General features: G+C 37.9%; 8 protein-coding genes across 8 annotated transcripts; all 8 read left to right on the forward strand.

The window, feature by feature from the left end:
- Positions 1-8,903: 8,903 nt before the first annotated feature.
- On the forward strand, positions 8,904-36,929 carry cldnj (claudin j). The gene is made up of 2 exons (XM_084418065.1): positions 8,904-9,004; positions 36,170-36,929. Exon 2 carries the CDS (start codon positions 36,178-36,180, stop codon positions 36,808-36,810), a length of 633 nt encoding a protein of 210 aa, XP_084274191.1. The 5' UTR covers positions 8,904-9,004; positions 36,170-36,177; the 3' UTR covers positions 36,811-36,929.
- Positions 9,901-10,521, forward strand: LOC311296455 (claudin-4-like; the record flags this gene model as incomplete). Its single annotated transcript, XM_084418250.1, has 1 exon — positions 9,901-10,521. The coding sequence occupies one exon, from the start codon at positions 9,901-9,903 to the stop codon at positions 10,519-10,521; it is 621 nt and encodes a 206-aa protein (XP_084274376.1).
- Positions 13,209-14,435, forward strand: LOC311296452 (claudin-4-like). Its single transcript, XM_084418247.1, has one exon. The coding sequence runs from the start codon at positions 13,236-13,238 to the stop codon at positions 13,863-13,865; it is 630 nt and encodes a 209-aa protein (XP_084274373.1). The 5' UTR covers positions 13,209-13,235; the 3' UTR covers positions 13,866-14,435.
- Positions 15,241-16,580, forward strand: cldnf (claudin f). Its single transcript, XM_084418246.1, has one exon. It carries the CDS (start codon positions 15,289-15,291, stop codon positions 16,033-16,035), a length of 747 nt encoding a protein of 248 aa, XP_084274372.1. The 5' UTR covers positions 15,241-15,288; the 3' UTR covers positions 16,036-16,580.
- LOC311296453 (claudin-4-like) lies at positions 17,141-18,571 on the forward strand. Its single transcript, XM_084418248.1, has one exon. It carries the CDS (start codon positions 17,202-17,204, stop codon positions 17,829-17,831), a length of 630 nt encoding a protein of 209 aa, XP_084274374.1. The 5' UTR covers positions 17,141-17,201; the 3' UTR covers positions 17,832-18,571.
- LOC311296454 (claudin-4-like) lies at positions 24,795-26,117 on the forward strand (the record flags this gene model as incomplete). Its single annotated transcript, XM_084418249.1, has 1 exon — positions 24,795-26,117. The coding sequence occupies one exon, from the start codon at positions 24,795-24,797 to the stop codon at positions 25,422-25,424; it is 630 nt and encodes a 209-aa protein (XP_084274375.1). The 3' UTR covers positions 25,425-26,117.
- Positions 36,930-43,304: 6,375 nt separating the features above from the next.
- Positions 43,305-46,987, forward strand: LOC311297248 (claudin-4-like). The gene has a single exon (XM_084419465.1). The coding sequence runs from the start codon at positions 43,339-43,341 to the stop codon at positions 43,978-43,980; it is 642 nt and encodes a 213-aa protein (XP_084275591.1). The 5' UTR covers positions 43,305-43,338; the 3' UTR covers positions 43,981-46,987.
- A 4,598-nt stretch (positions 46,988-51,585) lies between these two features.
- LOC311297422 (putative coiled-coil domain-containing protein 195) lies at positions 51,586-58,164 on the forward strand (the record flags this gene model as incomplete). The annotated part of the gene is made up of 4 exons (XM_084419670.1): positions 51,586-51,820; positions 57,339-57,570; positions 57,653-57,747; positions 57,962-58,164. 4 exons carry the CDS (start codon positions 51,586-51,588, stop codon positions 58,162-58,164), a joined length of 765 nt encoding a protein of 254 aa, XP_084275796.1.
- Positions 58,165-61,899: the final 3,735 nt, after the last annotated feature.

The raw sequence follows: 61,899 nt of genomic DNA on the forward strand, positions 1-61,899 counted from the left end.
TAATATTAGACTATATGCAAATAGTGATTTCTTCATTCTTTGACACTGTAATTACAGTTTTTAAAAATTGATTAGACACTAAAAGTGGAACTTGAGGCCAACTCAGTGAAACCCATCACTCATGTACCGAATCTTCACACCAAGTCTGCAAAACTACATGCACATTACGTGCTTTACACTCAGTTTAAACACGGTTCTCTACATTTAGACACACCACTCAAAAGGAACAGCTCTTTTGATTAATTTAGGAAACACTGCCTTTTAAATGCCACATCCATTTCCCGATTACTTACAGCCAACGATCATGTGTGAAAACACTTATACATAAATTGATCACTTAGAAATCAAAACTCAGTGTTTTAAGAAAGAACGAAATTATTTTCACCCCCTTGCATTTGTTTATAGTGTGTGTGTGTTGTATATATATATATATATATATATATATATATATATATATATATATATATATATATATATACACACACACAATAATCGGGAAATGGTAATCGGGAAATGGATGTGGCATTTAAAAGGCAGTGTTTCCTAAATTAATCAAAAGAGCTGTTACTTTTGAGTGGTGTGTCTAAATGTAGAGAACCGTGTTTATATATATATACTACCGTTCAAAAGTTTGGGGTCAGTAAGATTTTTACTGTTTTTAAAGGGGTCATATACCATTTTTGTACAAGCTAATATGATTCTTTAGGGTCTAAATTAAAAGTTTGTAATATACTTTAATTAAAAATTCTCATTAGTATTGTAAGAAAACACTCATTTTACCTGGTCAAAAACAGCTCTGTTTTCAGCACGCCGTTTCAGTGCATGTGTCTTTAAATGATAATGAGCTTTGCTCACCCCGCCCCTCTGTTCTGTGCGTACACCGTAACACAATAACACAATAACCATAACGCGTTGTTCATTATAAACGTGGGATAATGAATTATATTGAGAACGTCGTACATAGAAAACATGCCTTAATGTACCCGGAGTGTAAACCCTAGCCGCATTCATCGTGAAGCGTGCTAGCGATTTGCAAAGATTATAAATATTAATGTAAAGGTTAATAAAACGTTACACTCACTTCTTCTTCTGGAGGTGCAGCAGGAACACGAATAGTTGGTACCGATCCTTTTTTCAGGAGCAGCTTCTTAGCAAAACCAGCTTTATATTGACCTTGTTTGTAAAGCAGTCTGGTGTGTGAAATGATTTGCGCAAACATGAAAGCATTGACGTTGATCGTGGGGAATAGTCCCTTCGAAAACAAACTCAGCCACTGCGTCTTCAGCGGTTTGGATTTAGGAACATCAAAATGATGCTGTGTTCGTTATTACACCCAAGAACAGAACACCACAATCGCTTAGACGCCATTCTGCTCATAGACAGTGCTCCAGCGTATCAACAATGACTGCGTGGACTATGATTGACAGCTCGCTCACGAGCGAGGGCGGGTCTGTGTTGAAACGCTGCTGTCAATCAACAATCGTGGGAGGGGCGTCGACCGTGTAATGTCACAAAATCGAACGACTTGATTTGAGAGAGGGGAAATTAAAATTATCATTTTATGATGGTTGTGTACAGGCACTGCCAACACACATTTCAGTACAATCAACTTGTAAAAGTGCATGTACCATTATATGACCCCTTTAAAAGAAGTCTCTTCTGCTAACCAAGTCTGCATTTATTTGATAAAAACAGTAATATTGTGAAATATTAGGACAATTTAAAATGACTGTTTTCTATTTTAATATATTTGAAACTGTCATTTATTCCTGTGATCAAAGCTGAATTTTCAGCATCATTACTCCAGTCTTCAGTGTCACATGATCCTTCAGAAATCATTCTAATATGATGATTTGATGCTCAAGAAACATTCATTATTATTATCAATGTTGAAAACAGTTGTGTACAAATATTTTTCAAAATTCTTTGATGAATAGAAAGTTCAAACGAACAGTATTTATTTATAATAGAATATTTTCTAACATTATAAATGTCTTTACTGTAACTTTTGATCAGTTTAACTCATCCTTGATGAATAAAAGTATTGATTTATTTTATTTCTTTCCCCCAAAAATAAAATTAAAATTCTTACTGACCCCAAACTTTTGAACGGTAGTGTTTAATGTTACAAAAGCTTTAGATTTCAGATAAATGCTGTTCTTTTGAACTTTCTATTCATCAAAGAATAAAAAATAAAAAAACTAAAAAAACTGTCACAACTGTTTTCAACATTGATAATAATGAATGTTTCTTGAGCATCAAATCATCATATTAGAATGATTTCTGAAGGATCATGTGACACTGAAGACTGGAGTAATGATGCTGAAAATTTAGCTTCGATCACAGGAATAAATTACACTGTATATTCACATAGAAAACAGCTGTTTTAAATTGGAATAATATTTCACAATATTACTGTTTTTGTTTGTATTTTTAATCAAATAAATGCAGCCTTGGTGAGCAGAAGATACTTCTTTTAAAAACATTAAAAATCTTACTGACCCCAAACTTTTGAACGGTAGTGTATATATATATATATATATACACACTATAAACAGAAATGCAAGGGGGTAAAAATAATATGGCTTGTATATATATTTATGTACACAAGCAATATCTAACAAGCCAATAGTGTCATTATTCAGCTCAAGTCAGTTCAGTATTGATTCAGTTTAGTTCCATGTATAAAATCCATCAGTTGTGCAAACATTGTACAGTGTATTTGTTGCATGTACGTGTGACAAACTCCTGAACACTTCTCTGCACACTAAGCAAGCAAAAGACACAATATAGTGGTGTTTTACATTTTTGCACATCTTTTTTTTTTATATTGTGTGTGTGTTTTGTGGTTTTGTGTGAAGATTTTAGAGAAATGGAGCCATAGTTTCAAAAACTGTGCGTAAGTTTATTATTATTAACCAATTATTATTGGTTAATTAGCTCATATGTAAAGAGTTACATAATGCTTTGTTAACAGCATATTAAATAGTTCTCACTTTAGATTTGGTCAAGGAAAATGGGAAAATTGCATAAATGAATGGCTTTAAACCGTAAAAAACGATTCGTCGGCTGAACAACCATTACTTATAAAAGTAATTAGATTAAACAAAAAAACGTAGTATTCATAACTTTTCAAACTCTACTTAAAATATATAATGTGTGTAACACAAAAATATAAGTTATCAGGTGAGCATAAATAAAATGAAAAAACATAAGTCAAATCAACTACTATAACAATTGCGCCAAAATTAAGTAAATCTAGCATAACATTTTAAGTAACTATACGAGCCACGTGATATGCAATTTCCCGTGATCCCTTTCCAGACAAAAATTGGAGCCATTTTGTGAAGCACATGTGAAGACGGTGAAAAGGTAAGCTTTACTTTCTATAAACTTAGTCAAATATTAGATTTTGACATTTTAACATTAAACACTTGTTTATTGTGTTAGTGGGTGAAGATTTTCTGAAACGCAACGTGATGAAGACACTAAAAAGAGGTAAGCTTAACTTTTTTAACTTAAGGTACACTCGTTCATTGCATTTTTGGTCAAGAAATTAACTTTTAAACTGAATTTCAGAATTGCTACGAATTTTCAACAATTAGAAAATGCCTTCCATAACTTACGAATACGTATGAAAACGTTTGTAGCCTACATGTTAGTTAATGTAGCCTATGAAATGAGTGATGATATATATGTATATGCATGTATATGTACCATTTTTGCATCACACTTTTTAAGTAATCCCAACTTGGAATAATTTTACTTAAAATTAACAAGACAACCTTTTTTTATATGTACTTAAATATTTGAGTTCATGCAACATTCTTTACTTAAAAATATATGTAAATTGATATAATCTACTAAGTAATGTTAAGTTAAAACAACTTGCAATTACTTAGTAGATTCTATCACGTTATATATATTTTTAAGTAAAGAATGTTGCGTGAACTCAAATATTTAAGTACATATAACAAATGTTTTCTTGTTAATTTTAAGTAAAATTATTCCAAGTTGGGATTACTTAAAAAGTGTGATGCAAAAATGGTGCAAATATATTTTAAGTAAATCCAACACATCATTTTTTAGAGTGTGGACATTAATTGCATTATTATTCAGATTTCATTTAAATGTTTACAAATACATTAAGCCTATCCCCAAAACTAAATATAACCACTTAAAAATACTAACTAAATCAATAAATCAATAAATAAAGCTGTCAATTATGTATTTATTTATTTTACCTTTATTTAACCAGGATAATCTCTCTGAGATTAAAAATCTCTTTCACAGGAGTGTCCTGGCCAAGACAGCAGTACAATCAGTTGCAACCACAGGTCAACAAAACAGAATAACAATAAAAACTAAAATACTTAAAAACAATTGCACATCATTGAGTCATCTTCGTATGGAAGCTTGTTTCTGCCACAGAATAAAACATTTAAAAGTAATTATAAGTTTTTATCTCACAACTCTGACTTTTCATCTCAGAATTGCATGATATAGTCACAATTGCTTGTTATAAAGTCAGGATTGCAAGATACAAACTTGCAATTGCGAGAAAAAAAGTCAGAATTGCGAGATGTAAACTAGCAATTGTGATTTTATATCTCGCAATTCTGACTTTATAACACTCAATTGTGACTTTATATCATGCAATTCTGAGAAATAAAGTCAAAATTGCGAGATGTAAACTAGCAATTGTGAGATAAAAAGTTGCAATTATATTTTAAAATATTTTATTCTGTGGCGGAAACAAGCATCCATATCTTCAAGTGACTGACTAATAAATAAAACAATTTCCATAGACACCAAAGTTTGTAGCAAACTCCAGTCAGCTGCATATACATTAAAAGACCTTTTTAAGCCCTTTTCCCCAGTGCAGTTCGGATAAAAAAGGAACCGAAAGAGTATAACAATCTTGGGAATGGAGGGAATATTTCCCAACACTTTTCTATTGAATGAGACAACAGAGGTATGGAGGCAGCAATCCCATAATAGTTTTATAAATCGGAGAGAAGGAGAAGGAGCAAATTGATAAACTACATCACCGTAATCAAGTACAGGTAGAAAGGTAGCAGAAACTATATTATCTTTCTTACATTAAATGAAAAACAAAACTTGTTTTTAGAATGAAACCCAAGTTTTATTTTAAATGTTTCCTAAATGTGTGTGTGTGTGTGTGTGTGTGTGTGTGTGTGTGTGTGTGTATGTGTGTGTGTGTGTGTGTGTGTGTGTGTGTGTGTGTGTGTGTGCGCGTGTGTGTGTGTGTGTGTGTGTGTGTGTGTGTGTGTGTGTGTGTGTGTGTGTGTGTGTGTGTGCGCGCGCTCTTAATGTATTTGTAAACTTTTAAGGAACACTGAGTATGAATGCAATTATCAAGGTTGGTTTAAAGCACTATATTAATGTAATTTTCCCATTTTCCATACTCTTAGTAATCTAAACTATTTACTGTTAATAAGTTTTTAACAAAGCATCATCTAACTCTTTACATATGATCTAATTAAACAATAATAATTTGTTAATTACAGTAACAATGAATGTAGAAATACATTTTTGTATATTAATTTATTGACTACAGTTGATAATTAATTAACTATTAACTAACAGTTTACAAATGATTTGTAAATACTTTATTACACTATTCTTACTACCAAAACATTCCATTTTTATTTCATGAAGATGTTTGATTTCCTCAAAGGACTGGATTCCATCAATTGAAGATATACAGTAAACAATCATTCGATCACGACACAGATCAGCTATTGTGTGACGGCAGGTCAAGAATCATTGATTCAGGAAAATCCACAAGATTTAAGACTTGGGAGAGATTGTATCCTGTAGACTGGGTTTGGATCGATTGAGATTAGATCAGTTCTCCCAGCGCATCCATCTGTATTTGAAAAGATCCGCTTTTGTTTTCAAGGCTAAAACACTGTTCACTGGTTATTGCTGCCAGATTCTGAGTAATATCAGCAAATACAAATTACATTTTCAAGACTTTTTTTTCATTTAATTTTATTTTTATACAATAATTATTTTGTGCTCTGTGTACGTGCCAACAGTGAACAGCATGTGTTGTGTGTTTTAGTTCTTGCATTTAGCTGATAGAGGGAGCTACTAGATAACAACTCGTTTCACTTGAACAGTTTTGGTTTTGTGAGAACAGCCTGACAGCAATGCAAACAAACTTTAGCAATGAAAAATGTCTTAAAATATTTAATAATTTTTCTATTTTAAAATTACTTAAAAAATAGAATATATACTTGTACAAATGTGTACAACATTCAGGACCATGTGAGAGTTAAAAGTGCAAGGATTTAAAAGTAGAGTGTGGTGTAAAATGTGCTTTTGTTAAGGACCAACCAAGAACTTCACAGGTGAGCATTGGCCTTTGGAACAGTAATGTATGGCTAACAGTAATGTAATACATAAGACTTGAGATGCATTTTTTTTTACTACAGGTTGTTATGTTTACAATAGCATGCAACCAGCATGTAAGGTCAGCACAGCATTTCTGTGTGGGAGTGTGAACCTGTTCCACCAGTTTGTCAGACGGTGCACATGTACTTTAGAGGTGATATGAAAAATGTGACTCTGCCTAAATATCCGCATGCACGTATGCATTTCTTTGCGTTTTCCAGCTGAAAACTCCAAAAACGTTAAAATTTTTTAATTAAACAGTCTTCATGTCATTTCCTGATACCAGACATGTCTCAACATTTGGAAATCATTTTGTATGCTAAGCCTTTAGGCCATTATTGAAATAATGCATCTTTAATGCAAAGTGTTTTGCACGCAATGTTTGCCTGAAACTCAGTAGTTCAACTCTGTTATGGGAAATATCTATCTGTAGATAGAAATCACAAATAGCCTATACTGGTATATAAGATATAAAAAAAAATAAAAAAAAATAAAAAAAAATAATATATATTATATATATATATAATAATTATATATAATAATATATATTTGTTATAATTATATATCTTTGTTTATGATATATATATATATATATATATATATATATATACAAATACATATATACAAATATATAATTGTTTATACTACTGTATATATATATATATATATATATATATATATATAATGTGGTGTTAATGTTATTAAATTTAACATTTAATTTAATATTAATATTGATCTGCCTGCATTGACACTAAAGAACTGAAATGAACTGTATAAATGAACTAAATTAATAACTTTTTTTACAACAAAATGAAACATCAAACTTACTTAAGCTGGACTGTAAAACTTTGTTGCATTATTTTATTATTATCTCTGTAAAGCTGCTTTGAAACAATCTGTATTGTAAAAAGCACTATATAAATAAAGGACTTGACTTGACTGAATGATGTTTGCTATATAATGGTTATTTTTTATGTGTGTATGTATGTATGTATGTATTTATTTGCTTGCTTGCTTATTTATTTACTAACGTGATTTATTACAAGCCACATCGAAACTACCAGATACTACCAGGAATAAAGTATTTGATTTTGTTCAATTTTAAATGATTAATTTAATGACTTTCCCTTTGCAATATATCAAACTTGTCCATTGTTTCTCAGTGTTTAAATTTTATTTGAATTTAAACATTTTCAGTCCTCTGGTCTTAATTACATCACATATAACTTCTGAAAGTGAAGAAAATTCACTTATTATCCTAGAAAAATCTAAGCTTTTATTTTCTGATGAGCTTTACCAAGATGTGTGGACCACTGTTCTGTGTCTGGTCTATTGTGTTAATTGTTCAGAAACTCAGCCGTCTTTAATCATCCGGCTGGGTCAAGCATCAAGTGTTCTCAGTGTCCTGTGTTCTTGTTTGATCATTGGAAAGCACCGCTGAGTCATCCGTCTTTTCATTCTTCTAGATCGCTATCACAGGCTTGATCATCCATAGAAACTATGTCTACGCGTCTCACGAGCCCGGGGTGAAACTCTCTGATGTCAGACAACCTCCCCCGTCACCTGGGAGGAAGAAACTATTAAAAGATTCATTAGTAGTTACACAGGTGACTGTAAACAGAGTGTGGAGACAAATGACTCACTGCTGAAAGTCAAAGTAAAAACATTCCCATTGTCACTGTTGAAATATTTGTTAATACTTACATAAATTACATGTATTTATGTTTGCTATATCTTATTGTTTGGTAACACTTTACAATAAAGTTTCATTTGTTAACTACATTATTTTATGAAAATGTTCTTCTCACATTACAAAACTCATGAGCTGCTCATGTTCATTTTCCCTTGTGTAATAAATTCATTTGCCTAACATCTAGACCAGCCAGTTCTCCACATAACCGTTCAGGTGTTTGTTTATTTCAAGAGCCTCGCTGATTTTGAGATTCTGTTCTTAAGCACGTAGAAACTTCTAACTCACGTGTCCATACAGGACAAACCCAGTTAAATTAGTGCCCTTGGATGTTTGAACAAATGAACACTAACCAAATGTGATTCGTTGTTACCTATTTACTAAATTACAGTCATGTGATTATAATGACATAATCTTTTAATACCAATTGAATAAATTCTGATGTCTGTATTGAAATGTTTGATTGAAATAGGATTTCATAGAATTCAAAATAACCCATTTTAGAAGGTAAAATTTGGCAGACCATCTTTCCTCAATTCCTTAATTGCAGACATTCCTTACCTGTGAGGAACCGTATCCACTTTCTCCTGGCCAAGGGGATTTTAATGAGCTGCCATGTAAAATAGAGCCATTCTTGTCCTTCTGGCCACCAAACAGAGCGTTCTTTCATTCATGAAACAAACAGTATCTCTTACTCTGTCCCTCTTTTTTCCCCCTCCATTTTCTACACAGCAAACACCTGAGATTGATTTTCATCCCTTCACCATGTGCCTCTAATGTCTGTTTCCTGCAAACCCTTGGACAGCGAACACTTTTTCGTTCTTTTAACTATATAGTGCAGCAGTGGCTTTAGGAAAGATTCCACCTCTTTCTCTGGACATTGGAAACCAGGTCAGCATTCTACTGCTTTTTCCCTTGTTTCTTTAGAAAATGTACTATTTAGAAAAAATATTAACTATGTAAAGAATGGAATATTGTGGAGCTTCAAGTAGTGGCCGTTTTAATCTAATTTAAGCAACTGCTTTTTCCATTGAATGTCTTTTTGTGAGATAAAAAAAAAAAAAAAAGTATGTGTAAGAGAAGTATTGGTGAGAGGGTGGCATGAAATACGCTTCGCTCGAGATGACTAATTTCATTAAACTCATTATTAAAACTGTCTGCATATAATGGTCACATAATTATCTCTAAGTAGAGATCAAATGCGTGGTATCTTTTGCATTATGGAAAATCATCCGTCTAAGCTAAAGCTTCAGCTACAATTAGTGAAGACAAAAGACAGTGAATGAAAATTAAGAGTCTTTTGGGTGTGTGTTTCAGAGGCTAAATCAATATTTTGTACAATCCGTGCTCTTTTAAATGTTTAAACGTCTGTTAATTATGTTACTTCATCTTTCAAAACCCTTCACGCGCCTTGGGTGTATTATATTTTTGAGTCTGCCTTGCTTCTTTAATCTTCATTTATGGATTACTCCTATTGTTGAATCATGTTATTTTCCACAAAAACTATGAATAACTAATGATTCATAAAATGCCCTAAAGAAATTCACCCTAATGCGAGCATGAGTTAAGACTCGCCCCTAGGATTTGCTTGATCGATGACAGCACAGGCCAGGGGGCGAATCATGGTGACGATGTACCTGTGAGTGATTCCCTGCTGCCCCTCCTTGTTCCCCACACATAAAAGAGCCCGCTTTATTCCCATGTTCACTAGACCGGCTCTACAGACTGAAGCATACTTTTTCTTTCACTCGCTTTGACTTCAACGCACAAGCAAAGAAGCATCTAGCATGGTATCAGCAGGGTTACAGATGCTGGGCATTGCCCTGGCTGTCATTGGCTGGATAGGGGTAATTGTGGTTTGCATTCTCCCAATGTGGCTCGTCACGGCTTTCATCGGACAGAATATCGTCACAGCGCAGACTACCTGGGAAGGAATCTGGATGAGCTGTGTGGTGCAGAGCACGGGACAGATGCAGTGCAAAGTCTACGACTCAATGCTGGCTCTCAGCTCAGATCTACAGGCTGCCCGTGCCTTGTGTATTATCTCCATCCTGGTGGGCGTTGTTGGGATCCTGCTAGCGGCTGTTGGAGGGAAATGCACCAACTGCATTGAAGATGAGACAGCCAAGGCCAAAGTTGGCATTATTTCAGGAGCCATCTTCATCATCTCTGGAATTCTGTGTTTGATTCCAGTGTGCTGGACCGCCAACACAATTGTAAGGGACTTCTACAACCCTTTAACCATCAGTGCACAAAAGAAAGAGTTGGGAGCTTCGTTGTTTATTGGGTGGGCTGCTTCGGCACTGCTGGTTATTGGCGGCTCACTGCTTTGTGCAAATTGCCCTCCCCGGGATCAGTACACCACGAAGTACACTGCTCGGCCTGGAGGAACCAAAGGGTATGTGTGAAGAGGAGCCAAAGAGCCCTGCTAATAGTGACATTCAAACTGCCCAATTTGTGAACATTGTACCTTGGTTGTACCAACATTGTACCAGCTTTTGACTTGTGGTGTTACAATTGACCATGCATGCGAACGCTCTATCACTGACCAAATGGTTGAATTAGCCCTCAGCTCTCCAAGAAATGACAGGAATGGTGAAATACTAAGTGTGAATGTGTCACGGTGCTGAACAGAACTCTACTGCCAAAGAAAATGGAGCGGGAACTGTAAATATCTCTTCTTAACTTTGCTGACTGGCTTCACACTCTGAGGATGTGCTTAAACGGTTAAGGATTTATACTGTATAAAATGTAAATGTACTCATATTGTGTTTTAAAATTGAGACATATTTGAGCTAGAAAACATTTCAAGTATGTGCATTGCAACAAATAAATTCTTTACAAACACTCAAATTAGTGTCGTGTGCCTCATTACACACAGTTAAAAGTGGATTTTTGTATATATGTCAATTATTTATAAATAATATAAATCTGAATCTGGCAAACCCATTTACATTTTTACTATTTGTTTATAAGGACGGTTCTGTTCTCAATAAATTATCTGATACATAATTGGGTAATATTTAAGCTATTTGTGAGGTTTCAAAACTACTAGGAAGTAAAATATTAAAACATAAAACACTACTATATTGTGTCTTTTGCCTTTTTAGTGTGCAGTGGAGTGTACATGAGTTTGTCATAACACTAACACGTACATGCTAATGCATGAATACACTATATAGTCAAGTCAAGTCCCATTTATTTAGCGCTTTTTACAATACAGTTTGTTTCAAAGCAGTTGTACAAAGATAACAGGATATTATGCAAAAAAGTTTGTTTCCAGAAGAAAATAGTGTCACAGTCCAGCTTAAGTAAGTTCAGTGATGTTTAATTTTATTTAGTTTGATTTAACCAATGACAAGACACATGGCAGGATCACATGACAAACAAGGAATCACATGACAAGACACAGAAACATGACAATGACAAGAACAAGAACAAGAAACAAAACCCAAAACGTGACATACATATACATTTACACTCTAAACAGAAATGCAAGGGGGTAAATATTTTCTTTCCTTCTCAAAACACTGAGTTTTGATTTATAAGTGAACAATTTATGTATAAGTGTTTTCACACATGATAATTGGGTGTAGGTAAATGGGAAATGATTGTACAATTTAAATGGCATTGTTTCCCAAATGAAACAAAAGAGCTGTTAGTTTTGAATGAAGTGTATAACGTAGATAACTGTGTTTAGAGTTTTGCAAAAAGTTTGTTTTACAATTGCAACCTGAGTGTAAAGCACGTAATGTGCTTGTAGTTTAGGAGACTTTTAGTGTCTAAGCAATAAAAACAACAACTGTATGACAAAATAATAGTTGTATAATGTCTGATTAAATATCCAAATATATGATGTATAAGTTTCAGCTTATAGAAGTGTTTTTACTGTAATGAAGTTCCAGAAGTTTTAAGAATGGAATTATTTTGTCTGGAAATGAACAAAATGGAAAAATGGAAATGTTAAATAGCGTTTTGTAGCTGTTAAGCCATTGAATGTCTACACAGAAAACTGACTTTCAAAAATAAACCTATACCCTGAGAAGTAAGTGTATTAAAGGTTGTTGCAATTAACCCCAGTCTCCTGTGTCTAACCAGGAGAAACAAAAATATTGTTTCAACATATCCAAATAGTTATGGCATCCTTGGTGAGATATCCACACTCAAAAAAATGGTGGGTTGTTTCAACCCATGTTTGGGTCATATATAGACAAACCCAACCATTAAAAATTTGTAATCAAATTTTTAAACCTAACGGTTGGGTTTGTCCATATTTGGCCCAAACATGGTGTAACGAAGATTAGTTGTTATGGGAAGAAGGAGGCGGGAACCAGTGAATGTTTAACAAACTTTAATAATCATAAAATAAATAAACACAAAATGAAAGTAAAGGCGGCAGCCCCTAACGAACGACTGCCCCACAAACATGATAAAATAAACAAAACACAATGTAAAGTCCAGGCCTGGTCCTCTCTCGTTCTTCACTGTCGTCGCTCGTCCTTTTATTCTTCCGAAGCTCCTCCATGACCGGTGCATCACGCAGGTGGTGCTCATCAGTAATCATCACGTCACCTGCCCGCCCTGCTTACCACACAAGGGTTGAAACAACCCTGCATTTTTAGAGTGCAGTTATTATCATGTACATAAATCATTTAAAAAAGGTTTTTTCCCTGTTACAGTCATGGTTAGGTTTAGGGTTAGGGTAAGGGAATTTATGATTAGCGTGCATTTTTGTATAATTTCTTGCAATTTTGTTTGTTGTATCATCTACCTATATCATAAAAATGGTGAAGAAAACATTAAATATTTCTAACCATAATCCCCCATCTAAAGGCCATATCTTTTCACAGTAGCTTTTATGTCAGTGCAAGGTCATTTTGAAAAGTTGTTTTTTAACTGACCTTGAAGGACCTCAAAGTGTTGCTGTGCTTTGTCAGTTCCTCTTGTTTCGTGTTTATAGTGTAAGCAGCCAAATGAGATATCATAGGGGCTCTCCAGAAATCATCAACTCAGGACAACCAAACTCCGCCTTTTCGCTCTTTTCCTATAAAGAGCAAACATGTCTGGTTTGCACACTTTTGGCTACTTTATCACTGTAAAGGCAGGCCTTTGATTTTAAAACATGGTTTCCCAAGGACTTCAGATTATGGGCATGGTCACAGCCATGCTGGGTTGGTTGGGGGTCATTATTGTGTGTGCTTTGCCCCAGTGGAGGGTGTCTGCATTTATTGGAGCCAACATTGTTACAGCACAGACCATCTGGGAGGGCATGTGGATGAACTGTGTGGTGCAGAGCACTGGACAAATGCAGTGTAAAATCTATGACTCCATGCTGGCACTCAGTTCTGACCTTCAAGCCGGCCGGGCCATGATCATCATCTCCATTTTGACCGGACTCTTTGGAATCATCATTTCTATGGCTGGTGGGAAGTGCACCAACTGTATTGAGGACCCAGGGTCTAAAGCAAAGGCGTGCATCATTGCAGGGATTTTCTTCATTGTCTCTGGACTTCTTTGTCTGATCCCAGTTTCATGGTCAGCAAATACGATCATACAGAACTTCTATAATCCGTTGATGGTGGAGGCCCAGCGGAGAGAGTTGGGTGCAGCTCTGTATATCGGCTGGGGTTCTGCTGGGTTGCTCTTACTAGGAGGAGGAATACTTTGCTGGAGCTGCCCGCCAAAGCAAGAACGCATCTACAACCCCAAGTTCTCCGCTGTGAGGTCCAGTTCAACAAGAGAATTTGTCTGAGATGCAGAACCCATATGACTGGCCTTTAAATGCACTCTAGTAGCTGCAGATCTAATTACTGTATGTCAACAATTCATCTGTAGAATTACTTGTACATTTTTTTACATTTAATAGTGTAACATTTTCTATCTCCCTAGCAATGAATATCTTCTGAAAAGAGATAATTCTGTAAAATGATGTTCTTTTATATGTTGGTATTCCAGAAGCAGAAACAGCAGAGCAAAGCGCTAGAAACATCATGGCTTTGATCATCTGGGAATGTTTGAACTGCTAAAATCTATACTTTAAATGCAATGCAAGTCCCTTTGGATAAAAGCGTTGGCCAAATGCTTAAATGTATGTATTACAGCTTTTATGGATGGGAATATATATATATATATATATATATATAGGTTTATTTAAAATGCTTACAATAATACCTTTTGTATTGTTCTGTAATTTGTCAGGTGTATTATGTATTTTTGTCATAATGTGCTAGCATCAATAAATAACATTGTATCCCAAGTCTTCAGACTGTGATGGTATTAATTAAAGCATATATCACTAGTTCATACAAGTTTAAAAACTCTTGGGCAACAGCACACGTCCAATATACTTTCACAATGTTTTCTCTAAAAAATAAATACGTTTAAATCTGATGGCAAATTCTGAAGCCTAATCATCAAAACGTCAGAATATTTCTCTCTTGGCTCTGTGTAACTAGCATGTATGCACTGGACTCTTTAATATACAATATTTTCATGTTTCACATTCGTTGGAGTTTCATTGCTCTTTGAAACAGTTGTAACTGGATATTATTAGTGAGATTCTAATTTCAGTGATGGAAAGTCAAGGCTTGGTATGAGTTCGGCCATTAGTCCAAATTATAGACTATACTCTGTTAAGATCCTTTAGAAGGCACTTAAAATAAGTCTTGTGCTATAACTTTGTAAAATAACCCAAAATAAAGTGTAAACATTCCAAAAACTAGCGGTTACCTTGTCTGTAAAACACTGCTTTAGCTCAAGACTTTTTTAAAAAAGGCTACTGAATGTAATACTGTGATAATGTACAGTTTTTACAGCATTTCACCTCTTTCAAATATAAATGTAATTTCAAATCTTGTGTTAAACACTATTTGTTCATTTGTAATTAATTTCCACTCATCTGAGAGAATCTTATCTTTGACACAAGAGAGACAAGACTGAAATGGTTTTGAAAGCATCTACTGTACCAACAGCAGATCTGAATGCGTCTTCACTGAGTGGCTGCATATTTTAAGAATCTTGCTTTGGAATCTTGTTCAGCAGGATTAAAACAAACAGCTCTGCAAGACTCCTCCCAAATGAGGATCTGTGTCAAACAGGCCATCACTTCCTGCTTGTTTCTCAGACGCTCATGGATTACGACCAGACCAACAGCTGCTTTTGATTGTGACAACACCATGGGAAGGATTGCTAAAGAAGTGTCTGGCCAGACCCTGTGCTTCATTGGTTTTGTTGGTATATGTGTCTGTTGTGGCATCCCATTGTGGCGTGTCACTTCGTACATTGGTGCCAACATTACCACGGCCCAGGTTGTCTGGGACGGCTTGTGGATGAACTGTGTAATGCAGAGCACTGGACAGATGCAGTGTAGAATCCAAGACTCAATAATGAGTCTGACCCAGGACTTGCAAGCGGCACGTGCGCTGATCATCATCGCAATAGTGATCGGCGCCATTGGAATGATACTGACGTTTGTGGGTGGCCAGTGCAGTAGCTGTCTGAAGAAGGAGTCCTCCATGGCTAAAGTGCTGATTCTGGGTGGCATCCTCTGCATTGTAGCTGGAGTCGCCTGTCTTATACCGGTCTGCTGGTCGGCAGCTGTCACCATCTCAGATTTCCAGAATGTTCTCACAATCGCGACACAAAAGAGGGAGCTTGGGGCATCCATATACATTGGCTGGGGCGCCTCAGCATGTCTTCTGTTTGGAGGGATCATTCTGTGTACTTCCTGTCCACCGAGAGAAGATATGTATCCAAATTACCCAGGCATGATGTACCCCTACCAAGGACCTATGTATGGGCCTCCTGGAGCTTACATGCCTGCCAACACATATGCACCTAGTGTAGCATATACTGGAAGTTTTGTTCCTAACAAACCTTATCCAGCCCCAGGTTACACAACTGTTCCGGGACAATATCTTTAGCTAATGGAACATTTCTTTGACTGACACCTTCTAAAACTGTGCTCCTCAACATTTTTGAATGCAACTTGTACTTACTTTCAGTGTTTGATCGAATAAAATGTATATATCCAACAACAAATCTAATTAGCGACTTGTTTGCAATGTCACAAAGCTTGTTTGCAAGGCTTCTTTGCTAGCCTGTGAATGATGATTTGGAAAAACTTGTTTGTCCACTTTCTCCACTCATTCCAGTTGTCCTAGAGGTAGAGATTTTGTAATGCTAATTGGCATATGAATACATGTATGTTTCAACACAGAAGGTAAAATTTGTGAGTACTGTTGTGTTGTTCACTTTCTGTAAATCAAGCATTTTCTCATGTTTTTATTTTATTTTATTTTTAAGAATCTATAAATCTGATTGCGTCTCCACAGGGGAATATTTTTACAATGAATATAGCTTTGGATTTTTATAAATGATCTTGTCAATAAATGTATTTCTGAAATATTACAAATGATTTTCTATTGTCATTTCTATTTCTATTGTCATTTCTTCCTTTGTTTGTTGATTAATTGAATCTTGAGCAATAAACCTTTTTCGCTCATCTGCCAACCAGTAAAAAATGAGAAAATATGATTAAAATGCCTTTTTTGGAAAAGCGTTGATGTAATTGTATTGTGAATTCTACTTGGAAAGTACCAGGAATTCTGCCACGAAACAGGAAATAAACGCATATGGACAGAGTAGCATTGGTTTAGTTTTTAACAGTAGAGAGAAAAGAAAGCTAGCCAAAATATAATGTCAAAAAGCCTTTAATTCATCCGGCCATCAAAACCGCCTATTTTTAGCTTCATATTTTTTTGTTTTGAGTCTCAACAAGACTTATGGTTAATACCTACCCAATCCTTTCGGTTGATGGCTTGGCTCATTTGTATTCGTGACATGGCCATTGTTCAGTTCCTTGCCGATGCGCATCTCATCGAAACTAGCCACAATATCAACATTCCCTTCTGAGGAATCCGGTCAGACTTGAAAATGTACCTTAACCTGGTTTCAGGTCCATCCAACTTAGACTCCTCCCTTCGTCTGAGAAAATCTTAAAACTCTGAAGGGAGGAACAGAAGTCATTTCTACGATAAAGAGAGGAGCGAACACTTTCAAGCCAACGAAGCCAAGCAAACGAGAAAAAATGGTGTCTATGTGTCGACAGATCCTGGGCATGAGCCTAGCGATTATTGGTTTCATCGGAACTATTGTGATTTGTGCCCTTCCTATGTGGAAGGTGTCAGCATTCATTGGAGCCAATATTGTGACTGCACAGGTCATCTGGGAAGGCTTGTGGATGAACTGTGTGGTACAAAGCACAGGACAAATGCAGTGCAAGATCTACGACTCCCTCTTGGCCTTACCTCAGGACTTGCAGGCTGCTCGGGCACTTGTGGTCATCGCCATCATTGTGTGCGTCTTTGGGATCATCCTGGGAATTGTTGGGGGAAAATGTACCAGCTTTGTCGAGGATGAAAGCTCAAAGGTGAAAGTGGCTATTGCTAGTGGTGTAATCTTCATCATCGCTGGAGTGCTGGTTCTGGTCCCCGTCTGTTGGTCAGCTAACACCATCATCAGGGATTTCTACAACCCCATTCTCGCAGATGGCCAAAGAAGGGAGATGGGAGCTTCTATCTATATTGGATGGGGTGTAGCTGCACTGCTGATCCTGGGAGGAGGTATACTGTGTAGCTCCTGCCCACCTAAGGAGGACAACTACGGCGTCAAGTACTCTCAGCCACGGTCCGTTGCCACCAGCAAAGCCTACGTCTGAAAGAGATCAAGCACACAAAGACTTTTTACTTGCAAAGACTCTTTTTCCCCGTAAAACCTCTTTATCCCCAGCTGTGGATATTTTTTTTTTTCCCAAGGAGAAACAGCAGAAGAACAGTGTCTGATCTGACATATAGTTTATATACTGAGGTTTTGTGCTGTGGTTATACAGATCACTGAAAGAGGAAATTGTGCATGTATAATGTGATGAGAGGAATCCAACTCAGGGAAGAAACGATCTGTTTTTCATAAACAAACCATTCTTGCAATTTATGTTTAATATGACAATAGTAATAGTTTTAGTAATCAGAAAATTAAAGAGATCTAACTGTTAATAAAATACAATGTCTATGGTTTTATAAAATGTGTGTTAACCTTCTTATCTAAGCTTCTAAGGTTGTTTTTTTTTTAGTTACATAAATTAGCATTTCTTTGCACAAAGATGTCTTGATCATTAAATTTGTCTTATTATTTTGTTATTGAAATAAATGGTTCTGTAAAACAACTTATTGATACTGTATTGACATTATTTCATAATAATACTTTGACAATATATTCTCACGAAACATTACAGATCAGATCATGCCTCAGATAAAACTGCTGAAAAACTCAACAGAGATATTGGCAACAATCTCCTGTAAAACAGTTTGAACAATTTTGCTGTAAAAATAATCTTCATTTTGCTGTGAAAGAAAACAATAAACAACATGTTCAGTCTGTTTCCACTTCATTGGAAGAGATGAAGCAAAATGTATTGTTTCTTACATAACATGAACTCAATGAAAAATCTATTTTTATTGGTTGAATAGATATTATGATATTCTATCACTTTGTTGTGCACCAGGCATTTGCACCAGCAAATCAGCAAGCAGTCTTAATAAGCTGTTGGAAGAGTGCATTTATTAGAATTGTGTTTTGAAACATTATTATTTAATGGCAATAATAGAGCTATGTTAACACTTTAACATGATTTGGGCCTGAGCACAGAAGGTGAAGGGCATAGAGGCCTGAACCAGAGGCACTAAAGCCCTATAGTTTTTGGCATATTTTTTCACTATTATTATAATATATTTTTGAGGCCTTTGCCATGCATGAAACTTTGCAGACACATCAGACCTGCCAAAATTTTTAAAGTTATGTAATGCTTGGACTTTGGCGTGGTCGAGTGCAGGCTGTCGTCAGGATGAAGTTTCTCCAATGTGCACGAAATTTGGTATGGTCATTGATGACGTCATATAAGACAATGTTCACTTGGTTTTATCTGACTCCGCCCAACAGGAAGTCAGCCATCTTGGATGGAATGTGGGATTTTACATTTTTCCACACTGTTTTGATGGTCTTACCATGGCTAAAATATCATGACAGTTAACAGATACATTTGTCTCAGGACATCTTTTGTTTTGATACTGCAATTCAGGAGCCCCATGCCTCATTGGCTCCACAGCGCCCCCTAGTTCGAAATTGCATTTTGGTCCCTTTGGAATATGCAAGAATTAGTACTAAACTAAACAAAAAACTAAACTTGTAGAACATTTGAGCAATTCTTTGGTCATTTGTTTTGGGTCATTAGCCAGTGGACTCCATAGTGCCCCATAACATTTCCAAATTTATTTATCACTGTGGTTGCCACAGATTTTGTCTGATATTCACAAATTTTGGTAGGGAAATTAGCCCCTTTCACACAAACAGTCTTTTTTTTTTTAATTAGATTTATGTATGGCGTTTTTGCCTTTTACTTGGATAGGATAGTAGCTAGACAGGAAGTGAGGTGGGAGAGAGAGAGGGGGCATGGAATCGGGAAAGGTCCACGAGACAGGACTCGAACTCTGGTCGCCCGAAGCATAACGGTGCTATATGTCGGTGCACTTGCCCACGAGGCTATCGGCGCCAACTACACAAACAGTCTTTACTGGTTAATTACCAGTAAGAGATCATATGTGAACAGGACCTTTTCAAAAATGCCGGTAAATTGGTTACAGCAATTTACCAGTAAGGGAAGTTGTAACAATACCAGTAAATTACAGGAAATGTGCACTGTGTGAACACGGAATGAAGATTTCCGGTATGATCACATATGAGGTCAGAATGCGCTGATTTAAGAAGTCTGCTTTGGGCCAATTGTCACCTTTGTCACCTTTATTTATATAGAGCTTTTTACAATACAGATTGTTTCAAAGCATCTTAACAGTGATAACAGGAAAGTAATGCAACAAAGTTTGTTTCTGCTGTACAGCAGATCTAGAAGAAAGAAGTTTCATAGTCCAGCTTAAGTAACTTCAGTGATGATTCATTTCTGTTGTAAAAAAGTTATTAATTTAGTTAATTTATATCTATAGCCGCTCTGGAGAAAACAATGATGTTATCGTCCAGCTCAGTTCAGTTCTCATATAACGGTGTCAATGCAGGCAGATCAATAATATTGTTGAATATTAAATGTCCCCAACTAAGCAAGCCAAAGGCGACAGTGGCAAGGAACCAAAACTCCATCAGTGACTATTCACTGTAAAAAAATTCTAACCCTCCCAAATCAAAAATTTCAAGTGACCGATAACATCTAAATTTTTCAATTGGCCCAAGTGAAAATCTGTACATTTAATTTTATAATTTACAAAATTTCACTTGGGCCAATTGAAAAATTTAGATGTTATCGGTCACTTGAAATTTTTGATTTGGGAGGGTTCGAATTTTTTTACAGTGTTGATATATGTTCTATTGATATATGTTCATAATTCTGTTTATTTATTTATCTTTTTTTTTATTTTATAGTTTTATTTATTTTTTTCTCGTAGATTATAAGACTTTGGAAACAGGATGATTATTGCAAATGTAAGTTCTGAATACTGGAGAGGGGGTAGGATTAAATAAGTTTTTACTTCTTCCAACCCCTTTTCAGACATGTTAAAGAGTGTTAGTGTGTATTTGTTTATATGTATATGTATGCGATTGTGTATATTTGTAAGCGTTTGTATATGTATGTAGGTATGGATATGTACCTGTATATGTGGAAATGTATATGGGTATGTATGTATGCACGTAGGTGTGGGTATGTGTGGATATATATATGTATGTACATATAGATATGGATGAGGGTTTCTATGCACATACAGTATGTGTCCATGTGCGCAATTTCATGTGGGAGTTAAAGACTGGTTGTATGTGATAGAAACAAAGTGTAGGAACTTATTAACATGTCTGAAATAAATTAAAAAGAAAGAAAGAAAGAAAGAAAAGACAGAATGGAGAATAAACCTTGGGAGAAACCAGGCTCAGTCGCTCAGTTCTGGCCAATGAACGAACAGTGTATGATTATGATTCAGGCAGCATTATAGGTCAGAAGTCAGATTGGATCAGAAATTGAATCAGATATCAGTTGGATACAATTATGCACGTCTCGTGCTTTTAAGAGCAAAAATGCATGAATCATCAAAAATGTTTGATCATCCCCTTATGCCTTTCACTCAGACGTCAAAAAATTTTGTCAAATTGAACAGATAGTGAAACTAAAGCACTTCTCCTCATGCGGGCGGATGAAGACAATGGCGTGACGTTTAAAGATCACTTCCGATGACTGACATCACAGAATTTACCAGTATTTTGGAGCTTATGTGTGAATGGCCTCTTACCAGTAAAAAGCCAGAACATCATTGCTTGCGTGAGCGGCATATTTGTGTATTTACCGGTAAAGTCATTCTGGTAATTTAACGGTAATTTACCAGGATTGCTGTGTGAAAGGGGCTATTGTCCTCAACATTACAACTGGCAGAGGGAAGTAGGACATTTGTAAAAAAAAAATTCAATTTCCCTTTTTCCTCTTTCACTAAATTGCTTCAGATGTTTGTATAATAATGGCAAAAAAGTATAGATTTCAAATTCTTAAGGGATTTTTGATCTCTTAACCCTTTCACGCATAGTGGTCACTACAGTGGACAGCTATTAAAAATGCATTTTCTTGAATTTGCACGGGTTTTTATGGCAAAGTTGCACATCAATCTCTTCATTGGACCCTTGTGCATCATCCTATAAATTGCAATCAAGTGGCAAGCCTTTGTGTTTCGATTTTTCCCCCCTCCAAACTAAGATGGCCAAGGGTCAGTCAGACATGCCAAGTTGCTCCAGAATATCCACCCATTCCTTCGAATCTAGGAGACTCTTGGAGGTAAAAAAAATATTGCAGCATCAAGCAATATCTAATGAGTCATATCACAGTAAAATTTTCCAAGTTTTGATTTTAGATTGAGAGAAAACTCTGATTAATCACATGTCCACTGTAGTGGACGTCATGCATCAACTGCTATATTTCAGCTACAATTCATAATTATAATGTGAATATTGTTTTTGAAATTTAAAACTTAAAAACTTAATCTGCAGTGACTTTTTTACTGTAAATAAATGTACTTGTATTATTAGAAAGTAATTTTCATTGACATTGAAAAAAGTCATGTGATTACATATGTATGACACTTGTAATGCATTACTTTATTTGTTAGATCAAAAAGTAATCTGATTTCATAATGCACGTTATTGTAATGTGTTTTTTTACTCATAACATCAAAAAGTAATCTGATTACGTAATGCATGTTACTTGTAATGTGTTTCTTTACTCATAACATCAAAAAGTAATCTGATTACTGTACATAATGCATGTTACTTGTAATGCGTTTCCTTACTCATAACATCAAAAAGTAATCTGATTATGTAATATGCATTATTTTAATGCATTTCTTTACTCATAACATCACAAAGTAATCTGATTATGTAATGCATGTTACTTGTAATGCGTTTCTTTACTTGTTACATAAAAAAAGTAATCTGATTAGGTAATGCACATTACTTGTAGTTAATTACCTGTTAGATCAAAAAGTAATCTGATCAGGTAATGCATGTTACTTGTAACACATTACTTTACTTGTAACATCAAAAAAGTAATCTGAATGGGTCATGCATGTTAGTTGTAGTGCGTTACCCCCAACACTGATCATTTCAGATGAGATTGAAAAAACGTATCGCTAGGTTTTCTCAGAGGAGGGCTATGATAGAAATGTGCATGTTCATCTTGAACATAATCAGAATTATCAGCTAATAAGGGTAAATCTCCATACTCTGGTGCACTGGAGGGAGCATCTGAGTGGTTTCCACAGTTGTACCTTGACAGACTGTAGAAAAATCTGATGGAATCATGTCCTCATGTTCTGATATCAAAGATACGCCAAGTGCAACTTGTATGAAGTTGTATGAAGCCTTTGCAATATTTTGCATTTAGATTTTTTGTATATATTTTATAGTTTTCACATGATTTGATATAATTGTATTGATTAGTTCGTTAAATTCACATACTTTATGTGTTTGATTATTGTCTTATATTAAATCTAGTATATCTTAAGTTTAAACCAAATGCATGCTGTCCACTCAAGTGGACATCTGAAGATCTCTTTGAAAAATTTGTAAAAAAATAAAATAAAAATCAATTCTTGTTTTTCATGCCCTAAGAGCAATAAAAACACATAGGAAAAAAATCCTGACTGAGGATATCATAATTCATGCATGAAAGGGTTAAATACTGTTGCCATGGCAACACATCAAACATTTGTATCCTTTTTATGTTTAGTCATTTCTTTTTAGGGTACTTGCCGTGCTTTAATTTTCATTATCTTTTGCACACTCGTCAAAGTCATCTCCTATTACGGCTTAGCAAAGGTTCATTCATGGACATGGGCTCTATAGCGCCACCTAGAAATGGGCATGTTCAGGGAACTCTGTAGCAAATACCAGCTACGGTAAGCTACGGTCACCAAGCTTTGCACAGATATAGATCTCATCAAGCCGGACACCTTTCACACCACAGACATTAGCTCCGCCAAACAGGAAGTCAGCCATTTTTTTTTTTTATGGCATACTGTGGCGTTTCAAATACTCCTCCTGGGGGATTCTTGTGACTGCCATCAGACATAGGTAAAATCATGCCAAGACATTGAAGACTCTAAATTGGAATAGGATCTTGCATCTTGAAAGCATGATGGGGAGGAGCAGGGATCCGAGAGGGGCTGCTGTCTTTACTTTCATTTTTGTATTGGTTTATTTTATTATTAAAGTTGTTAAATATTCGTCGGTTCCCGCATCCTTCTTCCCATAACAACGAACTTCATTACAATTACAAATTAAACACCCACACAAGCTTAATCTAAATTTAAAAAGATTCAGTCACCTATAACCCTTTTACATGTATGAGCACAGCTTCTGCTCTTCCACCAGAATGGTTTGCTTTCACGAATAACGAACTGAAGCCTGACACAAACCGGCCCAGACTTACGAAAAGAATGGTGATGTAACACTGCTATGTGTTGTTTACCTAATGTGTTAGTATAACCAGTTAAAAAATATACATTGTGCATCCTGGTTAAAAAGCACTGATGCCAAGCCCCCTTTTACCCAGTTGTACAGTTTGCCCTGGCTATTGATTGTAATACAGTGCGAGGGCCCTTCTTCCCCTGTGACGGGGGGGACCCCTCGCTGGTTTTGTTTTTGTGAGATTGAACTGACTGCCTAAAACTAAAATTATACTGCAAAAAGAAAGAGCAAATACTGATGGATATAAATCATTTATTAGTATTAGCCATTAAGCTAAATCTTGTTTATTAAATTTACAAATTCACAATTTGTTTATTAAATAAAATGAGTGTAAAAGCACTAGATCACTAAATCACTATAAAGGCTTATGGTTGATATATGTGGTTGTTGGGTTATCCTCATTGATGCGTGTCTCATAGAAATGAACTGTGTTCCACATTTCCTGCTGTGGAATCTAGTCAGGTTTAACCTGGTTTTAGGTCCATTCAACTTGGACTCCTCCCTTTGGAGAAAATCTTAAAGGTTGGAACATTCTGAAGGTTAGGAACATAAGTATTTTCTTGGATTAAGAGAGGAGCAAACACTTTCAAGCCAACAAAGCCAAGCAAACAAGAGAAAAATGGTGTCTATGTGTCGACAAAGCCTGGGCATTTGCCTAGGAATGATTGGTTTCATCGGAGCTATTGTGATTTGTGCCCTTCCTATGTGGAAGGTGACAGCATTCATTGGAGCCAATATTGTGACTGCACAGGTTTTCTGGGAAGGCTTGTGGATGAACTGTGTGGTACAAAGCACAGGACAAATGCAGTGCAAGATCTACGACTCCCTCTTGGCCTTACCTCAGGACTTGCAGGCTGCTCGGGCACTTGTGATCATCGCCATCATGGTGTGCGTCTTTGGGATCATCCTGGGAATTGTTGGTGGGAAATGTACCAGCTTTGTCGAGGATGAAAGCACAAAGGTGAAAGTGGCTATTGCTAGTGGTGTAATCTTCATCATCGCTGGAGTGCTGGTTCTGGTCCCCGTCTGTTGGTCAGCTAACACCATCGTCAGGGATTTCTACAACCCCTCGCTCACAGATGCCCAAAGAAGGGAGATGGGAGCTTCTATCTATATTGGATGGGGTGCAGCTGCACTGCTGATCCTGGGAGGAGGTATACTGTGTAGCTCCTGCCCACCTAAGGAGGACAACTACGGCGTCAAGTACTCTCAGCCACGGTCCGTTGCCACCAGCAAAGCCTACGTCTGAAAGAGATCAAGCACACAAAGACTTTTTACTGGCAAAGACTCTCTTTTTTTTCCGTAAAACCTCTTTATCCCCAGCTGTGGATATTTTTCCCAAGGAGAAACAGCAGAAGAACAGTGTCTGATCTGACATATAGTTTATATACTGAGGTTTTGTGCTGTGGTTATACAGATCACTGAAAGAGGAAATTGTGCATGTATAATGTGATGAGAGGAATCCAACTCAGGGAAGCAGTGGTCTGTTTTTCATAAACAAGCCATTCTTGAAATTTATGTTTAATATGACAATAAGAATAGTTGTATTAATCAGAAAATTTTATATATCTAACTGTTAAAAAACAATGTCTATGGTTTTATAAAAATGTGCATTAATCTTCTTATCAAGTTTTATTTTTGGGGTTTCATAGATTAGCTTTTTTTGCACAATGATCATTAAATGTGTCTTATTATTTTGTTATTAAAATAAACGGTTCTGTAAAACAACTTATTGCATTGACCATTTCATAATAATAGTTTGACAATAATGAATATTCTCACATCAAAGAAAACATTACAGATCAGATCATGCTGGCCTCTGACATGGTGACTAAACTCAACAGAGATGTTGGCAAAGATCTCCTGTAAAACAGTTTGTGCAATTTCGATGTAAAAAAAAACCCATTTTACTGTAAAAGAAAACAATAAACAACTATCAGGCATGTTCAATCTGTTTCTGCTTCATTCGTTTCTTACATAACATGAACTCAATGAAAAATCCTTTTTTTTTTATTGGGTGAATACATATTATATGATATTCTATCACTTTGTTGTGCACCAGGCATTTGCACCAGCAAATCAGCAAGAGGTCTTGATAAACTTTTGGAACAGTGCATTTATTAGAATTGTGACTTGGTTCATTTGTATTTGAACCAAGTCATCAAGCGAAAGTTCCTCGTTGATGCACATCTCACAGAAACTAGCTGTATCCACATTCCCTGCTGTGGAATCTGGTCAGGTTTAACCAGGTTTCAGGTCCATCTGACTTGGACCGCTCCCTTCAGAGAAAAAACTTATAACAGGTTAGTCATTTGTACAATTAACAGAGGAGCAAACACTTCCAAGAAAACAAAGCCAAACAAACAGAATAAATAAATAAAAATGGTGTCTATGTTTTGACCTATCCTAGCTATGTCCCTAGCCATTATTGGTATCTGGGGAGCTATTATGATTTGTGCCCTTATATATGGAAGGCGACAGCAGTAATTGGAGCCAATAGTGTGACTGACCATCTGGGAGGGCTTGTGGATGAACTGTGTGATACAAAGCGCAGGACAAATGCAATGAATTCACTCTTGGACTTGCAGGCTGCTTGGGCACTTGTGTTGCTTGCATTTATGCTGGGACGTGTAGGTTGTGGGGCGACATGTAAAAATTTAACTATTAGGCTACAAGAAAATGTATGTTTTGAGTTGGTTCCAGAGGGACCAAGTAATAGTTTTGCAAGTCACAAGTAAGTCTTGGTCAGTTAGCACCATCAGGGATTTCTACAATTCCTTGCTCGCAGATACCCAAAGGCATGACACAGGCATGTTCAGTTTGTTTGCACTTCAATCAAAGAAATTTGGTCAAAATTAGACTTACTAAGCAAAAATCATTGTTTCTATCATAACATTAACTAAATGAAAAAACTATTTTTAAATGGCTGAATCACTTTGTTGTGCACCACGCTGTTAGACCTTACCAGGCTTTTTTACAGTTTCACGAGTTCACACTTACATATAATTAGATGGAGTAAAGCTTGATTTGGCGTGCTGTCCAGGGGGAAGGCTCCGGGCTCGGAATTTGGCCCAAACCTCTTTTAACAGTTTATTACTGTTAAAATATATTTTGTGGATGTGCCATTTAATCTTGCTTCACCCTTTCTAGTCCTTAATCCTAGTTAACCCTTTCAACCCCACAGGAACATACTGTAGTGTCCACACTACAAACAGTAAAAGTAACACTGAAGCAGTGTTGCAGTGAGATAATTAAGTGAATATGTAAGTGATTTTTGAGCATTAGTGATGAACACCTGCTGTTAACAATCAGAATCACTGAAGGAAAGAGGAAGAAGAACAGAAAAAAGAGACAGAACAACTACAACTGACTTCCAGCCATTACACATTATTACACTTATTACTAACCAGTTTGACTTTATTTCTGTTATACATCTACAGAATCTCGTATTGAGAATTAAAAGAGGTTTAGAAATTGATATTTTATTGAAAATGTTTGGTTTGGATTACCATTATGGTGATCAGTGTTTACTTAATTGTGCTCTTGACCCTTGACATTTTATAACCATTTTTTTCTTGTGCTGCTTTAACTGATTTTGCAAGCCACATTTATGGTAAAAAAAATAAAAAAATAAAAAATGTGACGATGATCAGTGAATGCTGATTGTTATGCATCGATGATGACATAACCATCATTTAGTCTCTTGATTCACTGATCTCCTCCAGTGTTCAATCCTTTATCAAAAGTTTTGCATTATAAAAAAAAAAAAAAAATGCAAGAGTTCCAGCACCAATTGTTTTGAAGGATTTTTTAAACCCAAAAATAATAATTTAGACAAACACACAGAAATAAAAAATCGGCATATAAAAAGACCATTAAGCGTTATAATTTATTCAATTTTGTACTATTCTGACACCCAGCATGCATTGCGACACAAAACATTTGATTGTCACCATTGAGTTTCATTTGCTGATTGTTGATGTCTGTGTGTTTCTAAGTTATGCAGGAGTTCAAAATCAGTAACTGATTACTGAACGAAAGCTATAGAATCACATAGCTACTATCATCCATAAATATAAAATTAAAAGACATAGAACAGGATCCGACGAGTTCATGATGATTGATTATGGCATCATCGCAACACAGCCGAAAACACATGATCAAATTCCTCTTGGCTTTTTCTTGCCATGACATCCGTGCTTTTTAAACACAGTTACAGCAGCCAGAAAAAAATAAATAAATAAAGTTAAAAAGTCAAGGGCCAAGAGCCCTTAATGGTGACTAAAAACTTTATTATTTTCAATAAAACATCTAAATCTCTGTTAAATCTCAACAAGGACTTCTATTTGTATGAAAGAAACTGGTTTGTAATCTGGAAGTCAGTGTAGTTCTCGTGTTTCTGCTTATGTCTTCTCTTTTCATCTATTCTTGTTTCTCTGTCCTTCAGTGATTCTGCTTGTCAGGTGTTTATCAGTGTCTGAATAAACTCACTTCTTTTCATTCTCTATCTCAAGTGGACTATATTAGTGAACTAATTTAGGGAATAGTGAATGAGGGTATAGGGTGTGATTTGGGACACTTTGAGGCAACTTTCTTGAAAATTACAAATATTACCCAGAATGCACTGTTTTCAATGGTATATTACTTTATTAATTGAAAATAGTAGGCTATGTTACTCTCAGAATTTTGCCATTTTTTTACACCAAGGTTTTACAGTGCTGGCATTTGCGCCAGCAAATCAGCCATTCAAACAGTACATTTATTAGAATTGCAATAATACAGCTACTTTAACACTTTAGCATATGATTTTATTTGTTTTTGTAAGATTGAATTGACTGTCAAAAATAAAATGATGCTGTTCAGTGGAGAAAGAGCACCCAGTGGTGGATGGAAATAATTTCGAAATATTAGCCAGCAAGCATCTTTACTAAATAAAATGAGTGTAAAATTAAAAAAAACATATTTTACTGTAAAAAATTTGTAACACTCCTAAATCAAAAATTTCAATTGACCGATAACATCTACATTTTTCAATTGGCCCAAGTGAAATTCTGTAAATTCTAAAATTAAATGTACAGATTTTCACTTGGGCCAATTGAAAAATTTAGATGTTATCGGTCAATTGAAATTTTTGATTTGGGAGTGTTACAAATTTTTTACAGTGTGTAACCATCCCTAAATACAAGTTGATTCAGCTCTTCTAGGCAAGGCAATGGCCATGTTTAGATGCCGAACAATGTTATGTAATTAATTTGGTCAAATTCTGATTATGGATCTAGGCCATAGTAGTATAAACAGGTTGCTATGGAAAATGTGTTGTTGATGGACCCTTTTGAGACCTCTTTGTCCAAGGCATGCTAACATTGTAATGCATCCCTGAGATTCATGTGCATAAATTTCAGTAAATTATAGCTCATTTCAAGAAATGAGGTTTGGCACAGCAAAAAGCTGTGTTTTTCTGAAGCTTTGGTTTCAAGTCCTCCCAAACTGGTTAGACAACTAGCAATGGTATTTGTCTGAATATTAACAACAGGATGTGGGTGACGTTACTTTTGGAAAATATTTCTGTCTTAATATTAAGTACTAAATTTCAAATGGATTAATCGAATGGATAAAGAAAGCGACATTGAGTTCTGTAGCAAAGCTTTCTTAATTAACATGAGGCTTCTAAACATGTTTATTCAAACAAGATAATTATTCCTACCTTATAGGAAGTGAAAAAAGGAACGTAAACCGATCTCATATATTTAAAACCCTTTATTGTCACAACCTCACAAGCCAGCTATGTCCTCAGTTTGTGCGGATTCACATTTGGAATAGCACTTTTTTCCCTCCCTGAACCCAGCGTGTTTACCTCCTCCATGCTGGTCTAAGTTTTTGGAAAGCAAATCCCCCAAAAAACCCAGAAGGTGACATTGAGAGGGCATCAGTTACTGGGCCGCATCCTGGCCCTGTTTGATTGGATTGGAGTAATAATTCTGTGTGACCCATGTGTAGAGTTACAGCCTTCATTGGTACCAACATTGTGACCTCTCAGATTGTCTGGGAGGGAATCTGGATGAGCTGTCAAGTCAAGTCACCTTTATTTATATAGCACTTTTTACAATACAGGTTGTTTCAAAGCAGCTTTACAGAGATAACAGGAAAATAATGCAACAGAGTTTGTTTCGGCTCTACAGCAGATCTAGAAGAAAATAGAGTCACAGTCCAGCTTAAGTAAGTTCAGTGTCATTTTTGTTTTAAAGATTTATTAATTTAGTTCATTTTTCTATACAGCTGCTCAGTAGAAAACTGTGATGTCATCGTCGAGCTCAGTTCAGTTCTCATATAACGGTGTCAATGCAGACAGATCAATAATATTGTTGAATATTAAGTGTGCCCAACTAAGCAAGCCAAAAGCCAAAGGCGACAGTGGCAAGGAACCAAAACTCCATCAGTGACAGAATGGAGAAAAAAACCTTGGGAGAAACCAGGCTCAGTCACTCAGTTCTCCTCTGGCCAACGAACGAACAGTGTATGATTATGATTCAGGCTGCATTATAGTCAGATTGGATCAGAACAATCAGAATATTATCCAGGTCCATCTGGTTGAAGATCGGAGTCACACCTGTATGGAGACGGGTTTGTTGAGGATCAGTGCCGATGGCTGTCATGTCGATGAGACCTTTGATGAGAGTCTAGTTTACACAATCTCTGCTAACACTTCAGGGATGCGTTGTGGTCATGTCGAGGCGCAGGTCCTCCATCTGATCTGAACACGGCCCGGATCCGGCTGACTACAGTAAACCTCAGAATAAACAGAAAGATTAATATTAGTGTACTTGCCATTCTTCTTATGATGTAACGAGTAAATCATGTGTTATAGGATAGGAAGTGTTCCCGGTTCCGGCTGACCTAATTTATGCAGCCCAACAATCATTTAACTGATTTAAATAATAGAAATGTATAATGTTCTATGTGTATTCCAGGTTAAAGAAACGAGTCTGCTTCTCGAACAATGTTAGGAAGACTGTTCCAGAGTTTAGATGCTAATAGGAAAAGGATCGTTGATTGGATCAGTTGATTTTGATATTCTAGGTATTATCAACTGGCCAGAATTTTGATATTGCAATAGACGTGAAGGACTATAATGCGTTAAGAGCTCGCTCAAGTACTGCGGAGCTAAACCATTTAGTGCTTTGTAAGTAATCAGCTGTGTGGAGAGTATCTGCAGGCTGATCGTGTCCTGATGGTCTTTTCCATCGTGGTTGGTGTCGTTGGGTTGAGATGAGGGCTTCATTCTACCACTCAGCATTTGTCATATATAATCCTGTAAGGATGGTAAAGCCATCTAGTGGGCATGATGCTCTTCCCGGCCACACAGTGCCAGTCCCATGGTCTCCAACTCCTCCCAAGACCTACACACAGTTTCATTAGAAAGATATAGTTGTATATTTTGTAGTGTATTTTGACACGACAAAATAGTGTAGGTGAAATTCTTGGAGCACTTTTAATTGTTGAATTCTCTTATTCAATAGATAATTTTGAATTCAATAAATGTTGAATATATCACTTGTTTTTCACTAATTATGTTCAGTTTTTTATATGAAGTAAACATTTGTAGAAAGGTTCAATATATATTTGCACGGAAGGAAGAAGACAGGGGTCGGCTTGACTGGAACACTCTATTTTATTACTCAAAATAAATAAACAAAACAAAAGGTGCGCACGTAGCGCGTTCACCGTGCTCGGCACAGCACTCAGTAAACATATAACAAACAGACAATCACTCTCTCAGGACAGCAGCAAACGTGTGAGTGTTCCAGTCCAACTCTCTCTCTCATCTCCTCCCGAATGCTGGCTTATATCCAGTCTCTCCACGCCAATCACTGCAATCAGACACAGGTGTTCATCATTTTGCACTTGACCTACTTACTCACCGATCGGCCCCCTCCTTTCTCTCCTGCTACAGACTTCGCAAAACCACGCCCCCCTCGCCACATACCCCCACCGCCCGACTCAGGCCGGGGAGCCATCCGGCCTGCAGCCTCCCCCCCCCTCCTCCTGGAGAGGAAGTCAGCCACAACCATCTGTACACCCGGCCTGTGGATCACCTTGAACTTAAAAGGCTGTAAAGCGAGATACCAACGAGTGATCCGCGCGTTGGTATCCTTCATGCGGTGGAGCCACTGCAGGGGAGCGTGGTCCGAACAGAGGGTGAACTCCCGTCCCAAGAGGTAGTAGCGGAGGGTGAGAACGGCCCATCTGATGGCCAAACACTCCTTCTCTATGGTGCTGTACACCGTCTCCCTCTTAGAGAGCTTCCGACTGATGTACAGCACCGGCCGCTCCTCACCCTCCACCTCCTGGGACAGGACCGCGCCCATCCCCCTGTCCGACGCGTCGGTCTGTAGGATGAAAGGGAGAGAAAAGTCAGGGGCATGTAAGAGCGGTCCGCCACACAAAGCAGCCTTTATCTGGGTAAAAGCCCGCTGACACTGCTCCGTCCATTGGACCGTATCTGGTACCTCCTTTTTAGTTAGATCAGTCAGCGGGCTGGCGAGGTCCGAATAATTAGGCACAAACCTTCTGTAATAACCCGCCAGCCCCAGGAACTGTCTAACCTCCTTTTTGGTCTTGGGTCTCGGACAAGTCGCAACTGCTGCTGTCTTGTCAATTTGGGGACGCACTTGTCCATGACCCAAGTGGAAGCCCAGATATCTTACTTCCACCCGCCCAATTGCACACTTCTTCGGGTTGGCCGTGAGCCCAGCTCGTCTCAGCGTCTTCAGGACAGCCCGCACCTGCTGCATATGACGCTGCCAGTCACCACTATAGATGATGATATCATCCAAGTAGGCAGCGGCATATGCAGCGTGCGGTCGGAGAATCCTGTCCATCAGACGCTGAAACGTTGCCGGAGCCCCGAACAACCCGAAAGGAAGAGTGACAAATTGGTGTAACCCAAACGGCGTGGTGAAAGCTGTTTTTTCTTTGGATAATGGAGATAAGGGGATCTGCCAATATCCCTTGGTTAAGTCCAATGTCGAATAAAATCGAGCAGTACCCAGCCGATCAAGCAATTCGTCAACCCTTGGCATTGGATAAGCATCGAACTTCGACACAGCATTCACCCTCCTGTAATCTACACAGAACCGGATCGAGCCGTCCGTTTTAGGAACCAAAACTATCGGGCTCGCCCAGTCACTGTTAGATTCTTCTATTACTCCCAACTCTAGCATCGACTCTAATTCGCTTTGCACAACTTTCTTTTTGTGCTCTGGCAGTCGATACGGCCGGCTGCGAACCACCACGCCCGGCTCTGTCTCAACGTGGTGCTGAATGAGGTCCGTCCGACCAGGCAGGGGCGAGAACACATCAGCAAAATCTGCTTGTAAATTATGCACATCAGTGAGCTGGGATGGTGAGAGGTGGTCTCCCCCAGCGGCCAGGGCGAGAGATTTCGTTTTTACATTCGCCTCTGGACCGAGATCCTCCTCTCCGCTCACCACCATCGCCAGCATCACTGATTCCACCTCAGACCATTTTTTAAGCAGGTTGAGGTGGTAAATTTGATGTGCCCCGCCCCTATCTGTTCGTATTACCTCATAGTTGAGATCTCCAATTCGCCGTGTAACCTCAAAAGGTCCTTGCCACTTTGCGAGTAATTTTGAGCTAGAGGTAGGAAGCAATACAAGCACTTTTTCTCCCGGTGTGAATTGACGCAGTATAGCCCCCCTGTTGTACAGCCGACTTTGCCTGTCCTGAGCCTGTAACAAATTCTCCCGTGACAGCCGCCCCAAAGTGTGGAGTTTTGTTCTCAGGTCCAGGACATACTGAATTTCATTTTTACTAGCTGAAGGTCCGTCCTCCCAAGTTTCCCTAAGGACATCTAACACCCCGCGGGGCTGACGCCCATAGAGAAGCTCGAAGGGGGAAAACCCCGTGGAGGCTTGCGGGACCTCCCGTACAGCGAACAAGAGGGGTTCTAACCACCGATCCCAATTTTTGGCGTCTTCCTGTACGAACTTTCGGATCATGGATTTCAAAGTGCGGTTAAATCGTTCGACCAGCCCGTCTGTTTGTGGGTGATAGACACTGGTCCGGATCGATTTAATGCCCAATAATCCGTAAAGTTCGCGTATCGTTCGTGACATAAACGCCGTGCCTTGATCGGTGAGAATCTCTTTCGGGATTCCCACCCGGGAGATTAGTTGAAACAGAGCGCTCGCCACACTATTTGCGGAAATATTGCGAAGCGGAACTGCTTCAGGATATCGCGTTGCGTAGTCCACTAGGACTAAAGCAAAGCGATGTCCCCGTGCTGACCGTTCTAATGGCCCGATGAGGTCCATACCAATTCGTTCGAAGGGGACCTGCATCAACGGAATAGGGCACAATGGTGCTTTTGGGTTGGCCGGTGGATTCACCAACTGACATTCACGACAAGACGCACACCACTTGCGTACATTCTCGTGAATGCCCGGCCAAAAGAATCGGGCCATGAGACGGTTAAGTGTCGCTCCTGGTGAAGACCCGCGAGCGATTGAATAATGTCCGCAAATGGCGTACCTGGCGGGGTCTGCATGGCGGCGGCGATCTTCTTCCTTCCCGGGTTTCGGCACCAGTGTAGAAAGGTTCAATATATATTTGCACGGAAGGAAGAAGACAGGGGTCGGCTTGACTGGAACACTCTATTTTATTACTCAAAATAAATAAACAAAACAAAAGGTGCGCACGTAGCGCGTTCACCGTGCTCGGCACAGCACTCAGTAAACATATAACAAACAGACAATCACTCTCTCAGGACAGCAGCAAACGTGTGAGTGTTCCAGTCCAACTCTCTCTCTCATCTCCTCCCGAATGCTGGCTTATATCCAGTCTCTCCACGCCAATCACTGCAATCAGACACAGGTGTTCATCATTTTGCACTTGACCTACTTACTCACCGATCGGCCCCCTCCTTTCTCTCCTGCTACAGACTTCGCAAAACCACGCCCCCCTCGCCACAACATTGTTGGCTAAATTGTTCTTGGCTTTTGTACTCATTCTGTTTTTTGTGCATGCCAGAGGAACATACTTTACACAACACTAGGAAAACCTGCTGTTCAGGAACACCCACTAGTGTCCACTAGTCAATCGAACATACCACATGTTCTCTGAGAACAAGATGATGCATACTGTAGCTATTGTTTATGTTCTGCTTGACAAGCTGTAAAATACAGGTTCTAAGGGATATAAATAAGTTCATGGTCATTTTTTTTTACTGTGGGTTAAGGTTACTGTACTTTATTAATTATGAAAAGTTGATTTGTATTTCACTTGCATTGTGTGTTTCTTCATCTTCTGAGAGACACTGAACAAAGAATTATAAATTTGAATGAGCAATTTGACTAGTGCTTTTTTCTATTTTTGACACATTTGAATTCAAATTAATATTAAACTGAGTTCAGGAGTTTCAGTTAAATAGAAAACCAGTTCTCCCACAACTTTTCATAGAGGGCTCATATTGCATGGTTCTCAGGCTAACGTACACAAACATCCTGAGTTTCCTTACAATGAGAACTTTTCACAGAGTCACTGAGTTATTTCAGATAACCACTAAAGGGAAATGCCAGGTTTTCGCTTACGTAAAAAACACATACATATTCTTTTGTGTCCTAACACGTGCATTACATTCTTAGAAATGTAAACAAGTGATGTCAAAGACAGAGATAAAAGTATGACAACCACCACTAAACCATGCAGCTCTCTGTTGAGAAATATATTTCTCGCTTAGTATCGGTTTCATTCGAACTCCGAACACAACTGTCTGAGTTGGGCAAACTCAGTTCAGCCGCGCCAGCGTTGCTCACCTGTATTTTGAAATCTACTGCCCTCTAGTGAGAGAAAATCATTATTAGAGCTGCAACTAAATCACATCTGTTTCATTATTAAAATGTTTATGTTACAGAAACACTGATAAAAGCAAGAATTAAAGGTTGTCTCTGTTTGTCTGTTTTATGTCGTCCCCAGCCCCCTCCATGGCTCTGCAGGTTTTGGGAATCACTCTTTCAATGATTGGCTTTGCAGGAACCATCATCATCTGTGCTCTGCCCATGTGGAAGGTAACCGCCTTTATCGGCACAAACATCGTGGTGGCGCAGGTCTTCTGGGAAGGATTGTGGATGACGTGCGTGTACGAGCGCATTGGGCAGATGCAGTGTAAACTATACGATGCCCTGCTGGATTTGGATCCTTCCCTACAGGCATCGCGTGGGCTAATGGTGACCGCCATGGCTTTGGCCTGCTTGGCTTTCCTCATTTTTCTGGTTGGGGCTGATTGTACCAACTGCCTAAGTAACCCACGCGCCAAAGCGCGGATTGTGGTGGTATCTGGGATTACCTTTATGCTTTCTGGACTGACTACTGTGGTGCCTGTGTCCTGGACAGCCGACTCCATTATAAGAGACTTCCATAATCCCATAGTGCATGAAGCACTGAAGAGAGAGATGGGGGCAGCCCTGTATGTGGGCTGGGTGACAGCGGGCTTTCTGTTCGTTGGTGGAGCCGTTCTCTGCACCAGCTGCCCGCCGGAGCGGGACAACTATTCACCTAGATACACCTTAACTAAATCTGACATCCACAGTGGCTACGCCATACAGAACTACGTCTGATATACAGCACATGCCACTGAGTAAAGCGGACACATTGGTCAAATGCAAAAGCGATACGTCATAATGTACAGGTGTTAAACGAAACACTTCATCAGATCCTAAAGAAGTGCTAATACAGAAAAGTGGGATTTTTAAGTGATTCTCTCTCTCTCTCTCTCTCTCTCTCTCTCTCTCTCTCTCTCTCTCTCTCTCTCTCTCTCTCTCTCTCAATTTATTTCAATTTCAATTTCAAATGAGCTTTATTAGCATGACTGTGTAACACAATGTTGCCAAAGCATCAACATATATATAATAATAACAATGAATGTAAATAATAAAACAAATGTATAGATCATGTCATATGTACAGTAGCATATACAAATAGATAGATAAATAGACATAATCTGTCTTCATAAATGAATATATACAGTGGGTCTCTCTAGCTGACTCTGGCGTTGTGAATAGCTAGCACATATTTAGCCGCTAGTGCAGCTGTACTATCATCTTCTCCCAGTAAGAAGAAAAAATTTTCAGTGTCACTCAGTTCAAAGAACGCTGGAATCAAGGTTTCAGATCTGGGCAGAAAGGTTTCACTTATATTTGCATATTTAGAGCAGATGAGCAGAAAGTGTTCCTCATCCTTGATGTGCTGTAGATCACAGTGTCTACAGATCCTCTGCTCTCTCTCTGTCCATGTTTGTCTATGTCTTCCTCTCTCTATCTCTAGATCATGGTCACTTAATCTGTATTTGGAGAGGATTTGTCTTTCTTTAAAATGTTTAATAAATAGATAACTGGCCAATTTAGTGGCTCTATTAAGGGTCGAGTAACATTGGAGTTTATTCTGGAGGGCAAAATGTGCTTTTAGTGATTCATCATGAGTGACTTTTAGATGTTTGTGGATTTCGTTAATGATAGGTTTGGGGTTGATGGGGAGTATAGTCTGATAGACGAGTTGAAGAGCGAGTGTGTTCAGAGGATGAGGTTCTGCTGAGGTTTCATTGGCGAGGAGGGCTTTATATTGGACTGACTCTGGATCAGACTGATGGAGGTGATGCCAGAACTGAACACATCTCTCTCTCTCTCTCTCTCTCTCTCTCTCTCTCTCTCTCTCTCTCTCTCAACCTTTTTTGATTTTCATGTTTGTTCTTCTGTAAAAAAAGAAAAAAGTTACATTCAAACCATTAGATGACACATTTCAGCATGTGTGTTTGAATATTTTGTGAGTGAGTATGTGTGTTCAGGTTTTACCTATACTGTACATTACGAGATCCAGAATAGTAGAATAGGAGTAAAACAATAGAAATCAAAGGAGAGTCTCCGTGTAGATACACAAACAAATATGTTTCTTTGTTAGTGTGTGTGAAAGAGAGAGAGAGAGTGAGAGAAAAGACCACTGTGGTTAATCATATATTAAATTTTTTGTAAGGACTGAAACAAATAATAAGGTTGTGCTAAAAATAACCCCTATCTGTCACACTGACCCATTGGATTGTAAATTGTCGGTCATGCTCTATTTTTATCCATCAGCAAATAATTAATGAACAATATAACAATGGAGTAAATTTAATGAACAATATCCTATGAATCATTCTATTGAACTAAAGTGTATCTCAATAAATTTTCACTGTGAAATATTTTATTGTGTAATGTCCTATTTATTGCAGTGCAATATGACACTACACTTTGCTTTTCACTTTCTGTTTTATTGCACATAATGGTTTTATTGTATTGTGTTGCATTGTTTTGTATTATGTTGTATAGTGTATTGGCATCTGGAGGTTGCTCCAGAGTGTCATTGTACATGTACAGTGACAATAAAGATCTTAATAAAGATCTTAATCCAAACTTAAACTTAACCACTTCTCAACATTATCAACAAAATACAGGCAGAAAATTACAGACAATATTTGTACTTATTTGTATTACATAGATATTTTGAGCCACTAATCCCATGGCAACCACTAAACCTAACCCTAAACACACACACACACACACACAGACAGAGAGAGAGAGAGAGAGAGAGAGAGAGAGAGAGAGAGAGAGAGAGAGAGAGAGAGAGAGAGAGACAATGAATTCTAAATTGTTCATAGAATTCTGAAATGTTTATTGTTCTATTTAGTCATTTATATATATATATATATATATATATATATATATATATATATATATATATATATATATATATATATATATATATCATTTGTTTTCGTTTGTTCTACATTCACTATAAACATTACAAATACTCTGCCAATACATTGCAATGTCATGCCGATAAAGCACATTTTAATTAAAATATAATTAAAGCAGTACCAAAGTGTTTTAAATGATTTCGAAGTGCTCTCTGGCGGTATATAGTTTGGTGAGACGTAAGGAGTAAAATTGTGAAGGCGTGCCTATTTCATTTGTGATTAAATATTTATGAGGAAGATTTAAAATTTTACTTCACAACAGACCATCAACACAGCCATTCCAAAATGATATAATCGCAGGACTGGAGACAATATCCCTTCGAAACAAAGCTCGAACACAACTATTATTATTCCTAATGGGGGAAAGAGAGAACCAGATTTCACAGGAATAATCTACATTAATCTACAAAAATATATTAAACTAGAAAACAGTTATTTTATATTGTAATAATATTTCACAATATCAATGTTTTTACGGTATTTTTTATTGTTTATTTTATTGTTATTCAAGTGCAGCCTTGGTGAGCAGAAGAGACTTCTTTATTTATATATTTTAACTTTATTTGTTTATCCTTTAGCGTCATCCAGATTCGAGTGAATAAAATTGGCTTTCGGTGCCACTTATTTTACCAGTAAACTTTGTCAATTTGTATCAGAAGGGAATGTTGAAGATTGAATCATAATGTCTAAACTTTTGAGTGATAGCGTTTAGGGCTCACAGCTTCAGTCCTGGTGGGCCAGTGTATGAACAAGCTAATCCAGATGTTCAGAATTACTTGCAAATTACAGAAGGGTGGGTAAAATCATGGGATTGGTTGGTACTAAAGTCTACAGGACACTGGCCCTCCAGGACTGGAGTTGAAGAACCCTGGTGTATATCATAAATTGTATGATCACAATTTATTTTAATGTTACCTTGTTGCAGTGTAATTACACAAGTTCTCAAGTAATATAATTATGAGTATGAGTAATATTATTAACAACATGTACTTACTTTAGGGTTAGGGTTAGTTACTTGTAATAATGCATAATTTGAAGTTTCAACTATTAATGCATGCAACACACAGAGGCGGACAGAGTACCCAGCTTCATTACTTGAGTAAAAGTACAGATACCCCTTGCTAAATTTTACTCAAGTACAAGTAAAAGTAGTACAGTCAGATGTCTACTTAAGTAAAAGTACTTGAGTATCAAGAGTACAAGAGTACATTTTCTAAATATTGCATTACTACTGCCACAGTGCTTACATTGGTAAACACAGCAAACACTTGAAGCGAAAACTATCATTAACTTGTTCAGAAAATTGAAATAGTCTGGCGAGGTGGGGCCACGGGTTGGCACATTCCCGGGATGGACCTGCTGCGTCTTCATCCATTGTTTCGTCCATGGTTTCGTCTCTTATCTAAATCTGACCATGGAGTTGACTTTGGCGGAAAGCTGAAGGTGATTGCTGATAGGCTGTCCCAATCAGTGGCGCCTGCATAATCCAATCACGTTTGAGAGGGAAACAACAAATTGAGGGTTTCCGAGATTTTTTTTTTTTTTTTTTGAAGTAGTAACGGGTACTCACGGTTATGGATAGAAATGTAGCGGAGTAAAGAGTACAATATTTGCCTCTCAAATGTACTTGAGTAAAGTCATGAGTACTCCCCAAAAATGATACTCGAGTAAAGTACAGATCCCTCAAAATTGTACTTAAGTACTGTACTCAAGTAAATGTACTCCGTTACTGTCCGGCTCTGGCAACACATGTAACAAGGACATATTAAAATAAAGTAGAGCTGTCCGATCCTGCTCCTGGAGGGCCACAGTGACAGTCCTGGAGAGTTTGTTTACTCTGCTTCTGAAACAATTGCTGAAATGTTATCTAACCAACAAGTTCTTCTATTTGACCTCTCAAGTTATTTTCCCCCTCCTTCTGGAATCTGTCATTTAGTGTGCCAAACAAAGACATCTTTCAAGACTGAAGAATTACTGTTCACTAAAGTTATGGACTTTGCTGGAACTGAACCACTAGAGGTCCCTAGCGGATCTGTTGATGCTTAAAAATAATATTGGTGATGCAGAGAGAGTGAAGATGAGAGTTCAATTCAAGTTTGAATAATAGGGGGTGACATTTCTGTCTGCATCTTGAAGTTCTTTTAACCAAGTGCGTTCAAAATGTGATTCAAACTAGTTACAAGTGTCTGCTATTAAAGCTACAATATATAACATTTTTGTAATAAAATTTCCAAAAATCACTTGCACAGTGTGATATATTTCCTGCAGTTGTGTACTTACAATATCCCAAAAGTTCCCAAAGATTTTTAATTTCACAGAAATTCCAATTTTAAATAATGGCTGGTCCCTGTTCACTTGTCGCCTGTCAATGATGTAATATCCGCCATAGTGCGTAACGTCTAGCGGCACGCTCACGCTGTTGTTGTTTCGTTTAAACATAATGGACCATGGCAAGCAGACTTTAGGACTAAAGGAGAACTAAAACAAGGATCAATATCAGCATGGTGTTTTCGAGATGCCGAGAGCTTCACGTCTGTGACTAACTTCGACTTGACAAAGACGCCACTCCTGCATGCACTTTATTAGACAGGTGAGCAAATGTTCATAAAACTAATCAATGTTATATAGCTAAACATGATGAAATGTTAGAATATGATCAGTATGTTATTCTAATGTTGATCTAGCTTACTGCTTGTCTCATTATAGCAAACAAATTAACACATAGAATAACATTATAACTATCAACAAACTCAAATGCAGTTTAGTGTGATAGTGTAGACCTATTGTAGCTTTAAATGTAGCTGTTCTTTGCATCTTTCCAGCATAACCAAAAAAAAAGCATGGTTTAGTTTCAAACACAAGGAGTGAAATGTTACAATTCACCCCATAGTCCGGGTTAGTTGTAACATAGGCCTACCCTAGGGTGAGATGTACTGTAACATCATGATATCCACCAGGGTGATAATGGATTATGACAGCTTTTTATCCCACACTGACTTTTCAACATAATTTGTGTGTGTGTGTGTGTGTGTGTGTGTGTGTGTGTTAGTCATAGTAATTGGCCATAACATTTTATTGTGAACACAAAAATGTCAATATTTCCAATGTCCCTTGATTCCTTCTCTTTCAACATTTCTTTCTTTTTTACAGAATCCGTACAAGGATACATGGCAAATGCCATACAATTTTGCCACAGATCTTACAGACTCTCCGTGGTATTTTACATTACTCCTTCTGTTCCAAGACCTAGGCATACTAAAATTCAAAGAAAACATTTAAATACTACAAAAAATGTGCTTGGGGTAGGTTGTAACATGTTTAATTGACGTTACAACTAACCCAGAGTCTTGTAGCCATGAACAAGCTAACAGCAAAAACATTAGCACTAGCAACTTGCAGGAAAAAATGTGATGTCATTACATTAATGCACCACTAGAGAGCACTCAAGCTTCTTGACTTAGATATATGTGCAAAGTAAGAGGAGAGAAGAGAGAGAATGCTGTGCATGTTTGGTGCTTCTCAAACAGAAGTCTGCATCCTACTGATGCTGTGTACTTCCTTGTCCAGGGAATTTTAATATGTGCAAAGGATTGTGGGTGATTTAAGGCTGTGAAGGATACATCCGATGGATACATCCAACATACGTCCACATTAAGACAAAAATATCAACACAGACACAAAAAACTATTTAACTTTGATGAGTTTTAAAGCAGACATTGTCATCACAAAAATAAATGAAGTAAAAAAGTTACTTTCTTACCTCAAAATGAGATTTTCCACTCTAAAATCTGCTAACTGCATCCAAAATCGCATACTTCCCTACTATATAGTATGCGAAAAACAGTACGTGACAAAAGAAGTATGTCCAAATTCACAGTACTCCAAAAAGATATAAGTTGATCAGATGAAGTGATATAGGTGATTTGTAACTTGTTCCTGATTGGAGTAATTGGAAGTGTTCCAACTGACCTGTGGTACAACCATCCCTGTTCTCCCCCTCCGCCATCCTATGCCTATGTTTTGTTAGCTACCGAACACCACAGACTTTTTCATGGACAACATTTTCCTAAAAAGTTTTTGACCAACACTTTTATTAGTAAGGTTCTGCAGTTGTTTTGCACTAGAGAACTAAACCTTGTCAGTATTGATGTGTAAGCATACAATCTCCATAGCTCCCTATTCATGTCTCATCATGAGAGGAAATAGAGGGATCTGTTATGAAACCATGGCAAAAACACAAAAGAATCCTCCACGTTTCAACCACAGTGTGTCTCTCCGCCCACAGCTGGAATGCAGTACAGCTGGTTTCCGTGATATGGAAAACAGTTCTGCTCCACGGTCCTGAATCAACACAGACATGGATATAAAAATTGAATTTGCTAGTTTCGGGCTGGCTAGTGCAGGCTGGTTTTGCACTATCCTTACCAGATTTCTACCAATGTGGAAAGTAAGTGGAACGGTGGAGAACACAACAACAACACTTCCATTGTACTGGGATGGAGTGTGGTTAAACTGGCAACACCACACAACTGGCAGACTTCACTGCACCTTCTATCAGTCTCTGCTGTCTCTGACGGAACATTTTACCACCTGGAAAATCCTCGTCATCATATCTATAGGAATTGGATCTATTGCCATGGCAGTTTACGGTATTGGGTGGATACGTTATCCTAAGAATATATTGTTTAAAGCTGCCTCCGGGCCATCGTTTATTGTAAGCGGACTGCCTTTACTGGTGGTGATCTCCTGGACTACACATTTAACAGCTTCGAATGCCAATGTCTTATTAACACTGGAAAGGGGAGCTGCGATCTTCACTGGCTGGATGGGAATAGTGTTGCTTGAGGTGGGTGGAGGAGTGCTAAGCATTATTTGCTGTAGAGCAGTCCAGAAGCAGAGACAGGATGAAAGACAAGCGCAAACTTCAGAGCCAGGGGTTCAGTATCCACTCCACACCATTCATAGTACTACATTTATACAAAGCCCCCTTACCGGATGACTTTATTAACGGACTGAATTAGTATACTGTGTATCTAAGAACTTGTGAACACTTGTTGGTTTTATATTTAATGTTAGACAAAGACAACTCTGCTCTGGTTGATGATTCAGTGTTTGACAACTGACATTTTGAATTTTATTTCTTCTTATTTATGATCACCCTGTGATCAGATCTACACAAAATTGGTCGATTCATTAACATTTTGGTAACACTTTATTTTACAGTGTCCTTGTTACACGTTACATGTACTTACCATAGTAATAACAGTAAATTATGCATAATTACATGCAACTAACCCTCAACCAAATCCTAATCCTACCCTATAGTAAGTACATGTAGTTAATTAATATTACTCAGTACTTAAATATATAATTACACTGTAACAAAAGTGTAACCAATTTGTTTGGGGGGAATCTCTCTCTATCTCTTTCTTTCATGTAAACATTCTTCTTCTTCTTCTGATGATATTTGCAGCAGACTAGACTCATTAGAGGCTTATTGCTGCCCTCCTCAGTTCATCTGAGGAACTATGCTTTATAGGTTATATCCTTATATAAAGTCCAATTCGATTATAACAACTTTGGTAACACTTTATTTTCATGGTCCCTTTTGACGTTCTGTTGACTATAAGTAACTCTGCAACTACATGTCAACTAACTCTCATTAGAGTATTAATAGACTGTCTGCTTAATATCTGCTATCACTTTATTGGGATGGTCCTCAACAGACACTCTACTGACTATAAGTAACTTTGCAACTACATCTCAACTTCTAACATGTCTTCTACATTCTAACCCTAACCCTACCAGTCTACTAATACTCTAATGAGAGTTAGTAGACATGAAGGTGCGACATTACTTATAGTCAACAGAATGTGTTAAAGGGACCATCAAAATAAAGTGAAATCATAATTTTTAGTGTCTCATAGTTCTTAGTACTAAGAATTGATTTGAATGAATAATTTGTAACTCCAGATTCCAATAATTCTGAATACATGAGATTTCTTTCCGTACGATGGATGACACATTCCATTTTGTGGCACACAGTTTCTGCTTCTCCACACATGGAGGCTTTCCAACCATTGTCAGCCTATTATTAAATGCACAATGCCCCAATCTTAGTCTATTAATAAACACTCTAGCCCTCCTTCCCAAACTTATATTTGTTTAATGGATGTACGATGGTTGTACGGACAGCTCTAGCTCCCATACTATCCTTTACATTTTTTTCCCACGTGTGTCACTTCACTTTGGAGGATCTTTTCCTAAAGTGTTCTGATAAACTCTGTTCATGAACTCTCTGCATTTGAGACCTCTGTTCACATATACCTTGAAAATCATAGTCTATGTCAGTGTTAATATGGTGGAACATTTATCTATACATGTGTGCCATGTATTTTTGGAATTCGCACCAGAGTTGTCAAAGGCCATGTTGGGCTGTTTACTTCTACCTATCTCTGATCTCATCTATTTTCTTTGCAATCCTTTTCGCCTCTGCTGTTTCTGAAAGGTTGAAAGGTTAAAAGGTTGTATCGTCCGTGTCATGTAGCCTGTTGTTTGAGCATGGTTTATTATTTTTATATATGTTCATATCAGTCTGGTGATTTACTATTGCCTGTTCATGGCCGTTGTTTTTTTTTTTTTTAAATGTAGAATGTTCGTTGAGGTCCACTTATAATTTCAGCAAGTTTTTATTACATCAAATTACACATGTAGAATTGTTTTGAAAACGTCCGATGTTGAAAAATGGCAACCAGTGAAATTTAGCCATACATGTTTGAGCCAGAGTCTGATCCCATATCAGAAAACATCAAACCTACACCTAAAATACCAAGGTGTCCAAGACTGAGTGTGACAGAAGGTCAGACCCAACAAGATGAGCACAGTAGGATTTTTCTGTCACTCCCCTGAAGATCTTCTCCTCTCCCTATCCTCGCTCCTCACGCCCGCCACGACCCAGACCAAGTGCCAAAGCCCACCAAGGACCACAAGCACAAGCCCACCACAAACCCAGAGCCAGAACCTGCCAAGTCTGTCCAGGTGTGTGTATCAGCCCCAATGTCAGTCCTGGAGCTCGAGCCAGAACCAGTGTTCGTTCCAGTGCCCGAATCTGTACTCGCCATGAGCATAAACCACAAGCCAGAGCCCACCGCAGACCCAGAGCCGAAGCCTGCCAAGTCTGACCCTGAGGGAGTGCTGGGGGTTTGACATCGTGGAGCAGAGCTCCACTCATCCTCATGCCTTTGAAGTCTGTACCTCCTCATGTGATCTCCTTGATACCCTGATTCCCCTCTACATTCCAGCCATTGTCACCACTGTTGGTCTCTTCCAGTCCCAAGTTGTCTTTGTTGACACTGGCGACGAGTCATCCAAGTTGTGGGTGGTCAAGCCCAGCTCCAAGTCGTTAACCAGCTCCTGGTTAAACCCAGTTCCAAGTCTCCATTGCCCAGCCCCAAGTCTCCTTTATCTTGGATGGTCCCGCCCGGCCTCCCTCTCCCTCCTCCGCTGCCAGTTCTTTGGCCTCGCCTCCGCTGTCTCCCTTCAGCCCCTCGCCTCGTCCAGTGGTTCCTCCATGCTACCCTTGGTGTGTGGATCCCTCAGCTCCACCTCTTGCCTCCGAGCCCTGGATTTCACCTCAACCATCGGACCCATAGACTCGACCTTGGCTCAATGTTCCCTCGGCTTCACCGTGGAGTAATGTCACATACTGCTTTTCCTCCCTGGTGCCTAACCATGCACAGCTGGAACTCATCTAGTCCTCATTACCAGCACTATATAGAGCACACACACCCTCAGTCATGGTCTGACCTTGTCTGATGCTACAGGCTACTCACCTTGCTACTTACTTGCTGTATGTTCCTGACTATCTCAATATACTGCTGTAAGACAAAGACTCAAAGTTAACAATAAAAAATTAGATCTCATCTGCTAACAATCTCAAGTATCATCATCACTTATGCATTGTGTCCCCGCCATATCTGCAAATAAACCTACCTGTTTGAGTTTTACCTCAGTTTTGGTCATTTTTTCCAAGCCAGAGGATAATCCAGTCTGCAAGAGTAGGGTAATTAATCATCTTTATTTATATTTGATTATGTATTTTTGAGTAATTATAACATTATATTAGCGTTTAAACATAGACACTACGGAAAGGTAGTGCTACCTTTCTACCAGTGGCGATTTCTTTAAGACTGCAAGGAAAGCTCGGCTTCCCCTATAATGTCAAAAAATGAATGGTCAAATATGTACTATTGTATTAACATTTTATTGACTAAAAATGCGTTAGAAAACGTTCATCTCAAAGACGAGTTCGTTCAGAATCAGTTACATACAGCAGGTCGGCTGACTCGATTTCCTTCTCATACATTCCCGTAGCGTCACAGTGCATTTCCCTGTTGAAGCCCAGCTTCCATTGACTTCAATGGGGCTGCTTCGAACAGTTTTTTTCAGCGCTTTAGACGGTCATTGGATAAATGCTGCGATTATGTCCCGCCCATGGAAGCTCAGCTTCTCTGGGGGTGAACAGGGAGTGGGCTGGCCTGGACTCCGGGCTTCCGCGTGATGATTGGAGGGTTTGTCGAAAGGCTGCGTCTCCTTTTGATTGACAGCGATTTCATACAATAAAAAGTCGCTGATGTTGAAGCTGTTCGAGCTCAGTGCCATCGCGGATTTTTCAAAGACAAACTGCTGCAACCTATTTCTTGGTATTTGCTTGTCCAAATTGCTAGCCAATTTTTATAATACATTTCACACAATTATACATTTATACCTTTATTATATTATTACTTATTATATTTTTTTATATTATTATTATTATTATTAGTAATAATTAAAAAATAATTATTAAAATAATTAAAAAAATTTTTTTATTATTAGTAGCATTATTATTATACTTTATTATATTATTATTTATACCTTTATTACATTATTACATTCATTTTTCACAGAGCATTTTCTTGAAAAGGAACGTAGAATTTACGTATAAATAAATGAATAATTTTTATGATATAGGCCGAAAATGAGCTTCCCCTCTTTGAAAGACCAGCAGCCGCCACTGCTTGCTACGTAGATGAAACATTTGCCAACTGTGAAACATTTATGTGTATTATGCTTTATACGTCTCGGTTGTGACAAATACAATTTAAGTTAACAGTTATCTCCCCTGTGAAGGCCTCACCGACACGACAGCCATCGGCACTGATCCTCAACAAACCCGTCTCCATACCAGCATGACTCCGATCTTCAACCAGATGGAACTGGATAATATTCTGATTGTTCCAATCCAATCTGACTTCTGACCTGTAATGCAGCCTGAATCATAAACATACACTGTTCGTTCGTTGGCCAGAGGAAAACTGAGCGACTGAGTCTGGTTTCTCCCAAGGTTTATTTCTCCATTCCAGCTTGAATATTCGATCTCTACATGCGCAGGAATAAAACGCCCTTTTCCGCTGATTGGTCAACCAAAGATCAAGCCGTGCTGTCATCAGTTCTTACTCAGCTCCGCGCAACAGAAGAATAGTCATCTGATACAGTTGTACGAATTAGTTTATTGTAACTACATTTAGGGCCATATCTTGCACCCAGCGCAATTGACTTTGTACACCGACGCATGTATCATTCCTATTTTGCACCTGACACACAGCAGACTTTTCACTCCACAGACGCACTTCCGTAAATTAGGGAATGAACTTGCACTCCCGGGGGCGGTTCAGCGAAAAGAGGAGGCGTGTTCCGGCACAAATGTTCCCTGGTGCTATTTTGCAGTTTCAGAAAACAATTTCAGTGGCGCGTTCAGAAGCTATTTTAAGGGTGCATGCTTGGCCATAATCTATGTAGTGTGTGCACAACGCACATACACTTTGCTTCTCTCATCTACACAGACGCAGCAGTTGACATTTTTGCAAACCATACATAATTAATTACAAGGAAAAATATTACCACACAAGGGAAATCATTGTGGTGTCCATGAAAATGTGAAAAAATAACACAAAGTGTACCGGGGCAGAGCCTAGAAAGAGTTTTCTTCTGTAAAAAAAAAAACACATAAAAGTGTCAAATATCAGGGAAAATTTGATTTCTCAATTCATGACCCTTTTAGATATTTTTATTTATTGCAATGTTTTTGTGATTTCACCAGGAGGCCTAAAGTTCACATCTGGTGATAAAATACATGTTGTCACCTTTCATGCCATTTATTATGTATAATACACATGAGATGAAATACTTGTGTACATATATATCGTCCTTTTGTATAATATGTTTAATTGTATTTTACAGAGTTGTTTACAAGTTAGTTATATTATTGATGTTATTGTTTTACCTTCTTCTCTAGTTTTAGGCCTACTAAAAAATAAAAAATAAATGAATCAACTGGTTTATATTTTCAGTAGACCAACAGATCAAAAGTTTGAATATATATATATATATATATATTCAAACTTTTGATCTGTTGGTCTAAGTCAAAATAAAATGTCACACTACATTTGGTTGGAGAAAGATTTTGTATAGGACATTTATATAATGTATTTACAATGGTTGCCTCACAATAATCTGCTGTTGTCATCACAACCATGCACACACACACTGACACAATTTTCAAGCCATGGATAGCAAGGCTAGTGTTTGGGTGATAGGGTTTCTCTCCCACACAGACAGCCTCATGCAAGATTCAGAATCTAGCATTCACACTAGAGAATCAGATATCTCTTGTTAACAACATAGTGTTTTGGTATTCAATATTGTGTGTGTGAGTGAGTTTTACATTATGGGAATAAAATGTCCCCACAAAGATGGCAATATATACGAAATCCTTGTCCCTGTGGGAAAATGTTTTGATCACCCATGAGGAAAACCACTTATAAATTATACTAAGTGAAGTTTTTTTGAAAATGTAAAAATGCAGAAAGTTTTCTGTGATGGGTAGGTTTAGGGGATAGAAGTTAGGGGAGAGAATATACAGTTTGTAAAGTATAAATACCATTATGTCTATGGAAAGTCCCCATTAAACATGGAAACCCAACATTTACTTATGTGCAAAAAGAAAAGAGAAATAAGTATAGCATGTCTTGTTTGTCAAATGTGGTAATTTTCCGTATGCTGTCTTTGATTAAATTGTGATCACAGTAGTGTGAAAAAAAAAAACAAAAAAAAACATTAAAGCAGCAACAACTGCATACTGATCTTAGCCATTTTGTGCTTATGTATATTAGGGCAATTTTCTGTAATTTTCCCCATTGTATGTTCCTTTGCAACCTTTTATTTGATGTGTATTCGTTAGAATGAATTCTTTGTTAGACTCAAACACAGTATTCTTTATTTTTATGCTTGTGCTATAACTAAAGGGCAATATCTTTAACCTCTGTTTTATGCTGCTTTGCCAAATGCATATTCATTGGACCTCATAATAACACTGGATAATTGTGTATGAATAACACACAATTTCTTTAAGGGTGCTAATTACCGGTAATTAGCCATGGTTGAGGTTGGTTTCTATTGATCACCTCTTCCTCTCTTTTCAGACAAATACAACATGTTTACGTCTATAATTTCTGTTGCTAAATATTTTTTTATTATATTTGTATTAATATTGGCAAGTCTCAACATGAAATATAAAATAATTGAAAACTTATTTCAATAGCAATAAATCCCAAATATACTTGAATGCAGACTTGGACCATATTAATTATAGGAAGTACTCCTGCCTTGAAAGTAGAGTAATAAATTATCTATCTTAGCACTGAGAACAGAATGAGTAAGAATGTATATGAAGAAGAGACACGTAAATAAACAAACTGAATGAATCAACATGTTTAGGTGGTGACTGCTTTAGTTCTAATAAATGCATAAATACAATGGTTGTTCTAAATGATACAGCCACAAAATATATATGCATAACACTACTGTAACCTTTAACAACAAATGGAAGACATCTTTTGACGTGACCAGTGAAAAGGATCATATACGACGACACCAGCATGTATGGAAAACGAGAATATAATTATTAAGACCATCAAAATATTTTTTTGTTAAATCAACATTCAAATGGCAATTGTTACCTCTACTCTTCAGAAAGACGTAAAGGGGACATGTAATAAGGACATGCTTTTGGGTAACTTTTCCATCCTAGATTTGTTGCTACTTGTTGACTGACCTGATGAATTTTTTAAGCTCCTAGGGAGGCGCATCAGTTACCACTGAATCTATCGCAGATCTTCATCTCTGTCTGATGACAAATTAATTGCCTTTGTCCTCTCAGAGAAAGAAATTTAATCAGGATGTTCTTATAGCCAAGTGTTCCATGTCTATTTTGTTTATCTGTATAAGTATTTTTCCTCTATGTGCACTATTCCAGGCAGAGTCAACAAACGAAACTCAACACTCTGTCTGTGATTAATAAAACATTGTACCGAGGCCCAAAAGGCCAAACACCTGAACGCTTTCAGCTGTATAAGTGGTGAAAGGCGACATAATCTCCCCGGGACAAGATTTGGACTGAGATTGAAAGGCACTGTGGGAGAGGTCCAATATAAGGGAGTGGAAATAGGACTCTTTATTCTGCACTCGAATGGGCAGCCGCGGCAGGTGAGACGGATAGTCTGGAAGCATGGAGAGTGGACGGAGCTTGGTGAAGGTGATCTCAGAAATGCAGAATGAGATCAGAAAGCTAGAGAGCGAAAACCAAACACTCCGTGGGCAGCTCGGCCGACCAACATCGGCTTCGGACTCAGTGAAGCCATGTGCATTATCTACTCAGCAGAAGGACGGGTCACAGGAAAGCTTGACCCACGCCAACCTGAGACGGAACGTGTCTGCTCCACAACTTGAAGGACAGTTCAAAGGTAAATATCTGGTGCTACTCAAACTTTAATAAGCATGTGCCACATCTTAATTCTGACGAATGCAAATAAGTAGCTTGACTGTAAAAACGTAAGGCTGACTAAACAAGGCTTACTCATAGGTGATTAAATCATACTTTTGACCAACAATAAAATAGTTTTGAAATAAAACTAGTTAACTTAGATATGACCTTAATTTATATTTACATTGAACTATATATATATATATATATATATATATATATATATATATATATATATTATGGCATAACATTCAGGAAATGATTGTATTTATAATATGAAATTTGAGGATATGGAATATAACTCTGAATATATGGACTGGAACTCTGAATAAATGGAATGAAACTCTGAATATATGGAATGAAACTCTGAATATATGGAATGCAACTCTGAATACATGGAATGAAACTTGAATATATGGAATGAACTAAATATATGGAATGAAACTTGAATATATGGAATGAAACTTGAATATATGGAATGAAACTTGAATATATGGAATGAAACTAAATATATGGAATGAAACTTGAATATATGGAATGAAACTTGAATATATGGAATGAAACTTGAATATATGGAATGAAACGTATGGAATGAAAGTGCACATTTGACAGTACTTAATGAATAATTTATAGATATATCCTTGTTATCAGAGTGATATTCCATGACTTCTGAATTTCGTGACTTTAAAAATGCCATTCCCAGAAATGTTCCAATACTTTGTTGAACTAGAAAACTTTTTTTGAAAAAGCTGGTCAAACTCCAAACATCACTGACAGTTTGGAGTCTACATCCCATCATCTTGAGGATCATATTTTAATTATTGCAACATTAATAATGATTATGAGTAATTGTGTTCATCAAAATGTTGCTGAAAACATTCTGCATCATTATGCATAATAATTCTGTGGGTGCTCCCTGTGAGGTGGAATGCATGTTTCTTTCTGTATTTATGTTTGCCTGATAAGCAGGAACTTCCAGGTCTGTGATGTTTCAGTCTTCCGTGATGAAATAGTGAATGAATTTCTTCATTAGTAGAACTGCAATGAATAAAGTATTTTAAAGTATTTTTCCCCGTACATGCATTACTGTAGCTCATCATTACTTAGGATTGCTGCTATACTTTGCTAGTTCCATTCTATATATTCAAGTTCCATTCCATATATTTAGAGTTTCATTCCATATATTCAGCATTTCATTCCATGTATTCAGAGTCCCATTCCATATATTCAGAGTTTCATTCCATATATTCGGAGTTTCATTCCATATATTCGGAGTTTCATTCCATATATTCAAAGTTCGGTTTCACTTTATTTTGATGGTCCCTTTAACACATTCTGCTGTCTAGAAGTAACATTGCACCTACCCAGTTAACACAGAACGTTCCCCTAATGTTATTTTTTGGTTATTTTTTTGGGAACCAAATACTTACGTTAGGGGAACGTTATTTTTTGGTTTTATTTTTATGTAACAATAAAATAACGTTCCCAGAACGTTGCTGGGTGGTTACCATAAAAAATAACGTTCTGGGAACCATAAACTACAGTAACATTCTGAGAATTTTCTGGGTACCAAAAACTAACGTTATGGGAACCAAAAATTGTTAGCTGGGTACATGTCTACTAACTCTCATTAGAGTATTAGTAGAGTATTAGTAGACTGGTAGGGTTAGAATAAGTTGACATGTAGTTGAAAAGTTACTTATAGTCAGTAGAGTGTCTGTTGGAGGACCATCACAATAAAGAGTTATCAGATATTAAGCAGACAGTACACTAATACTCTAATGAGAGTTCGTTGACATGTAGTTGCAAAGTTACTTATAGTCAACAGAATGTTCAAAAGTGACCATCAAAATAAAGTGTTACCCAAAGTTTCATTTCATATATTCAGAGTTTCATTCCATATATTCAAACTTCATATTATAAATACAATAATTTCCTGAACGGCATGCCATAATGTGTGTATATATATGCATTGTGCATATGAAACCATAGTAGACCCTAAGGCAGGGGTGGGCTGCTCTGGCCTAGGGTGAATCTCATTCAGCTCCCTAGCTTGTGAATCAGTATATTGTGTACAAAAATTCAGACACTGGTATGGACCTTGACTCACTACACATTGGGACACTGATGGCTCTATTTCTGGCGACATTGGCAACGTCCTCATTGTACAACGTCACTACTGCTATATTTATGAACAACTGCAGCACATATGTCTTTCTGACATTATTTGGTTGTTATTTAAAAGTACATTATGATAAATACTTTGATTGTTACATATCCCTGCAACATTCCATTTGTAAATTAATAATAAATGTTTGCTACATTTTGTTCATTACCTGTCTAGCTATGTATGTTTATGCTGAAACATAATTATACAACGGTTTGTTTTTTAAATGAAGTTCCAAACGTAGGTCTGGGAGGAGCCTAAAACATTCAGTCCCGTCAATCATCATTACGAGCGTACTATATAAGCAGCAGACATTGCGTCATCCCATTGACAAATATAAAGTACAGCTCTTTACCTGTGACAAGCCCCATACTTCCACCAACAATTTGGAACACCATTCCAATTTCCCTCCTGCTTCCTTTCCAACCATCCCCGGAGTGGTCTCCAGCGTGAAGTTTCCTTTGCAAACAGGAACCGCCTCATTCCGCAAAAAGATTGCCTTCGCTCCCTGGACTGTGCTGAATTTTCTGTTACCCTCAAAGATTCACCATCTAATTCAAATCGCATCCTCTCCTTGTACCAGTTTTCGCAAAATATTCTGAGGTAATCTGTTCAGTCTTTCCAAACAGATGAAACGAACTGAACAATTACCTATCCATCATCGCTGACTTGAATTTTTTGCATGAATTGTCATTCAGTGGCAGTCATTTCTAAACTTACCACAAATAATTTTCTGCAAAATGTGCAATGAGAGTCACGCATTGGAATCAATGCCCATATTGGTAGACCCTGGTTTTCCTGGGGTGCCGCAATATTTCATGTGCCATCTGTAGGTCAATCGATCATCAGTTCCATTCTTGCCCTCAAATTCAAAACCCCTCAAATTCTCAGCCATCCTTCATTGATGTTAAATCCACCTCATACATGCCACAGTCATGTATCGCTCTCTCTTTTTTGGAAAACAAAAAGGACGTTTTTCTTCTAATTCAAATCGCCAGGTCAGTAACAATTGCAATGGTTTGCATTGTTTCAGACAAAGATGCCGTTTTTTGCGTGTTTGTCATTTTTGTGGCGGGTCTGTACCATGTACAAATCTTCAGCAAAAAACAATAAAGACAAAAAACAAAATACCACTCTTCTCCTGTTAATATCCCTCGCTTAGCACATGAGCTAAAAAAACATCCCGACAAGCACTTTCTGGTTTACAAAAAGGTTTTGATTCCGGGTTAGAAAGCCTACCAGATGCAACTTTCGTTTGTAATAATTAACAATCTGCACTGACCGATCCAGACACTGTAGACTCCCTCCTTGCAAAGGAGGTGGATTCTAACTTTATGATCGGCCCAGTCGATCCCCCATCCCATTCGACGTCTACCGCATTAACCCCATTGAAATAGCAACAAGAACGTTTTCAGGAAAAAAGTGCATATTTATCAATCTCTCCACTCCTCACGACTGCTTCGTCCCAAGCATCAATAGCCTCAATCCTCTGTCCGAGTTCTCTTTGAACTATCACACCATAGACCAGGCGATTCAGCTAATTAAATCCATTGGTCACAGAGCCTGGTTAGCTAAAATTGACATCATGTCAGCCTTCAAAGTTATGCCATTAAACCCTGATTTCTGGGATCTCTTTGGAGTGTGCTGGGGTAACAATATTTTTTTTTTCGACGGACGTCTGACATCTGGATGTAAACGCAGCCCAAAAATCTTTGACATGCTATGTGAAGCCCCGTGCTGGATCCTTTCAAACAATCACATGTCCCTTACCTCATTCATTTACTCTATACCTTACCAAGCAAAAATCCCCCAGCTGCCCACCTCACCATCAGGAAAAATCTTTTGCATGTCATGATGTGTTTTGTGTTGGCTCACATGATTATGTTTCGCACTTCAGAAGCTAAAGTTTAACCCTTTTGTTTAAAGGAGCATTTCACCCGTGGAAACATTAATCTTTATTGAAAGTGGGTCATATATGTAGTCGAAATGTAACATAAATTTCGAATTTGGTGCCTTCTTGACTGAGGAAAGACAGAAAGTAACTTTAGGGCGCATTTGTATGGAAGACAACAACTCCCACAATGCACCATATTGCACAGCGCTGCAAGCCACTCCCACTAATCCAGTTCACAACACAAATGTCCGTGTCCTCGTCTGATTCAGAGATTTTGTCCAGGAGAAATTGGCATCGTTGAAATTCTGTACAGCAGACGGAGTGAGACACAATGAGAGCAAAGACACCACCAGTCCGCCCCAGCTCGAGCCAGTCTGGGATCCTCGTCCGTGACAGGCAGGTCTTCTGCCTCCTGTTCCTCCATCAGCCTCAGCTGCTCTTCGCTATATTGCGGCTTGTAAAGGTAGCCACGAACATCTGATTCGAGCATCAGACTTTCGAAATCCTCTTCTTCGATATCATTACCTTCCTCCATTGTCGTAACTTCACATCTGGCTCCACAGCGCCTGTTTGCTTAGCTTCCAAACAAGATGGCGGATATTGCTTTTAGTTTCTGCAAGTGAAGTCCCACCCACTGATCTGTAATAGGTCTGTAGCGTGAGTGGGTCCCACCCCCTGGAAAAATGAGGAACGAGTGTTTGTAGTCTCAACCCCTCTACAAAGATATAGGACTTAGAATGACGCAAAATGACAATTTTTACATCATAAGCAGGAACTGCAACGTTCAACCACACCTCAACACACCCAACCCTGTACACACCCAACCCTGTTCAACCACACCTCAAAAGTCTTCAGGATTACTTGAAAATTACAGGTTGGTGTTTTTGATTAGGTTCAGGGTGCGTCTCAATCAGCTCCCTAGTTCAGTAGTCAGGGGACTGATCGGGGAGTCGTCATTTTAAGGTCTTAATTGCAAGATGCTTCCAGTGTACTGAAACGTTCACTGCCTAAAAAAGTCCCACAATGCACCGTGAAAACCAGGAAGCATCGATGTTCCCTTTTAAAGGGACACTTCACTCATTTGCATTGAATGGTCGTGCATTATTCCCTCATTTTCCCCTGAGACGGGAGAAGTACGGATTTCAGTATTTCTCCCGTCTGATTGAGACGCACCCTGAACCTAATCAAAAACACCAACCTGTAATTTTCAAGTAATCCTGCAGACTTTTGAGGTGTGGTTGAACAGGGTTGAACAGGGTTGGACAGTCAAGGGCCAGAGCTATCATTCATGACTAATGTATTGATGAAAATGATACAGAGAATGATACAGAAGTTAATACATTATCTCTTTCCAAACAAGTAATGTATTTTTAGTCAAGTATTGGTTATAATTGATCAAAAATATCATGTACATGCTTTTCTGATTTCTTTCTATAGAAAACATTATTATGACCGTGCGGAGATACTCCATATCCTCAAATTTCATGAACGGCTCTCGAAAGAATGAGATTTTGCACAAGCCAAGGCTATATGAGGAGACTGTAAACAACAATAAATGGACAAAATTACATGATGGCTCACTTGGACTTCCTTCTATTGCCTATTCAAAACCAGACATAGAGAAATTAACCAACAGGCATTCCCTTCAGGAGTTTGTCAACAAAAACAGGTGAGTTAGGCTTTAGTGAGTAGCTTTGTTTGAAATATTGATTTACTAATTTGTATGCTAATCATTTTATTTAACATTTTAGAGCCAAAGTCAAGACGGTAACTTTCCTGTTGCCTGTGGATGATATTTATACCAATCGACCTGTACTGGCCGAGCACCAGCCTGAAAGGAGCACCTGTGAACTCAAAACAATAGCTGAAACGGACTCGTGAGGCCCAAACTAATAGCAGGAAATACAGAAACGCCTGTGAAAGGAATGTTTGTGAATCTGACAAAGAGGAGGTTCAGTAATGTGGTCAAACTCTGTCCTAACTCATTTAAGACGTTGTAGGTGAGTCTTGTGGTGAATTAATACCTACACCTGACCTCAACACTTTGACTCCTGTTACAGATTTGGTTTCTCAAATGAATCCAGCTAAAGAAACTCAAGTCATCTCATGGTCTCGTCTGAAGAAGACCTGGCAATCTCGTTGTGGCGTTTGGATCAGGTGTCTGTACACACAGTCTGATCGTGTGAAGTGCCACTGGAGACATGCACTTCCTGCCCACTACTACGAGTTTGCTGAAATTGTTAGTGCAGAGCGCTTTGAATGACGAACGCTACTTGTTTGAGTCATTTTGTTTTTATTTCTACCTGAAATCTTAGCTTGCCTAATTGTAACATAACATAGTTTACTTCTAAACATGTTTAACTAAAAACTTGTGCATGCAATCTTCATACTAAAATATATTAAAGCTGTGACTCATTTGCTACATGAAAGAGAATGAAGCCAAAGGAAGGTTTACACTTTATTATTATTATTATTATTAGTGAGTCAATGGGGCTATATGTAAGAATGTTCATGTGTTAATAGCTTTTTTTGTTGCCAATGTGTGAACTGCTTGTTACGAAAAAAAAAAAAAAAAAAAAAAACACTTTCCGTCGACTACCTAGATTGTCTATGAAAGCCTGTAGAATGATATGTATGTGAAGGTGCCAGGACGTTTTTGCTGGGAAAATCAAAAGGTTGTGCTCCCGAGAGCCTCTCTTCCATTCTATGACATGACGTTCAATGAATGCTTATGTAATGTTCAGGATAATACAGAAAGAGCTTTCTGCACTGTAATGTCAATGTGTCATGCAAAAAAAAAAAACTAACATATTTATTCAAACTAGTCTCGCATAGCCAGATCTTTACAGTCTATAGTCTTGGTAACACTTATAAGCTTCATTAGTTAACCTTAGTAAGAATGAACAATACTTCTAAAGAATTAGTTCATATTAATTTCAACATTTACTAATACATTATTAAAATCAAAGGTTGTATTTGTTAACATTAGTTAATGCACTCTGAACTAACATGCACAAACAATGACCAGCTGTATTTTTATTAACTAACATTAACAATGATTAATAAATATTGTAACAAATGTATTGCTCATTGTTTGTTCATGTTAGTGAATATATTAACGTTAACTAATGAACCTTATTGTAAAGTGTTACCACAGTCTCAAATATACTTTATAATCAAACAATCATAAGAGTGTAATTTTAATTACATGAGGCTGATAAATTGCAGTGCTGGTGCAAAAATCGCTGTCATTTGTGCTGTGTGTTTATTTGTTATTGCGTTAAAAGCGTGCAGCACATATTTATATATTCATCTCGCCACTCTCAGCAGCGTGGAAAGCACCGGAATGTTCGTTAACTGTATATCATTGCAAAGGTATTCCAATTTCTTTTTAATTCTAAGCAAAGAACGAAAAAAAAAAAACTTTGTCAAAGTGACTATATGGGGCTGTGGGGCATTGAATCTCGTTCAGTTTCTTGTGCGTTGTGTGTGCACGAGTGCGAGCATGAGCAATAAGTTGCAGTTCACTTAATGGCCACCGTTGTCACTAATAACAAGTGTTTCTGAATTCTGCATATAGCCCCTTTAAGATCTGCCCCTTTAAAATCTGCATAAGATATCAGGGCCATTGACAGTCCAGAGGCTTTGAGGTTGCAACGGGATGAATATCTTTTTTCCAAAATCTTTTTGGGGTCACGCTCCTTGTTACGTCCCTGAGTGGTTGTGCGTGCCTGTGTGTGTGTGTCTCTCTCTTTCTCTCTCTCTGTTGCGCTCTTAGGTTTGCTCCACCTCCCGTTTGCTGGAGGGCTATCGTTTGCTATCAGTGGCGTGACGTCACCTCCACCGCAGCCAATCGAGTTCCTCGACAGCAGTTAAAAGGACGCTGAGAGAGAGCGTGGAGGCAACTTGTTTTCTGCCGTTTGGTTTTGTTGTTGCCTTGTATTTTCCCTTTTCGTTCAGTTTTGATTTTTGTTTGACGTGTTACGGAAAGAGTATAGAGTTAAGAGGACAGTTTATATGTCACGTGACCTACATTACAAACACATAGGTAACTCGATCTGTATAGAACATCAGGTAAGGAAGTGAACGCCACCCCCTGTATGTTTCGTTTGTGAGACAGAGTAAGGAAGTTAGGGCGTGTGACGCCGAAGAGTTGTTGTCTTTTCTTTTCTTTTGTTTACTAGTTAGGTAAGAGGTTTAACTACGAGTTAGAATGAGTTTTGTTTTGTTACTTTCATTTCTTTGGCTTCACTACTAGCGTCCTCTCATTACTCTTGGTTTATTTACCTTTCTAGTATCTTTTGATTTATAAGCCGCTTGTTGTTGTTTCATTGTTTATATTAGTTCAACATTATTACTAATATTATTATCTTTTACTTTTGTATAGTTATTTCACTTATTATGTATAATAAATTATCCTTTTCCGCCTTATTTTGTTGCCATGTTGTCTTTTGCCACCTTAACCACACCAAATAGTGTCACGACTTCAATGTTTCCTCTTTTGACCTTGCAAATCATAAGAGTTTGTAACATTTAATGGGGGCTCGTCCGGGATCGTTCAATCCCAAATAAATTAGTTGTGATACTTTTGTGTGTGTGTTGGTGGCAATTGATGTTACGTTATTTTAGCGGCGTATTTATGCGGACTGGTATTGTTGCACTCGTTTGCTGGTTGTGCATTATGGAGATGTTTAACTTGCAGAAGTTTATTGCCAATCCGTCCTTAGAACAGATTAGTTTGTGCAGGAAACAAGATTTATTGCTGATAGCTGACCACTATCAGTTTGTTGTGAGTAGACAGGCTCTTAAGAGTGAAATAAAGAGTAAGCTGATACAGCGTTTAAGAGAGCTCAGTGTTCTTCCTATGGCAAATGTTGTGGGTGATGGTGAGGCGGGAGGAAATGTCGTTATTGGTGACGTTGCAGTGGCAAATCTCAACTTTATGGATGATGAGGATAGGCGGAGTGGTAGAGCTAGTGCTGAGGCGGAGGTGAGCGCCGATGCTAAGGCCGGCTTGCCCCCGTTTGATCCATTCTCTCCAAGTTCTGTTGATTCCAGAGACGGCGCGCGGCTGAGAGTTCGTCTAGCCCGTTTGCAATATGAGGCACAGGAGAAAGCCCAAGCACGTCAGGCTGAGCATAATCTGCGGCTGGAGGTACGCAGGCTCGAAATAGAGGCTGAAACTCAGGTGAAGCTGCGACAGCTTGATCTGGAAGCAATGAGGGTTGCTGACGGTTCAGCTGCGCGGTCGAATCCAGGGCAGCTCTCTCAGGTTCCTCCGCGCTCTGATTCATCCCAGGTAACATTTGACATAAGTAAGCACATTGTGTTAGTACCTCAATTTAGAGAATCAGAAGTAGATTCGTATTTCAGTGCGTTTGAACGCATCGCTACTTCGCTTCGCTGGCCTAAGGAAATCTGGTCTTTATTGTTACAGTGTAAGTTGATTGGTAAAGCTCAGGAGGTTTGCTCTACTTTATCGTTGGAGGAGGGTTTAAAATATGAGTCTATGAAGTCTGCTATTCTTCGCGCTTATGAATTAGTTCCAGAAGCATATAGGCAGAAATTTAGAGGACATAAAAAAAACGCTACCCAGACTTTCGTGGAGTTTGCAAGGGACAAGGGGATTTTGTTTGACAAATGGTGCACAGCCAGTAAAGTGAGTGACTTTAATGAGTTGCGAGAGCTTGTACTACTTGAAGAGTTTAAGGGATGCTTGCCTGATCGTGTTGTGGTTTACCTTAATGAACAGAAAGTAACTTCATTGTCCCATGCAGCCGTGCTAGCGGATGAGTTTGTTTTAACCCACAAAAATGTCTTTGCATTTGTACGCCCAGAGAAGTCACAGCCTGTTACTTTGCAAAACCAAACGTCACGTTCCAGACACAGCCCACCTCGTACTAGAGAGGATCGTGAGTGTTTTTATTGTCATAAACAGGGGCATGTGATAGCGGACTGTTTGACGTTAAAACGCAAACAACAGTCACAAACTAAAACT

The sequence above is a fragment of the Rutilus rutilus genome (assembly GCF_951802725.1).
Source record: "Rutilus rutilus genome assembly, chromosome: 9".
In the NCBI taxonomy this organism is placed as follows: domain Eukaryota; kingdom Metazoa; phylum Chordata; class Actinopteri; order Cypriniformes; family Leuciscidae; genus Rutilus; species Rutilus rutilus.

Coding starts and splice junctions, on each gene's coding strand:
- LOC311296452 (XM_084418247.1), top strand. CDS start 13,236: ATGGTTTCCCAAGGACTTCAGATTATGGGCATGGTCACAGCCATGCTG.
- cldnf (XM_084418246.1), top strand. CDS start 15,289: ATGGGAAGGATTGCTAAAGAAGTGTCTGGCCAGACCCTGTGCTTCATT.
- LOC311296453 (XM_084418248.1), top strand. CDS start 17,202: ATGGTGTCTATGTGTCGACAGATCCTGGGCATGAGCCTAGCGATTATT.
- cldnj (XM_084418065.1), top strand. CDS start 36,178: ATGGCTCTGCAGGTTTTGGGAATCACTCTTTCAATGATTGGCTTTGCA.
- LOC311297248 (XM_084419465.1), top strand. CDS start 43,339: ATGGATATAAAAATTGAATTTGCTAGTTTCGGGCTGGCTAGTGCAGGC.